General features: G+C 40.3%; 1 protein-coding gene and 1 long non-coding RNA gene across 2 annotated transcripts; one reads left to right on the top strand and one right to left on the bottom strand.

Moving 5' to 3' along the window:
• Positions 1 to 40,168: 40,168 nt before the first annotated feature.
• On the bottom strand, positions 40,169 to 41,043 carry LOC137096622 (uncharacterized). The gene is made up of 2 exons (XR_010909552.1): positions 40,695 to 41,043; positions 40,169 to 40,602 (listed from the first exon to the last, which is right to left on the bottom strand). It is a non-coding gene; the product is annotated as an uncharacterized lncRNA (long non-coding RNA).
• A 3,005-nt stretch (positions 41,044 to 44,048) lies between these two features.
• Positions 44,049 to 58,925, top strand: C3H21orf91 (chromosome 3 C21orf91 homolog). Its single transcript, XM_060770493.2, has 5 exons — positions 44,049 to 44,210; positions 47,963 to 48,093; positions 54,735 to 55,262; positions 56,060 to 56,122; positions 58,013 to 58,925. The coding sequence occupies exons 2-5, from the start codon at positions 47,970 to 47,972 to the stop codon at positions 58,171 to 58,173; spliced, it is 876 nt and encodes a 291-aa protein (XP_060626476.2). The 5' UTR covers positions 44,049 to 44,210; positions 47,963 to 47,969; the 3' UTR covers positions 58,174 to 58,925.
• The last annotated feature ends 13,164 nt before the right edge of the window (positions 58,926 to 72,089 follow it).

Genomic DNA, 72,089 nt, shown 5'->3' with positions numbered 1-72,089 from the left:
GAATCATAACAAAGGAAATAGCAGTATTAGGGAAAAGAGGAAACAGGAAATAAAAGGGAAATAAAAGAAGCAATAATAGAATGTGCACAAGTAGTAATAGTATTAGGGTGGAAAGATAAATAAAATGAACAGGAAATAAATGGTACCAATATATGGTGGAGCAAATGGAATTTGAAATTATGAATGTGAAATTAAATGATTTAAAAATTAAGGAAAATAGAATGAGAGAAATGGAAGAAATATGAACAAGGGTAAAAAAAAAACTATATTATGAATCATTCCGGAGATCAAGCCATAAGAAATAAGATACAAATGTTATATAGCATACAGGAAGGAAATGCATAAAGATAAAGATATAATGATTGTCTCAAAAGAATGAAAATGTAAAGTAAAACAATCCTCGTGTTGGTGGTAGGAATTGTAAATGTTTTGTGTGTGTATATTATGTGGGGGTTTTTAGTGTTGTTAAAATAAACATTCAATTTTTAAAAATAATAATAATAAATTCTAGAATTGAACACAATATTCCAGGTAAGGTATAACTCATCTATCTATCTATCTATCCATCCATCCATCCATCTATCTATCTATCTTTATCTATCATCTATATTTAAAATACCTGTAGCATTTTGCCTACCTGAGTTCTTCCTATATTATCATTTTCCTTGGGTTTTGCTATTATGTAATATAGCTTTCTATTACTTTGTAGTCTCTCTATGATCTTCAACCTCAGCATTTCTTGTTTTTTCTTTCCTACACTTTCAGTTTTCTTTTATTTATTGTCTTGTCAAATCTTGTGTTCTTTGTGCATTCTGTATTTTTACTCTGCTTACACGCTACCAGTCAAAAAACATTGCACAACTATTTTATCTTTAACATGGACATTTGTGTATGTGGTGAAAAAAGATGGGGAGAAATATGATGATTACAAGCGAAATATGACAATAACTGAACATCCCTAGACACACACCCTCCCAACATTATAAGACAAAACCCTCATCTGGAAATCTCCCCCTACTCTGATTTTATAGAACAGTTATATGGGAGTTATCAGTCCCATGGCTTCTATTATTTTCTTCCCATTATTCTTTTCTGTCAGCAGTGGCATGCTTTCTTCCTATTCTTTTATTCACTTGTGTCATTTTATCTCTGTCACGCTGAATTGTAAGCCTTTGGGGACCCTTGCAGTTCCTCATACATTGTAAAGTGCTTAATGGTACATATTAAGTATTCTGGAAATAATAAGTAATGGAAATGATGACAAAGGAATTTATACATGAGAAAGACAAGACTGAGCACACTGTTAGATGCCTATCTAATGGGGGAGCATTCCAAAAAGAAGATAATACAAGGATCCCAGCAGGAGTGACTCACTCTCTTTGCTCTGTAAGGCCAACATTTTACAGTTTCAATCTTTACCTGGGAGTGAGCAGGCTTGGCTTACTTCTAGGCAGAGATGGAGAACAATGAATAATTAGGTATCCTTCTGGGAAACTCTTGGTCCCTTTAGGCAGCCAAGAGATAATTTATTTTTGTTGTATTTTTCCATATTTTTCCCAAAGTGTTAAAGACATACATGCAGTTGTTAGGAGATCAATTCATTGTAGACTTTGATGAATCAGTAGATCAATTCTACAGAATCAGTAGATCAACTCTAATTGACTAGTTTTAGATTCAGATCTTTATCTGAAGACTTATTCCCTGTACCCCATCAAATGTGGTGGAGGCTCCTTCCTTGGAGGCTTTTAAACAGAGGTTGAATAGCCATCTGTCAGGGGTGCTTTAAATGCAATTTTCCTGCTTCTTGGCAGGGGGTTGGACTGGATGGCCCACAAGGTCTTTTCCAACTCTAGAATTCAATGATTCTATGAAATCAAGTGTGATGGATAGTAAGGAAAGGGGGCTTTACTATTGTATTTCCTGGCTACGGACTCCCCTCTCAGGGTGACTTTATACACGTGTTTTTTTCAGAAAGATACTTCCTTCCCCCAGTGAGACGGTTGCTTCTTTTTAAACAGTTACAGTTATTTATTGAAGTTTTAAGATCTGTATAATTTTCAGTGCTATTTTGAGTTAGCTATATTTATTGCTATCCTCCAATACTAGTTTTATGTTGTGTTGGATTTTATAGTTCTGTGGTTCTATAGATCCAACACAGAAAGAGATTTACTTGCTTTTTATTATTTTCTTCCTCTGCAGAGCAATGATTAATTGACATCAATAATGGAAAATCACATATGTAAAATCAACAATGTAAAATCACTCAGAAGTGAAACTTCCAATACCTGCATTTCTTGTTATTGTTGTGTGCCTTCAAGTCGTTTCTGACTTATGGTGACCAAAAGTGACCCAGTCATAATGGTTTATTGTTAAGATTTGTTCAACCTTTGCCTGACTTATGGTGACCAAAAGTGACCCAGTCATAATGGTTTATTCAGTTCTTGTGGGTTTTTTCGGGCTATATGGCCATGTTCTAAAAAACCCACAAGAACTGAGTGATTCCGGCCATGAAAGCCTTCGACAATAATGGTTTATTGTTAAGATTTGTTCAGCCTTTGCCTTACTCTGAACTGAGAAGGTGTGACTTGTTCAGCCAGTGGTTTTCCATGGCTGAGTCAAGTTTTCAATACTGGTCTCTAGAGTCATAGTCCAATTCTCAAATGACTTCACTATGCTAGGTAAACATATTCAAGATTGGGACAATCTAAAAGACCATTGGAGTGCAGATACTTCTTGGTATCATTTGTGCTCTTTTCCTCCACAACAATATCTGCCTCAATACATTTAATTTTGTTTACCTGATGTAGCTATAGAGCCCCCAGTGGCGCAGTGGGTTAAACTCTTGTGCCGGCAGGACTGAAGACCGACAGGTCAGAGGCTTGAATCCAGTGAGACCACGGATGCACTCCCACTGTCAGCTCCAGCTTCCCATACGGGGTGTGATGAATTCCCTACCTTTTTAGTCCCAGGAGGTTCGGCAGCCATTTTATGAGATGGTTCATGGAGGCAGCCTTTATAATGGAATATGTGGCTTCGAAGGATCCAATCAATATCAGATCCCACCACTATACACCAATTATAAAGATGGGGATATACAATAATCAATCCCACATCACTGGAAACAAATATGATGTTTGAGGGGTGTCTTTTAAGTTTCTTCCACTGCCACCAAAATGTAAAGGAACTCCCTAGCTACCAAATACTAAAGCTGTATTGAGACCACCAGGCACTGTTGCCTTCTTTTTGTTCTTTTAAAGCCGTTAAAATAGTGTAGGAAACCTTAGCCACAAAGGCACACTTGAGTCAAGCTTTTATATTTAAATAATCAATGAAAGTTTATTGATTGAAAAAATAACAGGAAAGTAAGTGCAGTTCAATATCTTGGATGTTACAGAGAAAATTTGTCTTGAACGCGTAGCGGTTACAATAATGTTCTATCTTTGTTACAAATAGAGAAATCTTCTCTTCACCAACAAGAAAACTTATCAGGAACTAAATCTCTGTCAGGATTTCTTCTGTAGCTTAGATACACTAACCTAGTCCTATCTAGCTAGAATCCAGCTATATCCCTAATAGCTGTCTAGTTTGCTTCAGCTAACTTTGCTGGCAAACCACTGGCAAACTTTGCCCTCTCCTAACTCTTAAAAAACCACAAACGTCTAACACATCCTTTCTCTTCAAAACCTCATCTTCAACTCCCCTTTCTGACTTAAAAGGCTCTTTTTCCCTCCAAGCCTCTCTAAACTCCGCCCCCTTTTCTAAACCAATCCTAGTCGATCTCTGCTGACTCAGGCCTAAGACACTCCCCCTCTCTAAACTCTCTCTAAGATGGTGCCTTCCCTGATCTAAAATGGCTACTGCTGCTTCGCCAGGCCCACCTAATCTGCAAACTAGCTGGCAGACTTACACTAGGCCCTGCAATCCTGGCTGCAAAAGGTAAGGGACCTTTACAGCCATCTTAGAGTACCCATTTCCTAGAGAGGGTGCAGCTTAGGAGCAGCCTGGAGGGACATGTGGAGAAGCTGTGTAATTGGCTGGAAGAGAGTGGACAGAGCTTAACTTGAGGGCAGAGGAAAAAAGCCTTGAAGTGGGTGCGTTTTAAAATCTGGCAGCTCAGTTAGGGTCTGGTGTTTGAAGAGTGAAGTCAGGGTCTGGTGTTTGAAGAGGGGAGAGGTTTTGTGAGTTAGGAGAAGAGAAGTCAGAAAAGCCAAGAGTTGGTCAGTTAGTAAAGATAGATAGCTATTAGGGAGAACAGCTAGTCTAGAGTAAAGACAGATCCAAGGGAAAGGACTGTCTGGAGTTTTAAGGAAGTCTAATCAGAGGGAAGTCTGCTAGATTCCTGAGGGAGTAAAGAGTTGTTTTGAAACTAAGCCTTGAACTATTTTAAAAATAATCATACGTTTTTGCTCATTATTGCAACCATTAAGCTAAAGTGCCTGTATAAGTCTCTCAAACAACTTTGTTCTTTATTAAACCACAACTGTCTCAAGAGTGCCTCTATGTGAAATAGTTCCATAGCAGTTTAGTGGAACAGAATAATAAGAATGGTGGCAGCGTTTACCTAAAAGATCTTCAGAGCCCTGAGTGCGAATCCAGCACAACACAGCTTACTTAAAACCTCTTCCCAAACCAGAAGCTTAATATTCCTTTAAGTGTGGTGGTTGCCAGTGATCACATAACTTTACCTCAGAAAATAGTGTGTTGGTGGCAAAGTCTCAGCAGCCTCCAAATACTTAATTGAATTTATATAACAATCCTTTATAATTGGTGATACAGCATTGGGATTGTTTGAATAAATCCCACATTGCCACAATGCCACATTGGTGGCAGCAGTGGGATGAATAAAGACCCCCCCCTGCCAGAAGAATTTTGGGTTTGCCCTGAGTGTGTGGATTTAGAAATTCACAATAAATCTTTACACGGAGACATGAGAGAAGCCTCCCACAAGAATGATAAAACATCAAAACATCCAGGCGTCCCCTGGGCAACATCCTTGCAGATGGCCAATTCTCTCACACCAGATGCAAATTGCAGTTTCTCACATCACTCCTGACATGAAAAAAAAACTCATGTAGCTAAAAGTATTGTACATTATTTCCCCCCACTTTTTTTCTACCCACCCAACCCTATTTTTTTCTAACTCTGAAATAGGTTAGTTTGAGATGGTTATATCATGGGGAAGGTGTAATTTGTAGGGCTGGTCAATTCGTTTCGTTAATTCGTAATTCGTTAAAAAATTCGTTAATTTTTGAATTACGAAACGATTACAAAACTTTTTTTTTAACCTGGAAGTGTTTTTAAATATCGAAACGGCAGGCGCCAAAAAATTTTGTATTTCCGTCCATTTCGGAAATACGTAAGATGGCCGCCTGCCGATGCTTGCTGGGAGCTCTCCTCTCTCGGCGCCGGCTGAGCAAGCGAGCGAGAGGGCGAGCGAGAGGGGCGAGCGAGCGGCGAGCGAGCGGCGAGCGAGCGGCGAGCGAGCGGCGAGCGAGCGGCGAGCGAGAGGGCCCGCCAGAGTGAGTGCCTGCCTTCCCTCCTTAATAATAATTTTAATTTCTCCTCCCTATTCTACTAAATTAATAATTAAATTTTTTAAAAAAAATTAAAAAATATTGGAAAAAAAAGGGCGCCATCTTTACAAAATGTTTTGTAAATATTTACGAAATTTCGTAAATACCGAACTTTTTTTTTGGAAAATTTTGTAATTATTTTAAATATCGAAACAAAAAAAAAACCCCAATTACAAATCGATTTTAGAAACAAATTTTTGCGTTGTTACCCAGGCCTAGTAATTTGATCTGGTCTATAATGTGCATTAGGCAGATGAAGCGAGTATATACAGAGTTCATGCAATGACCAGGGAGCCAAAAAAAAAAAGCTGTAAATTAGAACAGGTCTGATAAAGATATTTTGATTTTACAGTAGAGTATGATGTAATATGTTCATTGCTAACCATTCTACAGACAGATTTGTTACCTAGAAGTATATAAATAATTAACAACCTACTCAGTGCATGGCTCAGTTCCAACCAACATCTCAAGTGCCTAAAAAGTGAATAACTGTAAGTCTCTCATCTACAACTTAGTTTAGCCTTAAGGCAGGCCTGTAGCCAAGATTTTGTTTCGGGGGGGCTGAGTTTGGTTCGGGGGGGGGGGAGTCTGAGTGAAAGAGGGTCTACCCTAACAAACCTTTTGTATAGTTACCCCAATATACCCCATGCATATGGGATATATTGAGCATGGTGATCAGATCATGATATGAATAAACATAACAGTTTAAATAATGTACCAGTAAGGCCTTCTCGCGGACCACCATGAGAATTTCGGGGGGGGGGGGGGATGAAGCCCCCCAAGGCCCCCTCCCCCTGGCTACATGCCTGGGTGCACCTATCACAGAGTTTCTTAGCAAGATTTGTTCAAAATATGGGGCTACCTTTGCTTTCCTCTGAGGCCGATAGAGTGCCGATAGAGTGTAACTTGCCCAAAGTCACCTAATGCTTTTCCATGGCTGAGCAAGAATTCAGACCCTGATCTCTCATGCAACATCCAAATCATGACATCACACTGGCTTTCTCTTATTTAAACACTTTTCTCTATCCTGCTGTCTTCTACCACTGTTTGGGAATAACAACTAAACAAATTACAAATCAAATAGAGACATCTAGGGATCATATTCAGCTCATGCACCACAGATTTTCTATCTTTCAGAGACAGTCCATGTCTTGAGAAGGAGGGATACTTCCCTCTGGTGGCTGAGGCATCTCTGTTTGCTTGCATCATGGACTTCTGGCACTCTTGTCTACTAAACTTTTTATTTCAGAAACAGCATTCAGCATGAGCATGGATGAGGGTATAGTACAACCCCTGTATCCATGGAATATATGTTCCAGGTCTTCTCAGGAGTACGTAAAACTGAGGGTAATAGTGAACCTTATTGAACAAATGATTTTCAATGGGAGCATACTTCAGAGTTGTCCTAGCAAATGTCTAGAAGGAAGTCCTCTCTACACATCACTAGGTCCTCCAGCATGACTGTGTGGTCAATTTCCAGTGGACACATACCATAGAATCAACTAGCAAACCTAGGTGTTTCTAGAGATGGCATAGAATCATCGAGTTGGAAGAGAGCACATGGTTCACCCAGTCCAACCCTCTGCCATGCAGAAAAACCACAATCAAATTACCCTAACAGATGGCCATCCAGCCTCTATTTTAATGGCCCCAAAGAAGGAGCTTCCACCACACTCAGAGGCAGAGAGTTCCACTGCTGAATAGATCTTACAGTCAGGATGTTCTTTCTAATGTTCAGGTGGAATCTCCTTTCCTATAATTTGAACCCATTGCTCAGAGTCCTAGTTTCCAGGACAGCAGAAAACAAGTCTGTTCCCTCTTCCTTATGGCATCCTTTCAAATATTTAAACATGGTATCATGTCTTCTCTCGTCCTTCTCTTCTGCAGGCTAAACATGACTAGCTCTTTAAGCCACACCTCATAGAACATGGTTTCCAGACCTTTTATCATTTTAGTCACCCTCTTCTAAACACGTTTCAGCTTATCAGTTTAATTTTGGTGCCCAGAATTGGATACAGTATTCCAGCTGAGGTTTGACCAAAGCAAAATAGTGGGGCACTATTACTTCACCTCTACACTATACTCCTTTTGATGAAGCTCAAAATCCCATTGGCTTCTTTAGCTGATACATCACACTGTTGGTTCATGTTTAACTTCTTGTCCACTATGGGCCTTCCACACAGCCATATCACCCAGAAAATCAAGGCAGATAATCCACAATATCTGCTTTGAACTGAATTATCCGAGTCTACACTGCCATGCAATCCAGTTCAGTTTGGATTTTATACAGCTGTGTAGAAGAGCCCTAAGACTTCAAGATCCTTTTCACATGTACTGTTGTTGAGCCAGGTGTCACACATCTCATATCTGTCCATTTCAGGATGACAGGACGGTGATTGTTTGGGTCCTCTTTTTTTCCCTTTTTCAAGATAGGGACAATATTTACCTTCCTCCAGTCTGCTGGGATTTCTGTTCACCAAGAATTCTCAAATATTATTGTCAGTATTTCGTACTTACTTGTTCCTAAAAGTGGCATTATAGCAAATGTCAAAGTGGGTTCTGGATGGCTCCATTAGTACACATGTTACTTGATATATTTTATACAACCACTGCCCCATGCTACTGGGAGCAAATGATATCACTCATCACTAACTGAATCAAATTATTTTTCTTATTAATTGTCATGTCATAGAATCATAGAATCATAGAATCAAAGAGTTGGAAGAGACCTCCTGGGCCATCCAGTCCAACCCCCTGCCAAGAAGCAGGAATATTGCATTCAAATCACCCCTGACAAATGGCCATCCAGCCTCTGCTTAAAAGCTTCCAATGAAGGAGCCTCCACCACACTCCGGGGCAGAGAGTTCCACTGCTGAACGGCTCTCACAGTCAGGAAGTTCTTCCTAATGTTCAGATGGAATCTCCTCTCTTGTAGTTTGAAGCCATTGTTCCGCGTCCTAGTCTCCAAGGAAGCAGAAAACAAGCTTGCTCCCTCCTCCCTGTGGCTTCCTCTCACATATTTGTACATGGCTATCATATCTCCTCTCAGCCTTCTCTTCTTCAGGCTAAACATGCCCAGTTCCCTAAGCCACTCCTCATAGGGCTTGTTCTCCAGACCCTTGATCATTTTAGTCGCCCTCCTCTGGACACATTCCAGCTTGTCAATATCTCTCTTGAATTGTGGTGCCCAGAATTGGACACAATATTCCAGGTGTGGTCTAACCAAAGCAGAATAGAGGGGTAGCATTACTTCCTTAGATCTAGACACTATGCTCCTATTGATGCCGGCCAAAATCCCATTGGCTTTTTTTGCCGCCACATCACATTGTTGGCTCATGTTTAACTTGTTGTCCACGAGGACTCCAAGATCTTTTTCACACGTACTGCTCTCGAGCCAGGCGTCACCCATTCTGTATCTTTGCATTTCATTTTTTCTGCCAAAGTGGAATATCTTACATTTGTCACTGTTGAACTTCATTTTGTTAGTTTTGGCTCATCTCTCTAATCTGTCAAGATCGTTTTGAATTCTGCTCCTGTCCTCTGGAGTATTGGCGATTCCTCCCAATTTGGTGTCGTCTGCAAACTTGATGATCCTGCCTTCTAGCCCTTCATCTAAGTCATTAATAAAGATGTTGAACAGGACCGGGCCCAGGACGGAACCCTGCGGCACTCCACTTGTCACTTCTTTCCAAGATGAAGAGGAAGCATTAGTGAGCACTCTCTGTGTTCGTCCACTTAACCAATTACAGATCCACCTCACCGTAGTTTTGCCTAGCCCACATTGGACTAGTTTCCTTGCCAGAAGGTCATGGGGGACCTTGTCGAAGGCCTTACTGAAATCCAGGTACGCTACATCCACGGCATTCCCCGCATCTACCCAGCTTGTAGCTCTATCGAAGAAAGAGATCAGATTAGTCTGGCATGACTTGTTTTTGATAAATCCATGTTGACTATTAGCGATGACTGCATTTGTTTCTAAGTGTTTGCAGACCGCTTCCTTAACAATCTTTTCCAGAATCTTGCCCGGTCATGCTTACTGTTCAAATGGTTCAAGGTTCTGTCCATGACATTTTAATTGCAATCTAGATCCATACTTGTTTTGTTTATCCAAGAATATTTTCTTTTAGTATAATCAGAAAATATTTTAGTATAATCAGAAAAAAGATACCAGTTCCCAGGTCTATGTATTTTAATCCAGTATAACATTGGAAATAATCCAGTATAACCTTCAAAATCTGTACTTTTCAATCAGCCTGGATGTCCCTTTAAAAACAGACTGTTTCCCATTCTGAATGAACCAAATTAGCAAATTATCTATCAAGGAAAGGTTGACTAGGTAAGAGCTGTACTCCATGTCTGTCTTCTGTGGTGAGAGAATGAGTTTGGAATGAGTAGGAATATGCCTTGTTTGGATGACAAAAATGTCTGCACTATAAACGTTTTTTAAAATGGCATTTTCAAAAAAATAGACTGAAGTCTCCACCTAGTGGCTAATTATTGTTTCATTTATACAGTGTTCCCATAGGATGTGCACAAGCTCACCTCCACTTTTTTAAAAAATGTTCATTTATGAAATTATTTTATTTTATTACATTTTACAGAGTCTTGGCTCAATGAACATGCAATCTTTTTAGTACATCTGAAAATCATATAAAAATAGAAGGCAAACTGTACATGAAACACTGAAATAAATTCATTAGTGTTAAAGATGCCAGAAAACTCCTTTTTTCTTTGTATAATCAAATAAACTAGCATGGCTATCTCTTTTTAAACTGCTAGAAAATTATACGTATATTTGTGCAAGTATACTATCTATCACAACAGCCCTACTGTAGCAGGGGAACCTGCATTCTTTCTTTGTGAAACACACACACAGGAAAATTCTAAGCTATTTCTTTGAAGAAAGCTTAGGCTTCCTTTGACTTCACAATGTCTCTAATAACATTTCCTTTGAGAACATCCCACTGATAGCTTCCTACCAAGAAATTAATAAGCTTACAGCTTCCTCTTTTCATGTGATTATTTTATTAGGTTTTTGAAGCCATATAAATCAAGAGAAGATAAAGCAATAAAAATGAAACTACGTCTTGGTCCACAGATGTCTTAAGTTACACAGAATTAGATATGCTTAGTGATCTATCATTGTACCATTTGAACTTTCTGAAAATTGTATTTGTATGTAAGTTTTCTGGAAATCATTAGACATTTTTAAGCATTTTGAGGTGCAGTTTTTTTCATGTATAGTGAATACTCAGACCACATTCTGCATAAAACTGTACAAATCAGGTATTGTACATATTAGCTTAAACCTGGGTTAGGAATTTAGTGATGATAAATACTAGAAGTATCCATTAGGCCTGGGTAACAACACAAAAATTTGTTTCTAAAATCGATTTGTATTTGGGGGGGTTTTGCGTTTCGATATTTAAAATAATTAAAAAACTTTCCTTTAAAAAAGTTCAGTATTTACGAAATTTCGTTAATATTAATGAATCGATTCGTTAAGATGGCAGACCCCCCACGCATGCGCAAATCACCCCCGGAACTTCGTTATTAAGACGGGGGTCGATTCGTTAGGGTGATAACGAATCGATTCGTTAAAAAAGAAATATTTATCAGAAATATTTAAAAATGGAAAATTAACAAAAAACTTGCCCTGTTGTGGAGCAAATACAGCCACAGGACAGGGAGAAACGCACACACAGGCACACAAGATTCTTTTCTTTTTTTCGATTATTTTTTGAATTTTTTGAAGAATAAAAGAGAAATATTTATCAGAAATATTTAAAAATGGAAAATTAACAAAAAACTTGCCCTCTTGTGGAGCAAACACAGCCACAGGACAGGGAGAAACGCACACACAGGCACACAAGATTCTTTTCTTTTTTTAGATTATTTTTTGAATTTTTTGAAGAATTAAAGAAAAATATTTATCAGAAATATTTAAAAATGGAAAATTAACAAAAAGCTTTCCCTGCCCTGTTGTAGGGCGAAAACAGGGCAAAGCCTCCCCGCTGCTCCCAGCCCAGGTCTCACAACCGCCCTCGCTCTCCCAACAACAATGAATGAATCAATGTGAATGAATGAATGCAAGCAATGAATGAATGCAAGCAATGAATGAAAGCAAGAAATGAATGAATGCAAGCAATGAATGAATCCAAGCCAAGCCAAGCCAAGCCTCCCTCCCGAACCTCCCGTCTCCTCTCTCGCCTTCGCAATGAGCAATGCGGCCACGCGGAGCCGCTTTTAAAGGGCAGCCCGCCCAATCACAATCAGCCATGGTGCTTGGGAGCGCCGGATTGGCTCCCAGGGCACCCAGCATCCTCCATCCCTTAAACATCATTTCCGAAACGGGCGGAAGCTCGTAAAAAGGATGGAGGATGCCGTTTCGATATTGAAAAACCCTTCCGGGTTTGAAAATATGTTTTGAAATCATTTTGTAATTGTTAAAAATAACGAATATTTAACGAATTACAAAATTAACGAACGAAACCGCCCAGGCCTAGTATCCATATATACTTGCGTATAAGCTGACCTGAATATAAACTGAGGCACCTAATTTTACCACAAAAAATTGGGAAAACATATTGACTCAAGTATAAGCCGAGAGTGGGAAATGCAGCAGCTCCTGGTAAATTTCAAAATAAAAATAGATACCAATACAATTACATTAATGGAGGTATCAGTAGGTTAAATGTTTTTGAATATTTTGCATAAAACTGTAATTTAAGATAAGATGGTCCAACTCTGATTAAACCATTATTCTAACCTTCTTCCATGTAAATGTGTTTACATATCCTTCCAATAACAATAGAGTAAAATGTTATGCCAGCTCCACTGGCTGCCGATCCAATTCCGAGCACAATTCAAGGTGCTGGTTTTGACCTACAAAATCCTATACGGTTCCGGCCCAGTGTATCTGTCCGAACGGATCTCCCTCTACATCCCACCTCGGAGTCTAAGATCTTCTGGGGAGGCCCTGCTCTCGACCCCGCCTTTATCACAAGTGAGACTGGCGGGGACGAGGAGCAGGGCCTTCTCAGTAGTGGCCCCCCACCTGTGGAACTCACTCCCCGGGGAGATCAGATCAGCGACTTCCCTTCTCTCATTCAGGAAAAAGCTGAAAACTTGGATGTGGGACCAGGCTCTTGGAAACTCTGGCAGCTAAAAAGAAAGACCATAATGATGGGCAAATAATGAAGAAACCTATTGGACCTATGGAACTCGAAACACTGACCATGAGACTGTTTATTGTTGTGCTATTGTGCTATATATTGATGTTTTTAATCTGTTAATTGTTTAACTATTGTAATTGTTTTTATATTTGTATGTATTTGGATAAGGGCATCGAATTGTGCCTTCTTTTTGTAAGCCGCCCTGAGTCCCCCCTCGGGAGTGAGAAGGGCGGGGTATAAGCAGCAGAAATAAATAAATAAATAAATAAAATAATAAAATAATAAATGTAATAACAATAATAGAGTAAAATAATAAATATAATAATAGAGTAAAATAATAAATGTAATAAAAGAAATAATAGTGTAAAATAATAAATGCACTAATAACCACAAAATAATAAATGTAATAAAATAATAATAACAGAGTACAATAATAATTAACTTTGGCTCAAGTATAAGCCAAGGGGGGCTTTTTCAGCTGAAAAAAGGGCCAAAAACTTTGGCTTATACTTGAGTATATACGGTAGTCATTGTTTGCTTTTGGATTTTTATGACTGGTCCCATCAGAAAATGTATAAAACTGGGTGGACTATAACTCTCATAATCCTCGGTCAATTTCCCCAAACCCCACCACTATTTGAAATCGGGTATGTTGGGTCTGAGTGCCAAGTTTGGTACAGATCTATCATTGGCTGGGTGCTCTCTAGATGTGGTTGAACTACAACTTCCAATATCTAAGGTCAATCCCCTCCAAACTCCACTAGTATTCAAAGTTGGGAATGTTGTGCATGCGTGCCAGGTTTGGTCAGGATTCATTGTTGGTTGGGTGCTGTCTGGATGTAGGTGAACTACAACTCCCAATATTCAAGGTCAATTCCCTCTAAACTCTGCTGGTTCAAAGGTGGTCATGTTGGGTCTCTATGCCAAGTTTGGTCCAGATCCATTGTCATCTGGGTTCACAAACTCTTTGGATGGGAGTGAACATAAGTCCCTAAATTCAAGGCCGGTTTCTCCCAAACCCCACCAGTATTTAAAGTTGGTCATGATGGGTATTAGTGCCAAATTTGGTCCAGATCCATCATTGTTTGGATACAAGTGCTCTCTGTATGTAGGTGAACTATAATTCCTAAAATTCAAGGCCAATCCTGCCAAATCCAATCAGTATTCAAAGCTGGCCCTGTTGGGTATGTGCACCAAGATTGGTTTAGATCAGGCATGGGTGAACCTTGGCCCTTTTGGACTTCAACTCCCATCCAAAGATGCCTTTTGATGTCACTTCTAGTTCTGTGATTGTTTCTATCACATTCTATGCCTTTGCTGTATTACAGAAAAAAAGTTATCATCATCAGATTTCACAATTATCTTCGTATGGGATGTTGTTTAACATGAAACAAATTCTGAATGAGGATATCTTCAGGTAATGCAGGGACTGGTTTCCATGTTTATCGGAATTTAATCTAAAGACTTTGATACATTATATTCTGGGGGTATAAGACACTAAGCGTATGGCTCTAACAAACAAGCCACACTTAGAAGCTACATAAAAAGGAAATCATGTAATTTGCCACCCTCTTGTGGATAAGCAAGAATTATTGCATTAATTTAGATTATGCAGTAATTTTATGGAAATGCTAAAAGCAAACAGATAATGGAAAATTTAAATCGGTGGAATACACAATTCACTTATTTCATATATGTGTGCATAACAGCTTGTGAGTATTCGACAGCTTTTTATGAAATGCTGTGCCAGTAATACAAAGCAACGTTGATTAATGCTTCACTAAAACAAAAACGAAAAACTCATAATTGTTTTCAGTTCTACCCTGTATCCTGGCATGCCAGTACCCTCTTGTGACAAATCAGTGTGTCTGTATTTCCAGCCCAGCAAAGTGAGAGAAGTCACAAGACACTCTTTTACCGATTGTTCAGAAATAGTCACATGCATTTTAATACCAAATCATGGCTTGACATTATGTCTGAAAACATCTTATACCTTTTATGTATTAACAATTGGGACATTTTCTATGAAGTTATTATTTTGTTTTATACTCAATACGTAGCACAGATAAACCTCATCAGCCATTTATAACACAAATGTTGTAATTTAGTATCTAAAGCCCCTTCCACACAGTTGAATGAAATCCCACATTATCTGTTTTGAACTGGAATATATGACAGTGTGGACTCAGGACCCTTCCACACAGCCCTATATCCTTGAATTTCAAGGAAGAGAATCCCACATTATCTGAGTGTAGACTCAGATAACCTAGCAAAGCAGATATTGTGGCACTTTTTGCCTTGATATTCTGGGATATAGGGCTGTGTGGAAGGGCCCTCAGATAACCCAGTTCAAAGCAGATATTGTGGGATTTTCTACCTTGATATTCTGGAATATAAGGCTGTGTGGAAGGGCTCTTAGAGGACATCTACACTGACCATTTAAGTCAGTTTCAAACTTGCCGTGAAGAAAGCTGTTTTACTGTCTAAAGATTACATAGGCTGGATCTACACTGCCCCTATATCCCAGGATTTGATCCCAGATTATCTGTTTTGAATTCGATTATATGAGTCTACACTACCAGATAATCTGGGATAAACAGATAATCTGGGATCAGATCCTGCAATATAGGAAATCCTAGAACAATATGGATCCAGCCATAGGAAATCCTAGAACCAGTTTGAGGCCCCGGTGGTGATTACACAAACCACTGATGCGCAATAAGAGCTTTCTTTTGTTCACTTTTGTGGGAATCTGTTGTCTTGCTACCAGAGTTTGAAGTTAGCTCTGAACTGTGTTAAATGGTCAATGTAGATAAGGCCTCAGTTGCTTGGAAAATAACCATTCATAAAAGTGTCCTAGTTTTACCTTCTTTGTTTTGATAAAATGTGTGCAAAACATGTGTCCTATGTTGAAATGATGAAAACATTCAAATAGTTACATCCCAAGAATGACTAGAAAACAAGCAATTATCTTCACATACTAATAATTTTACTTCTCTGGCATTTCTTTTTAAAACGTTTTGTGTACATTGGCTATTAATGAACATAGCAAATCTTTAGGTTTTATTTCTATTTGGTTTGTTGCTCATTTTGTCCACTAGAGGTCAGCACAAATGAATAAAATGTGAAGTTCATATTAATACCATTATTATTATTATTATTATTATTATTATTATTATTATTATTATGGATGTCAAAGTCTATATATTGATATGTAATTATATACCATTGATAGGACAGAGTCAAATAGCAATTACCTTTTAGGGAAATTCCCTTTAGGGCAACTTTTATGGGTTCTGCCAAGGTGTGTATGAAAAGGTTAAACTATGGTGAGCAATTGAATGCGTGAAGTACACTAATACATAAAGCACTGCTTGGGAATTGTGGGAATAGATCCCAGCAAAAAATATATAGATGCAATCTGCATCAGTGGAAAGACTACTTACATCAATGAACACATGGGTCTTTTAAGTACTGAAGGCATAAGTATGTCTCCATTAGATGAATTGTTGACTCAAATTCTTTGTGTCATATACCATCTGTTCTGATTTATAACAACAAAAGGATAGAGAAACTAATTGATTTTTATAAAGAACATTCATGGAAATAAAAACACCTTTCAATTATTTTGGAGCACAGTGTAAGAGTTGAGAAAAAGGCAATGTCTGCTAAATTGTATTCAATTGGTCTTATTTTTATACGTTCTGTTATGAAAAGGTTTGGAGCTAATGAAACTCTGAGGGTCATCTGATGAAGCCATGATAATATATGGGTTGAGTGAATATAAGATGGGTCTGGGTGAAAGCAAAAGGGCTTGTTTAAACGTTTTCCCTTGTCAGGTTTGAGATGCACCTGCCCTCAGGCATCTCCAGCACAATCTTTATCACCTTCAATCCAAAAATACTTTATAATGATACCTTCTGTCTAGCACAGTGGTTCTCCAACTGTGCTCTGTTGAGTCCTTACGGCTCCACAAAGGAGATTGAGGGGCTCCGCCCTATCTCCCTCTTCTCCCCTTTCAAGTGCACCCAGCCAGAAGCTACTGCTGCCAAAGCCCACACTACTGAAAGTGCCCCATTGCCATGAGGAAGAGGCAGGAAGACAGAGTGTGAGAAAGACAGGCAGAAGAAGGGAGGGAAGAAGGGAGGGAGGGATGGAGGAAGGGTAAGCAGCAGGCAGACAGAAAGAGAGGCAGGCAGAAGGTAGGTATGTGCCCTTGGAAAGGCAGTGAGATGCTTAAAAACACATGGTGGGGAGGCTGCAGGCCACATGGAGGTTTATGGAGATGCAGAGCTTTGGCAGCGTGAAGAGGGTTAAGCCACAGAAAAGCGGCCTGCCGTCCAGATCCTGCATGACAGAAGGGGGTTGAACTGGATGGCCCCTGGAGTTGCACTTGTTGTTGTTGTTGTTGTTGTTATTGTTGTTATTATTACAAAGGTTGGATGGCTGTGTGTTGAGGGTGTTTTGATTTGTGTTTCCTGCATGGCAGAAGAGGGTTGGACTGGATGGCCAGCCCCTGGGGTCTTCTACTGAAATAATGTTAAGTTTATGTTGATTAAAATTGTTCTTCATTTTAAATATTGTAGTCTTTCTTTCTTTTTCTTTCTTTATTGCACTACAAACAAGATATGTGCAGTGTGCATAGACATTTGTTCATGTTTTTTTCTCAGTTAGTTCACACAAATATTTTCCATTCATCTGCCACTGGTCCAGCCCATCTGTCAAATTTCAAAACCCAGTGCAAGCCCCATGTCCAAAAATTTGCCCATGCCTGATATGATATATAATGTATAATATATAAACATTTTTCGGGGGCTCCGTGAGAAACTTTTCCTTCAAAAAGGGCTCCGCGGCTGTAAAAGTTTGAGAACCCCTGGTCTAGCCACTCCACTGGCTGATGACAAGGTTCCATGTTATTTTTCTCTTACTCTAGAAAATTGTGGCTGCTATAAGTGGGTGTTCCCTTTTTAGTAAATCCTTTTATTTACTGCTGTCATTGACTCAGTCAGTAGTTCTATCTGGCAATGAAAGTTCAATATTCACATCTGTTGACAATGTAGACTGAGTAAAAGCAGTGGTTCTCCAATTCCCTTTATCCTCAAGTGCAGTGGTTCTCAACCTGTAGATCCCTAGGTGTTTTAGCCTAAAACTCTCAGAAATCCCAGCCAGTTTACCAGCTGTTAGGATTTCTGGGAATTGAAGGCCAAAACATCTGGGGACCCAGAAGTTGAGGAGCACTGTGAAGTCAGACTTGTTTTTGATGGAAATCTCCTGATCCTAGGATGTGTTTCCTGGGCTAGGGACTTTAAGAAACATACCATCACACCTTGGAAATCAGATATGTGGAAAATAACCTATTTCCCCCCCGAATTCTGGGACCATTCAAAGACACCACAAGGGCCATCTAATCCAACGCCATTCTACGATGTAGAAACACACAATCAAAACATGCCCTGCAGAGGGTCATTACGTTTCTGCTTAAAAACCTTCAAAAAGGAAACTCCACCACACTCTGAAGCAGCATATTCCATTGCATCAGAAAACATGTTGGAGGCAAAGTACAGAATAGCAGCCACTGAAAGCAAGAGCATGAGGTATATAGAAATGCAGAAGACAGGCAGCAACCTCAAGCAAGCAAGTAAGGAAGGAAGAATTTCTCCACAATTGTTAGTAAATGTATTTTATAGTTCTATTATAACAAAACAAATCAACCACTACTACCTATTTCCCCATACAATTAACAGTATAATTATACAACCATGCCTAATATAATAATACACATTCAGTGGACCTTTCAAATACATGGGCTCTAGAACAATCCTTTCCACCATTTGCTCAATACTACTTAAGTGGCAGTGGTGTTAACATTAATTTAGTGATGTTTGTGCATTCACACTGCTGTCATTTAATAATATGGGGCATGATCATCTACATTTTTTCATATTCAGGCAATAGCCTGGAACTGAACCCTCACAGATATTGCAGGCCCACTATACATTATTAATTCATCTACAAATAATTTCTTCTTCCAATCCCCTAATTCATCTATAAATTATGTATATCATTAGAAACAGTAAAATGCAGAGCAGCAGAAAACAAAGCAAAATAAAACATGGGGACCCAGTATATTGGGGGGGGGGAGGTATAGCCATGAGAACAGAAACCAGCAGAAATAGGTGATGGTACACAAAGGGAGAAGCAGACATACTGAAGAATCAGAGAGCCTAATCAAGGGCAGCAGGGGAAAACCAAATGACATAGCTCAAGATCATACAGCTACACGGAGGAGCAAAGCAAATCCATTGACCTCCACATGTTCTCATTTTTTTAGCCTTACAGGGAGTGAGATATTGAAAAGCATTCACACTTACAACTCTTCTGTTTGTTGTGTTCACATTCTCTTGACAGCTTTTTCTGGTCCCTTTCTTTGGATGCTAATCATATTTCTAAATGTACACCTGGAGACTGAAGGAGACTCAAGGAAAATGTAACTGGGGGTACAGTTCTTATACCTCCACCTTAGCTACACTCACGGATTAAGAGAAGTTTGTAGAACACAGCACAAATGTTGCACTGCCAGAAAATATCTTTATTGTACAAACATACATGTACACATTCTGTTATTTCAGTTTGATTTATACTTTCTTCCTAATATTTATATTTATGGCTTCCTGTGTTTTTTTTTTAAAGGAAATATTACAAGGAGAAAATAAGGAACACTTTGGATTAAAGCAACAACAAAGAGATGCCCAACAAATGCAAACCAAAGAAATCAAGGAAATTTAGATAGTTGGTCAACTGGGCACATGGAGGGACTCTCCTTATAACATTTTAAAATAAATCAAATCTGCTCTCCGCTTTGAGAAAACCCTTGTATTGTTTTGTCTTCATAACGTTTCTCAGACAAGTGACACAGATAATTCCCATTTTACTCGACTGAAATGACAGTGACTGCCGTAAACCACTTATTAAGGAGCCTGAGCACTGTTATTTCTGTCTTGGCTGATACAGGTGCATTTTGCTTGAGGCCTTGTTACAGCCATCTCTCTCCTCAGCAGAGGATTGCCAGAGCTTCTGGACTGATATCATTTTTTTCAAAACTAGATGACATTTCAAAGCCAATGCAGCCACATTTTCACGTGGAAAAAAACCCAACCATATTTGACTTGATGAATACTACTTTTACAAAGATGTCAGAAATTATTATTTTTCTTCCCACATTGCATGCACAAGCAAAAACTTAACTACTTCTCAAGTTTGCCACAAAATAGTTATCCAAAAAATTCCAGCAGATTCCTATGTCAGTGTTAACCTCTTGGTTCAGAATATATGCCATAACTCTCTCATCAATATTTCAATTTCTAGGGATAATTTCTAGGGATAATGGTTGTCTGCTGAGACACTGGAAGTACCCCAAGAAAGAAGGAAAGCAAAAGGAAACAGTGATAGGAGGAGATATGCCCAATTAAATGCACAATTCCAGAGGTTAGCCAGAAGAGATAAGGAACTATTTTTAAACAAGCAATGCATGGAAGTGGAAGAAGACAACAGAATGGGAAGGCCAAGAGACCTCTTTCAGAAAATTAGAAACATTGGAGGTAAATTTCAGGCAAAAATTGGCATGATAAGAAACAAAGATGGCAGTGACCTAACAGAAGCTGAAGAGATCAAGAGAAGGTGGCGAAACTATACAGAAGATCTGTATAGGAAGGATAATAATATTGAGGATAGTTTTGATGGTGTGGTGTGGGAATTAGAACCAGACATCCTGAGGAGTGAGGTTGAATGGGCCTTAAGAAGCATTGCTAACAACAAGGCAGCAGGACATGATGGGATCCCAGATGAACTGTTCAAAATCTTGAAAGACGATGCTGTTGAGGTGATGCATGCCATATGCCAGCAAATATGGAAAACACAGGAATGGCCACCAGACTGGAAAAAATCAACTTATATCCCCATACCAAAAGAGGGAAAGGCTAAAGACTGCTCAAACTTCCGTACAGTGGCCCTTATTTCTCATGCCAGTAAGGTAATGCTCAAGATCCTGCAAGGAAGACTCCAGTAACACATGGAGCAAGAGTTGCTAGATGTACAAGCTGGGTTTAGAAAAGGTAGAGGAACTAGAGACCAAATTGCCAATATCCGCTGGATAATAGAGAAAGGCAGGGAGTTCCAGAAAAACATCTATTTCTGTTTCATTGAGTATTCTAAAGCCTTTGACTGTGTGTATCATAATAAATTGTGGCACATTCTTGGTGGTATGGGCATACCAAAACACCTTGTCTCTCTCCTGAGGAATCTGTATAAGGACCAAGTAACAACAGTAAGAACTGGCCATGGAACAACAGACTGGTTCAAGATTGGGAAAGGCGTACGGCAGGGTTGTATACTCTCACCCAACCTATTCAACTTGTATGCAGAACACATCATGCGATGTGCAGGGCTTGATGAATGCAAAGCTGGGGTGAAAATTGCTGGAAGAAACATTAACAACCTTAGATATGCAGATGACACCATTTTGATGGCCGAAAGTGAGGAGGAGCTGAGGAGCCTTCTAATCAAGGTGAAAGAGGAAAGCGCAAAAGCTGGGTTGCAGTTAAACATACCCCTCCCCCCCCCACCCAAGATTATGACAACAAGTGTTCTGGAACAGCTGTTCCAGGAGCTCCAGATTTATTTGCTGTGTTTGCATGTTTGTGTGCAATCCCATTCTTGGGATTTTGTAGCAGGGGGTTTCCTGTCATAATTTGCATTTATAGGGTAAGCCACCTGCCAGTTATAGTTAGGTTCCCTGATCCCGCCCCTTTTTGAGTTTTGGAGGGAAAAAAGCCATTTTGAGTTAGTTCTCACAGAGAAGCCTTTCACACAGGACATAGAACGAAGTGGCTCCTGTAGAAAAGCTTCGTCTTTTACAGCTTGGCCGGGGTTATACAGCCCTACGGCTTGGCCAGGAGACATACAGCCACAGCTTGGCTGAGGGACTCCAGCCGGCCATCACAGCAACCTGAACTCCTTCTTTTTCCCTGGAGGTCTACAAAGCTCTGTTGAGGCAAGGGTCACTCGCGGAAGCCAGACGCAGTTGGTACCGGGTGCAGGGGCTCCACGTCAACAGAGGCAAGTACAGACTGCCCAGATTAGAAGCTAGGATTTCCCCATCAGTTAGTTACAGTTAAGAAGACAGTGCCTGTTCCTGGTGGACAAGATTGAAAGAGCCTATAGACTTAAGAAAACCGTTAAAGTACCTGTTCCCAGGGTTCTAGACACCCATCGCACAAAGCCTTATATGCGCTTTTACAGCAGGAATCTTTGCTTACAGATAAGCTTGAAAGTGTATGGCTTTCTATTGTTGACCTCGACAGCCAGCCTTCTGAGGATTTGGAGAAATCCCAGGACATTGAGGCAGAGGTTAAGATTTTGATTAATAAGTGGAGAGTTTTAGTTGATGACATCACTCAGTTGCTTAGTAGAATAAACAACCAGGATGCAGATTGTAGGGCAATCCAGTTTTTGAACCGTGTTAAGACTAGGGAGGCTAGCTATGCTCATTTGTTTTATGCAGCTGACTTTAATCCCTCCCCCAGAAGGGACAAAGATGGTCAAGCTTCGCCCGTTGGCAGCGTGATCCCAGAGCCGCTTAAGCATTCCCCAAAGGCTTTAAGTGTGCAGAGCAGTCAGGGAGGTGCTTCTGGCCAAAGCAAGCACAGCCACACCAGCAGGAAGCATAGCAGCAGACATGGCTCCACGTCAGGATCGTCTGTCTCCAGAAGCAGCTCCTCATCGATGGCTGCCCTTTACAACAAAGAAGCCAAGCGGATGGAATTGCAGCAAAAAATTCTTGAAGCTGAAGCTGAGGCAGCAGCAGCAGACCTAGGCCTGAACTTCGAGCGGGCTCAACTAGAGTTAGAGGCGAAGCAAAAGCAGTCACAAGCCGAGTTAGAGGCGAAGCAAAAGCAGTCACAAGCCGAGTTAGAGGCGAAGCAAAAGCAGTCACAAGCCGAGTTAGAGGCGAAATTAAAGTTGTCGCGCATCCAGCAGGAGGCAGCGCAGAAAAGAGTCCGTGCCGACATCTTGGCAAAGGCGCTGCTAGGAGAACTATCTCAAGAAAATGTCAACCGTTTGCCAACGCCTCCTACCACACCTCTTTTGCCAGCCCACGTTGGTTTCCAAGACGGCAACCTGGTGCATGTGGACAGCGACATCACGCCACGCAGGCTGGTCGAGCAATTCAGGGCCAGGAGCCCACAGCCGCCAACTCAGGCACCAAAGCCCAGCCCAGAAATCAGAGTTTCGCCCATTCCTGAGGCCACAGGTGTTCCTTGGAATGGATCTTCGACATTTCAGAAGAACTTCACCTTTACCCCTGACCAAATACCCCTTCCGTTCCTTCAGACTCCTCAGTTGCAGCTTGAGTCTTTGTTTAGGAACCCGAGAAAAGATTTGAGGGACAAAGGTGTGGAGAAATTCTCTGACCGGCCAGAAGATTTCCTACTTTGGAAAAAGACTTTTCTGCGAGCCATTCAGAGTTTAAGACTCTCCTCTGAGGAACAATTGACTCTTTTGATCGCCTGGCTTGGTCCAGTATCGGCTCAGCAGGTGAGAAGGATTTTCTCGGCTCTCATCGACCAACCAGACAGAGTGTTGGACACTGCATGGACGAGGCCTGATCAGCGCTACGGGACCAGCACCCAAATTGAAGCCTCGCTGATGGACAGACTTCATAGGTTCCCAGTGCTCAAACCAAAAGACTTTGAACAGCTTTGGGACTTGTCAGACTTATTGATTGAGCTTCAGTCTGCCAAGGGAAACCCACAGCTTCCAGGGTTTGCCTGCCTGGACCAACACCTGTCCCAAACTGCCATCATCCAGAAGCTGCCATTCTCCTTACAAGAAGAGTGGGGCAAAGAAGTCTTCAGATTCAAGCAGGCCAACCATCAGGTCTACCCACCGTTCACCCATCTTGTGGACTTTGTTACAAATGCAGCCATGCAACTCAACGACCCACAGACGGGATTTCCAACTCTTTATGGGACCCCAAGGATGGACCGGCCCATCAAAGACCCTAAGAAACCTGCAGACAGTGGCACCAAAAGAAACATCACCGTCAAGTACACGGAGACCAACTCATCTCCAGCTGACCCCGAGGATGTCTTGTGCCCACTGCATGCAAAGCCCCACAGTTTGGCCGACTGCAGGGAGTTTGCCAAGAAGCCTCACGGAGACAAGGTCAAGATCCTCAAAAGCTCCAGGATTTGCTTCAGGTGCTGCGGTGCAACTCCCCACCAGTCAAAGTCATGCAAAGAAAAGGTGAAGTGCGAGGTGTGCCAATCCGAAAAGCATTGCTCAGCCATGCATGACAAGGATTTCATGCCCTCCAAGATCAAGAGCGGGGCCACCAGTCAACGCTCCCAAGAAGATTCAGCTGGACCTTCATCGGGCACTGAGGCACCCTCTGTGGCCTGCACACAGCTGTGCGGCAGCCCAAAGAAGACTAGGATTTGCCACCCCATTTGTTTGGCAGAGGTTTTTCCTGCCAGCAAGCCTTGGATGAAGAAGAAAATGTACGTGGCCCTTGACAACCAAAGCGACGGTTCCCTGGCCACCCCTGACTTCTTCAAAATCTTTAAGGGGCAGGCAAAGACTATTGACTATTGTATTTCCACTTGTACAGGCAAACAACGAAGACAGGGCCGCGTTGCGTCTGGATTTATCATTTCGCTATGTGGCAAAGACATTTGTTTTGAGTTACCTGACCTTATTGAGTGTGCGTCCATCCCACGCAATAAGGACCAGATTGCTACCAGAGAGATGATGCAAGCGCATCCCCACCTAAAAGGACTACAGGACCTCATTCCACCCTTTGAGCCGGGTATCGACATAGTCCTGCTCATTGGATCCAACTGCCCCAGCTTGATGAGCATCCGAGCTGAAAAGAGAGGTCCTCCTGGTGCACCTTTGGCACAGAAGACTCCATTAGGATGGACCATACAGGGACCTGTATGTGTCGACAAAATGCATCCTCCGTCTTCTCTGTGTCCAGATCAGCCAAACACCCTCAGCTGTGGCAGAGTCACCCTCATGCAGAGTTGCCTCAGCCACATTTCTGTTTGCTGCCAAGGAGTTTCATCTGAGTTTTCATCCATCTGCGATGTATCCCAGGACGACGAGAACACTGCGCTCTCCCGAGATGAACAAGAGTTCCTGAACATCATGAACTCCGAGGTCACTCTCAGCGAGGAAGGGAATTGGATCGCCCCTTTGCCCTTCAAAGCAGACCGGCCTACCCTGCCTCCCAACAGACAGGTAGCAAAGAAGAGACTGCCGTCTTTGAGACGCAAGATACAGCGTGATCCCAAGACCAAACAGCAAATCGTTCAGGCTCAAGATTTACACCAGCTGAGCATCCCACGCCATCTCACGGCCAGGAGCCCTTTACAGAGCTTGCACACCGAACTCCATGTCTTTTGCGACGCTTTGGAGAAAGCTATCACAGTTGTGGCTTATGCCAGACAAAAAGGCTCTAGTTCTTGCTCTTTGGGTTTTGTTAGGGCCAGGGCCGAGATTGCTCCATCTGATGCCACCATCCCTAAGTTAAAAGTGCCCCCAGATAGGACCCCAGTGTCAATAGGTATTTGAGTACAGAAAAGGTTTCATGGTTGTTTAATGTACTGCGTGCATCTCACATGGGGAGTGTGTGGGAACGTATGATTGGTTTGTATAGAAAGACTTTAAATGCTATGTTTCTAAAGTATAAGAATTTGACTCACGATGTTTTGGTCCGTTTATTATAGTGTAGATTTCTCATCATTGAGAAATCTAGGCCAGGAGTGTTCTGGAACAGCTGTTCCAGGAGCTCCAGATTTATTTGCTGTGTTTGCATGTTTGTGTGCAATCCCATTCTTGGGATTTTGTAGCAGGGGTTTTCCTGTCATAATTTGCATTTATAGGGTAAGCCACCTGCCAGTTATAGTTAGGTTCCCTGATCCTGCCCCTTTTTGAGTTTTGGAGGGAAAAAAGCCATTTTGAGTTAGTTCTCACAGAGAAGCCTTTCACACAGGACATAGAACGAAGTGGCTCCTGTAGAAAAGCTTCGTCTTTTACAGCTTGGCCGGGGTTATACAGCCCTACGGCTTGGCCAGGAGACATACAGCCACAGCTTGGCTGAGGGACTCCAGCCGGCCATCACAGCAACCTGAACTCCTTCTTTTTCCCTGGAGGTCTACAAAGCTCTGTTGAGGCAAGGGTCACTCGCGGAAGCCAGACGCAGTTGGTACCGGGTGCAGGGGCTCCACGTCAACAGAGGCAAGTACAGACTGCCCAGATTAGAAGCTAGGATTTCCCCATCAGTTAGTTACAGTTAAGAAGACAGTGCCTGTTCCTGGTGGACAAGATTGAAAGAGCCTATAGACTTAAGAAAACCGTTAAAGTACCTGTTTGTTCCTTAATAAAAGAACTTTGTTGGACTTACTTTAAGCATTCTAAAGACTCTGTTTGGGGGAATCTAAGGGCCTTTATTCTGAGGCAGCCCCGGCGTCCCGTTGGGCACAGAGAATTTATGTCCTGTGTACGGTCTAATGTACAGGCCCAGCGTGCGACAGCACAACAAGAATTATTGACAACTGGGAAATAGAGGAAGAAAATGTGGAGGCCATGACAGACTTTGTATTTTTAGGTGCAAAGATTATTGCAGACACAGACTGTAACCAGGAAATCAGGAGACGCTTACTTCTTGGGAAGAGGGCAATGTCCAATCTCGATAAAATAGTGAAGAGTACAGACATCACACTGGGAACGAAGATCCGCATAGTTAAAGCAATTGTATTCTCCATAGTTACCTACGGATGTGAGAGCTGGATCATAGGGAAGGCTGAGAGAAGGAAAATGGATGCTTTTGAACTGTGGTGTTGGAGGAAAGTTCTGAAAGTGCTTTGGTCCGCGAGAAGATCCAACCAGTCCATACTTCAGGAAATAAAGCCCGGTTGCTCATTGGAGGGAAGGAGAGAAGAGGCCAAGATGAAGTACTTTGGCCACATCATGAGGAAACAGGAAAGCTTAGAGAAGACAATTATGCTGGAAAAAATGGAAGGAAAAAGAAAGAGGGGCCAACCAAGGGCAAGATGGATGGATGGCATCCTTGAAGTGACTGGCTTTACTCTGAAGGAGCTGGGGGAGGTGAAGGCCGACAGGGAGCTCTGGCGTGGTCTGGTCCATGAGGTCACGAAGAGTCAGAAACAACTGAACAAATGAACAACAAAGGGATAATTTGCCGCTTAGAATGGTCACAAACACATTGTGTTAGGAAAGTAGATGACTTAACAGAGCAATCCTAACTCAATGATGGTCAGGGATGGTAGGGCTAAACATAAAGCTCTTTTGTTTGAAAAGATCCCTTTCTACTAGGCCTGGATAACAACGGAAAAATTTGTTTCTAAAATCGATTCGTTTTTTGGGGGTTTTTGCGTTTCGATATTTAAAAGAATTCCGAAATTTTTCTTTTAAAAAGTTCGATATTTACAAAATTTCGTAAATGTTAAAAAAATTACGAAACATTAACGAAACATTAACGAAACAATAACGAATCGATTCGTTAATGGCGGACGCGACCGCGCAATACGCTAAAAAACCTCCAAATGGGACAGGGGGAACTTCTGAAGCTTCCCTCTCCCTCTGTTGTTGACTGTTGGTGTGATATTATAATTTTTTTTCACTAATTAAACAAAAAACAACTATAAAACTTGCCCCAGACATGCGGAAATAATAACGAAACGACCTCAAACCGATAACGAAACGAATACATAACGAATCCGAAGCATTTACGAAATGAATTTAAAAATTCGTTTCGTTTTTAAGTTGCTCCAGAATGGTTCGTTATCGCTTCGTTATCAAAAAAATAACGAATTTTTAACGAATTACGAATTAACGAAACAAAACCGCCCAGCCCTACTTTCTACCAGCAACTGTTCTCTGAAATCTGCCAATGGGGCTGTCTGTTAAAGGAATTTCTCTTTCGGATAAGATTTGACATCAGAGCAGTCCAAAAAGCGTGCATAAAAGCTGTGGCAAAAAGGAGAAGCTATGTAATACCAGAGCCAAACCTCTATCAGCCTAGGAGCAAAGTCACAATCCCTACACAGGCTAGGGGAAGGCAACTGTAAGTCATTTGCAACACCCCCACATTTGGTTTCAACACCACTCCAGCTGGTCTGATGTCAACTCAACTGGCACTGGCCAGTTAAACTATGCTGTATCATTTTCAAAACCTGTTTGCACAATGTGTATTAAAAACAGCTGTATTTAGTATAATTTGGACCTTTCAGCGCACAGCTACCCTTTTAAAGCTGTATACAAAATTTCAAAAGAATGTTATCATCAGCTCTGCTGTTGCCAAATTAAACATGCTACCATCCCTTAAACTTAAGCAGCAGCAATGCTTTAGGACCACAATACAAATCCAAATGTATGCAAGGTCTTTTAAATATTTTCAAAGATGGGGTCACACATATATCCTAAAAGAGGGGATTCCACAGAGGTTGAAACGACCACAAAGGTGAGGTCCCTGGTACCAAACAATCCAACATCTTGTTGACCAGTCAGACAATGAACTTCGATTGATAGCATCTAGGAAAACTGCTAAGGAATATATTTTGGAGAGAATAAAGGGTTTTCATGTAATGGACATAACGAGAGACAAAAAACAGAATTGTATAGTACACCTCCCAACTACCTTGTCAGTTGAAGTTGACCTAAATAGAAACAGTGGCTGGGTGAGTAAATCTCATCTCTTGGTCACCTGAATTTTTTTCATTCTGTTGAGTGCCCCAGCTGTGACCATTCTTAAATCAGTGAGGTTAAAACGTCATTTGATTGCAAATTGTGACAATCTGCTTTTAAGTGGATTTGTCTTGAAGAGAACCTGAAGACATGCATTTGTGTAAAAACAAGGCTGCTATATTCTAAATACTGCACAATAATGTGACCATGTTAAAGCAATGATGAAAATTCTACACTGCTTTCCAGTTGTTTTTCAAATTTAGTTCAACTTGTTAGCTTTAGCCTCCTGGACCATGTTGTTGTTGTTCATTCGTTCAGTCGTCTCCGACTCTTCGTGACCTCATGGACCAGCCCACGCCAGAGCTCCATGTCGGCCGTCACCACCCCCAGTTCCTTCAAGGTCAGTCCAGTCACTTTAAGGATAGTCCCCCTCGATGGACTGTCACCTTGTCGTGGTGAGGGGGCTTGCGTGTTCCGATGAACCTGTGGGCACAACAACTGGAGTCGTGCACTCCCAGGAGTGGCCGCGGGGGAGGTTCCAGACCAAGCACAGTCCGAAGACCCAAAGACCTCAACGGCGGAGCAGGCGGAGGATAACATGGCACATGTTACAACAGCTGCGAAGGCGGAAGAAGGCTGCAACAGACTGAGAAGCCACGGTCATTGTGTTAAACTACATCACCAGTGGAACCTCACTCTGTGAAGACTGTGTGTTGTTCAGTTGTGCACTGACCTCCACACATTAAAAAAACCCACGCACAGGCGTCTTCCAAAGAAAATAAAAACCAAGCAACCAAAGTCCCATGGCGATCAGCGAGTGGCGACGGGGGCAGGACTGTGAAATCTGGAAGCCCCTAGTCACAGACTGGCACATGGGCGGTGGGTACGGACTCAGTCGTTCTACCTCAAGGTCCGAGGCAGTTGAGTAGTTCGGCAGCTGTATCCGCGACTGAGCAGCCCTTTTTAGGACCCACTCTGCTCACCCCACACGGGGAGGGGGCTAGAAAAGGTGCCCTAAACATAGTCTGCCTCACTTATCCCTGACTGGACTGCCGCGTCCAGTGGGGTCACCATCCTGCGGCCAAAAAAGAAAAATGAACTTCGGTACGTGGAACGTACGGACACTGATGGACAACAGTGGCAGTGAACGCCCCGAACGCAGAACTGCCATCATCGCAAGGGAGCTGGGACGCTTCAACATCGACATAGCAGCCCTTCAGGAGACCCGGAGAGCAGGAGAGGGACAGCTGAAGGAAGAAAAAGGAGGCTACACCTTCTTCTGGAAGGGACTGCCCGAAGAAGACCAAAGAATGCACGGAGTTGGCTTCGCTATAAGAAATGATCTGATGAAACATCTGTCCGAAGCACCCACTGGCATCAACGAATGACTCTCCACCCTCCGAATCGATCTTGCCAAAAACCAACGGGCAACCATCATAAGTGCCTATGCACCAACACTAGACGCTGATGAAGACATCAAGGAGAAATTCTACTATCAGCTGGACACTGTCCTATCGGGGATACCTAAGGAGGACAAAATCATTCTCCTGGGGGACTTCAATGCAAGAGTCGGGCGAGACTTCGACCTGTGGCCAGGCACCATAGGAAAAGACGGGGTTGGAAACAGCAACTCGAATGGCATCCTGCTTCTCACCAAATGTGCGGAGCACAACCTTGTCATCACCAACACGCTCTTCCGCCAGAAAAACAAGTTCAAGACATCATGGAAGCACCCCCGGTCAAAGCATTGGCACCTCTTAGACTATGTAATCACACGTGCCAGAGACCGCCGTGACGTACTCCTCACAAGAGCCATGACAGGTGCTGACGACTGCTGGACCGACCACAGGCTAATCCGATGCACAATGGCTATCAAGATCGCCCCCAAGCGCAGACTCCAAGGAAGAAAGACAAGGCGCAAAATGAACACCCAAGCCCTTCAGGAGCCCTCCAGGCGAGCCCATCTCCAAACAGCACTCAAGGACCATCTACCCACAGTACACCCCGAAAATGTTGAGGAACATTGGAACAAACTGAAGACCTCCATCATCCAAGCCTGTGAAGAAACTATTGGATACCAAACCAAGAAACATCAAGACTGGTTTGACGAAAATGACATCGAGATCCAACAGCTAATCGACAAGAAAAGGAAAGCCTTCCAAACATGGCAGAGAGACATCAACTGTGCTGCTAAGAAAAAGATCTACGCCAGTGCAAAAGCTGAGGTCCAAAGAAGAACAAGAGAACTCAAGAACATCTGGTGGACAAAGAAGGCTGAAGAAATCCAACACCTGGCAGATACCCATAATTCTCAAGGATTTTTCAAAGCCACAAAGGTCATCTATGGGCCAAGAAACCATGGCATACAGCCTCTACGCTCATCAGACGGAACCAAACTCCTGAAGGACCAAAAGTCAATTGCACTACGTTGGAAAGAACACTACCAAAGCCTCCTAAACCGCAGCTCCAGTGTGGCCGAAGAGGTCCTCTCACAAATCCCGCAACAACAAACCAGGGATGAGCTTGCAGCACTGCCTAGTTTGGAAGAAGTCAGCAATGCCATCAGCCAACAAAAGAACAAAAAAGCCAGCGGACCGGATGGGATCCCTGCTGAAATCTTTAAAGAGGGAGGACCTGCGCTGACACACCAACTCCACCAGCTCATAGAAAAAGTGTGGGTGACCGAGAAAATCCCAGCAGACTTCAAGGATGCCACCATCATCACCCTCTTCAAAAAAGGGGAAAGAACAGACTGCGGAAACTATCGAGGTATCTCCCTTCTAACCTCTGCTGGAAAAATCCTCGCAAGAATCCTTGCAAACCGCCTTCTGCCCCTCTCAGAAGACACCCTCCCAGAATCCCAGAACGGCTTCCGCCCCTCCAGAGGAACCGTGGACATGATCTTCACTGCACGACAGCTCCAAGAAAAATGCAGGGAACAAAACCAACCTCTGTACATGGCATTCATCGACCTTGCAAAGGCATTCGACACAGTGAATCGCAGCGCTCTCTGGACCATCCTCCAAAAAATCGGGTGCCCAAGCAAATTTGTGAACATCCTGCGGCTCCTCCACGATGACATGATGGCAACAGTCTTGGACAGCAATGGCTCCCAAAGTGACCCATTTAAGGTGGAATCGGGTGTCAAACAGGGATGTGTTATTGCCCCAACTTTATTCTCCATCTTCATCGCCATGATACTACACCTTGTTGATGGGAAGCTTCCCACCGGAGTGGAAATCATCTATCGGACAGACGGCAAGCTATTTAACCTCAGCAGACTGAAAGCCAAAACCAAGGTCACAACAACATCTGTTATAGAACTCCAGTATGCTGATGACAATGTCGTCTGTGCGCATACAGAAGAAGATCTACAAGCCACTCTTAACACCTTTGCAGAAGCATACACAAAGCTTGGCCTGTCACTGAACATCGAGAAAACCAAAGTGCTGTTCCAGCAGTCACCAGCCGCCCCCTCTCCAATGCCAGAGATACAGCTTAATGGTGTAACATTAGAAAATGTCGACCATTTCCGCTACCTTGGCAGCCACCTCTCCACCAAAGTCAACATCGACGCCGAAATACAACACCGCCTGAGCTCTGCAAGTGCAGCATTTTCCCGAATGAAGCAGAGAGTATTTGAGGATCGGGACATCCGTAGGGATACTAAGGTGCTTGTCTATAAAGCTATTGTCCTCCCAACCCTGCTATATGCCTGTGAGACGTGGACTGTCTACAGACGTCACATGCAGCTCCTGGAACGATTCCATCAGCGCTGCCTCCGGAAAATCCTGCAAATCTCCTGGGAAGACAAGCGGACAAACGTCAGCGTGCTGGAGGAAGCAAAGACCACCAGCATTGAAGCAATGGTCCTCCAACATCAACTCTGCTGGACAGGCCATGTTGTCCGGATGCCTGACCACCGTCTCCCAAAGCAGTTGCTCTACTCCGAACTCAAGAATGGAAAACGGAATGTTGGTGGACAGGAAAAGAGATTTAAAGATGGGCTCAAAGCCAACCTTAAAAACTCTGGCATAGACACTGAGAACTGGGAGGCCCTGGCCCTTGAGCGCTCCAGCTGGAGGTCAGCTGTGACCAGCAGTGCTGCAGAATTCGAGGAGGCACGAGTGGAGGGTGAAAGAGAGAAACGTGCCAGGAGGAAGGCGCGTCAAGCCAACCCCGACCGGGACCGCCTTCCACCTGGAAACCAATGCCCTCACTGCGGAAGAAGATGCAGAGCAAGAATAGGGCTCCACAGCCACATGCAGACCCACAAGGAAACCCATGATGGAAGACCATCTTACTCGTCCAACGAGGGATCGCCTAAGTAAGTAAAGTAAGTAAAGCCATCCATCCATCTTGCCCTTGGTCGGCCCCTCTTCCTTTTACCTTCCACTTTCCCCAGCATCATTGTCTTCTCTAGGCTTTGCTGTCTCCTCATGATGTGGCCAAAGTACTTCAACTTTGTCTCTAGTATCCTTCCCTCCAGTGAGCAGTCAGGCTTTATTTCCTGGACTGGTTGGATCTTCTCGCAGTCCAAGGCACTCTCAGAACTTTCCTCCAACACCACAGTTCAAAAGCATCTATCTTCCTTCGCTCAGCCTTCCCTAAGGTCCAGCTCTCACATCCGTAGGTTACTACAGGGAATACCATGGCTTTGACTAGGCGGATCTTTGTTGCCAGTGTGATGTCTCTACTCTTTACTATTTTATCGAGATTGGACATTGCTCTCCTCCCAAGAAGTAAGTGTCTTCTGATTTCCTGGCCACAGTCTGCATCTGCAGTAATCTTTGCACCTAGAAATACAAAGTCTGTCACGGCCTCCACATTTTCTCCCTCTATTTTCCAGTTGTCAATCATTCTTGTTGCCATGATCTTGTTTTTTTTTATGTTTAGCTGCAACCCAGCTTTTGAGCTTTCTTCTTTCACCTTGATTAGAAGGCTCCTCAGCTCCTCCTCGCTTTCAGCCATCAGAGTGGTGTCATCTGCATATCTGAGGTTGTTAATGTTTCTTCCAGCAATTTTCACCCCAGCTTTGCATTCATCAAGCCCCGCACATCGCATGATGTGTTCTGCATACAAGTTAAAAAGATTGGGTGAGAGGATGCAGCCTTGCCGTACGCCTTTCCCATCTTGAACCAGTCTGTTGTTCCGTGGTCAGTTCTTACTGTTGCTACTTGGTCCTTGTACAGATTCCTCAGGAGAGAGACAAGGTGGCTTGGTATGCCCATCCCACCAAGAACTTGCCACAATTTATTATGATCCACACAGTCAAAGGCTTTAGAATAGTCAATGACACAGAAATAGATGGACCATGGAAGCCTGCTTTTAATATTGTAAGTAGTGGTTTTCATTAGAGCTGGCCACACTGCCAGGGGATTTCGAGAGGGTGGGGGTGTGGATCATTTCCGGACTGATTTCAGTGTTGTTCTAATGATTCCATATTGTTTTACTATAATTGCAATGTTCCGTTCTTCCTTCCCTCCTTCTGCCCAAACCACTGTACAGTAGATTAGGCTGGGATATATAGACTAACATAAGGTCATCCCTTAAGAGGAGTGATTCTCAATCTGTGGGTCCCCAGATGTTTTGGCCTTCAACTTCCAAAAATGCTAATAGCTGGTAAACTGGCAGGTTTCTGGGAGTTGTAGGTCAAAACACCTGGGGACCCACAGGTTGAGAACCACTGCCTAAGAACTTCATGGTTGAATGGACAATTTGAAGCTGGACCTACTCATTCCTAGTCTGGGAAACTGTCTTGTGGACTTAAGACTTAAATTTCAAATAAATTTATATAGGAGTGATTCGAAGCTCCCCCTTCCCCCTTTCTTTTTCTTCTTTTTGGAGGGGAAATTGGCTAATGCTCATAGGGTACATCTATATTGTAGATTAAATGGTTTGACACCATTTTGATAATCTTGGCTAAGTGCTATGGAATCTTGGGAGTTGTAGTTTTTCAAGCTCTCAGTCATGTCAGCCAAAGAATGTTGGCACTTTGCCAAACTGAAACTCCCATAACATAGAGCCATGGCAGTTACTGGTGTCATACTACAGATTCTACAGTGTGGATGAGAGGTCTAACGGGATAGTGAATCCTTAGATCTTTGCAACAGCAGACGTCAGGAGATGTGGCCTTCTCACTTCTCATACATGGCTTGACTGGATTAGGTCCACAGTATATCTTCCCATGGATACTTCAAGTCTAGAAAATAACACCCAGTCTTTACTACTCTGACAGGAGATACTTTCCGTTGTTTATCCTCCAGATGATTATTTTTTGTGGTTAAGCAACCTGCCTTTGAACATTCTGAACAAATATTAAAAAGAGTAAAGTTTTTTTCCAAAGGGGAAAAAGGGGGAGCTAACAGATGGCAAGAAAAAAAGAACATGACACAGTTTTGTTTAATTAACAGTCAACATTGCAGGCAGACTGGCTTTATACTTGCTGAACTTGGCACTGAGTTGGGGATCTAAGCCACAGAGCTGCAGAAATATAACACGTTTCTGTTTGATTAAGAGACTTGTGGACTGATCCTTGCAGCTTCTGAGTGAGAATACAGGAGCCTGCTGTTTCTACAATTATTTATGGATAATAAATCCTAGACTTGCTACAACCCGTCATCTGTCAACAATTAAAAAAAACCTGAAGTATAGATGGAAATTGACTGAAACTTTAATAAGTTGGTGTGCAGTTGGAATATCTTTTTCTTCAGCTTTCCTGGTAGAATAACTTTTTTCTTGGTGAGTGTCCAGTTTCATAGAAAAATAACATGTATTATTTAACTGAAACCACAAGGAGTTTATGATTTACACCTTCCAATTCCTCATTCCTTTATGTTAGGGGTTGTTAGACTACAGCTGCAAGAAGCCCTGCCGCTGGAAAACATTGAGTTAAGATCTGATCCATAGATATGGGTATCCAAGGCTGAAAACTACAGATAAACCTAAAAACAAGCTCTGAGAACTGGCAGTATAAACAACCCAGGTGCAAACAAAAGATAATATCTTACACATAATCAGAGTCATGTTTCATTTTGCTCAGTACTGCATAGTGGAACCAGTTCTCCAGGCTATTGGACAGTGGTCTTCCCTAAAACTGAGCTGAAACAGAAAACTTTTTCTCAACAACTATGGCATGAGCTAATTAAATCTGTATTAAAGTACTCACATATTGCTTCCTATAAATACACACCAACCATTACCTGTCTCTCTTCTGGTTAGAACATTGCAAAGTTTATTTTCACAATTATCTTTCAGCAGAGGTTCCCACAATTTGCACAATTGAAAAGAATCTTCCATCAGTCATGTAACAGATTAATATCAAGTAATAAGTATCTTGGAATGCAGGATATTTTTTCCCTAATACAAGCCACTCAGTGAATCATTCCAACTGTTTGTTTGTTTGCTTGTTTCAAGATCATACATGATCCTCATCAGCAAACATTTTGGACTGAAAGGATTAGTTCCTCCAGCTTAGTGAGTTATTTCGAAGTACATAGAATGGATTTTAAAAGAAGGTTGGCCCTTTCTGAATTTATTTCTGGGCTGTCAGTCACCATTTTTTCTTGACTTGCTTAACAAGAACTTTTTAATGGATCGCACTGGAATTAGGACAGCGTTGAGAACAAGACTAATGCTGTGTGACACTTTCCAAAACCTAGAGCTCAACTTCCTCGTACAGCAATGTGTTTTTTAAGCTTTAATTAAATAAAAGAATCATGTTCTGTCTTTACTTTCCACTTAACTCACTGCAAATTACATATGTTTTTGGCAACTGAACATGGTGCATACTACCTGAACATTTAAGTATCACAAATATTAATTATTAGATGATGGCTGAAATCTAGCATATAACTCATGATAAAATAGTTTTAACCATTCATTTTTGGAATGTATTTAAAGGCAGGTTTCAAATAATTAAACTAGATAGATAGATGGATAGATATTTAAAAACTACGAAGAAATAAAAAAACGTATTATTCATAGTCCTTTATTCATTAATGATAATTTGATAACTCATACGTAAAGGTTTCCCCTTGACATTAAGTCTATTCATGTCCAACTCTGGGAGATGATGCTCATTTCCATTTCTAAGCTGAAGAGCCGGCGTTGTCCATAGACACCTCCAAGATCACATGACTAACAGCAGGAGTTCACCCTCCTCTCAGATTCAAACTGCCAGCCAGTCAGCAAGTTCAGCAGCTCAGCAGTTAAACCCACTCTGCCACCAGGGGGGCCTTCATAAGATACATGGATTTCACTTGAATATTAAGAGAGCTTTATACCTGATTATATTGTCTATATCACTACATGGGGATGCCCTTATAAAGGATACTTTCTCAGGATGTCAACAAAAAAAAGTAACATCTTGAACATAAGGATGGCAAAAGACATCCTCATTGCTTTCTTCCACATATAGTTTGAGATCTTTACAGATTGAGCCAAAAAGCGAGCCTTTGAGTTCAGCCAGAAGGCAAAAGTCTAAGTTAGAGGTGACCCAGTGAATTACTGAGAGCCATTACTACCCACCATGTCCAATATTCTTGCAAGCAAGGACCTTCTGTTCAGGAGCATCTCCTGTAAATAACTGGCTGCTATGGTGAAGGCATTCAAATGCGAGTAGGTATTTTTACATTCTCTGCATATTTAAAAAAATGATGAAGCAAGGTATAATTTTACATCACAATTCAATTAATATGTGTATCTATTAAACATAGTACTACTTCCTAACCACCACTACTACTATTGTTTTTAATAGGTGCACTTTTTCAACCGTTTTTCATTGAATTGTTATAAAATTATACCTTGTTTTATTGCTTTTAATAATTTGACACAACATTTAAAATGTATAAATTAAAGGCTTGTTTATAACCACTTCAAAACTGATTATGTAGATCAGTATAGAGGCAGATTAGCCCTGACGCAGCTAAACACCATTCATGATTGATCCCGAGTAACATGGGGCAAGGCCACCTTAACATGGCCTTGCCATGGGGATTATCCTCTGACTTTAGATCTGTGGGAACAGTTGGGCCAGTCCTGCAATGGAACTGGGCACAATTGCCCCCAATGCCATCCTGTGTTTCCCAGACTCAGGTGGCCTGGGGGGACACAGAGGGCAGTTCCCTTTTTCCCGGCCCTCTGTGTTGCAGTGGTTTCCAAGAAGGGGGGGAAGAGCAAGGGGGATGCCCCAACCAGCATCACTGCATACAGTGGCCCACAGTAGAACCCATGTTGCACAACAGATGGAGGGACAGGAAGAGTGGTTTCCCCAGTGGTGCCAAACAGTATTTAGTGCCACTGGGCAGTGGGGACCCCCTTCCACCTCTGCACTGGCTGGGGGAGTTCTTGTGTGTCCCATAATCAGGAACAACTTGTCATGCCACATGCCAGATCGACCCTGCAAAACTGGTCAGTATAGATCCAGTCACTGGCATTCTTGTTAATCTTCTGATTTTGGGGGCTCTGAAAATCTTAAACTGTACCTGGAGTCACTTCTGGCAATTAGATGCAATTCAGGGAAGGTTAATATGTTAATATAGCGAGTTCCAACAATGTCAGTGTAGATCTACAACCCTTTCTGGATGGATTAACATTCTCCTAAAAAAAATATATATATTCACAGCCAAATGGTGTTTTCTGATCTTATTCTCATGGATTGCCAACAGAATTCTTTCTCAGCTCCAGGTCGGCAGTCAGTTAGTGACATCCACTAATAGGTGTAGGACAAATTATTCACCAAAGCAAAACAGATGGATTCTGATGACAGTGATAGAAGTGGAATTGCACATATCGCAATGTTGAACATTGTGATTATGAACTGAGAAGTGTGGTTGTGCATTGCTCAGGACACACTGCAGTTGTACATTGTGTATTTCATGACACCCAACCATTAATATATGTTGCACAATATTGCTATTCTGCATAGGCATTGTGTTGGGCTGCTACAGCATGCGTCCAAATGTGGATATTTATACTAACTTAGGGGATACTGAATGGTAGCCTTGGTTTCCCCCTTTTTCATGAAGAAATGGTACTAATTCTGTCACTGGCCACTTTTGTACTTTTTAAGCAGGAATGTTCTTTGAAGACAACCCCTAATCTTCAATTGCTATTCTGCAATTGGTTCAAAAGATACCTTTCTTAATGTCTACCCATTGGAATGCATAATTCTGACCTTGTATAATCTTATTTGTTACTTGCTTGTTTCTAGGCTTACTGAAGCTATTGGTACTGTTAATCTTTAGAGCCCTTAACACTTGGAATTTTAAAAGAATTATCTACTCCTTTAAAAAAGTTTATGTGTTTTAAGGGACTTTGTTCTGTATCTCTTCACTATTAGAGATAGATAGCCAGAGAGACAGCTTGGCACCACAAATTTTGGAATAACATCTTTGGAAAGTTCTATCAAAGTCCATTCTTTTCCCGTGTTTAGACTGATATTCAAACAGACTTTGGACTAATAAACAGTTGCTGCTGGAATCTTTCCATTGGTGCATAGAATGCTGGACAACCTGTTTCAATGACATCACTATCAATATTTGATGTATCTGCTGTCGGCTATGGCATTATTATTTTGATGTTTCTGATTTTTTGGTAACAAGATATTTTCCAGCATGGGTCTGGTTTTCCATCATGCATTTTACTCTTTTAGCCATAATACATTTTGAGGTGAGTTGGGTGAAGAACTAAAACTTTCTGGCATGGAATTCTTAACACTGCTCCATGAACTGCTTATATACATACATACATACATACATAAACACATACACACATATATATATACACACATACATATACACATACATACATAGAGATAGATATGCATATCTAAATAATATACAATGTATCATTAATATATTGTATTAATATATTAATGTTTTATATTATACTAGCCGACCCTTGCCACGCGTTGCTGTGGCCCAGTCTATATATATGTGTTTTGCGTGTGTGTATATGTTTTTATATGTGTGTATATATTTGTGTATCCGTGTATATATGTGTATGCATATGTATGTGTATATGTGTATGTGTGTGGGTGTATATATGTGTGCGTAGATGTGTGTATATATTTGTGTGTTTATATGTGTATATGTATATTGTGTACATGTGTGTGCTTGTCTATATGCATATTAGTTTATATATGTGTGTAATGTATGTATGTGTGCATGTGTATATTTGTGTGTGCATGTGTATATGTATATATGTCTGCGTATGTTGATGTATGTGTGTGTATATTTGTGTGTGCTTGGGTATATATAAATGTATGTGTGTATGCATGTGTGTATGTGTATATATATGGCGTATTAGGGAGGGGGGTTTAAGTCTGTTCTGCTGGGGTTTTGGGTTTGTTTGTTTTTTGTAATTTTATGGGTGATGAACTCTGTTATGTGTATTGTGTCAAAATTTCGTGTCAGTTCGTCCAGTGGTTTCTGAGTTATGTTAATCCCACAAACATTACATTTTTATTTATATAGATTGAGATGTGTGCTATATATAATATTGCACACCTAAATATATATTATAAAATGTGTAATATAAATAATATATAACAATTTTAAATGTGCATTTTACATGTATTATACATATTATAATTATTATCATTATTATTCTGCTTTCCACAAAAAAATGGGACTCTAAAGAGGCTCACAATTTAATGGAATGCAGCTTATTTATTTATTTATCGTGGCAGGCGCGAACCAAACAGTTGTTTTGTATTTTAAAACACACACACAAGGTTTACAAACTTGGCATTCTATTAAATGCCCTTTGACTAGTAGCTGGCCACTTGCAGTGCCTCTGGTTTTGCTATAAGAAGGTCCTCCATTGTGCATGTGGCAGGGCTCATACGTGGTCTGTGGTTGGCTCTTCTCCACCCTCGCATGTCATGGATTCCACTTTGTAGCCCCATTTCTTAAAGTTGGCTCTGCATCTCGTGGTGCCAGAGCGCAGTCTGTTCAGCGCCTTCCAAGTTGCCCAGTTTTCTGTGTGCCCAGGGGGAGTCTCTCATTTGGTGTCAGCCATTGATTGAGGTTCTGGGTTTGAGCCTGCCACTTTTGGACTTTCGCTTGCTGAGGTGAATGCAGCTAAAACGCAGATAAAAATGGACTTGTTCTAAAGCTGAATAAATAGAATTGAAGTCTTTGCAGTATTAATAATAACAACTTTATTTTTGTACCTTTCCTCTATCTCCCCGGAGGGACTCAGGCGCGGCTTACACAATATCAAAGTATTTGCATCCCCAAAGACAGCTCAAAGCTTGAGAAGCAGCATTGGCGAGCTCCATTTCCTTCTCTGGGCGCCAAGCCCCGCCCCCTGCGAGCCACGTCACGGAAAAGTCCAAAAGGGGAAACCTCCAGGGGTTGGAACGAGGTTCCCAGACCAGACGCTTTGCCCGTGACGCACACGTGACGTCGCAAGCCTGCCTCGTAACCTCAGACATATACCAAAGTTAGAACAACCCACTCTTTTTCTGAGGACGGAGTTTCTGGGTATATCCTAAAAGCGTTTCCTAAAAGGCAGATAGATGGCAGTCAGTGGAAAAAGTGCATTGTAGCAAGGACTAAAAAAAAATGTTTTAAAATGTTATTGTTCATACCTTTTTGAAACACCCCCTCCCCATTCTGCCTTGGTTAAACCACATCTGGAATACTGTGTCCAATTCTGGGCACCACAATTGAAGAGAGATATTGACAACCTGGAATGTGTCCAAAGGAGGGCGACTAAAATGATCAAGGTCTGGGAACAAGCCTTATGAGGAGCGGCTTAAAGAGCTGGGCATGCTTAGCCTGCAGAAGAGAAGACTGAGAGGAGACATGATACCCATGTATAAATATGTGAGAGGAAGTCATAGGGAGGAGGGACCAAGCTTGTTTTCTGCTTCCCTGGAGACTAGGATGCGGAACAATGGCTTCAAACTACAGGAAAGGAGATTCCACCTGAACATTAGGACGAACTTCCTGTGAGAGCTGTTCAGCAGTGGAACTCTCTGCCCCGAAGTGTGGTGGAGGCTCATTCTATGGGGGCTTTTAAACAGAGGATGGATGGCCATCTGTTGGGGGTGCTTTGAACGCGATTGTCCTGCTTCTTGACAGGGGGTTGGACTCGATGGCCCACAAGGTCTCTTCCAACTCTATGATTCTATGACTCTTTCTGGGAACAGTTTTGGGTCCCCTTCTGGCAGATAAAATTAATAAATGTAACCATAAATAAAAGAAACAAACCCCTTTCTCTCTGACTTATGCTGGTTTAGGGTCCATCTACACTGTAGAATTGTCGTGGTTTGATAACACTTTAACCACCATGGCTCAATGCTATGGAATCGTGGAAATTATAGTCCAAAGATGCTATGGAAGTGGTCTTAGGAATTTGTGGGAGTTGAAGTCCAAAACACATGGAGGGCCGAAGTTTGCGCATGTCAGGTGTAGATGCATCCTTTGGTAGCAGGGGCAGGGATAACATCCGGAAGTCAAGTTCTGATTTGTTTCCCTCATTTGTTCTCTATACACAGCCCTTATTTCCAGGCCTGTAGCCAGGGAAAAAAACACAGGAGGGGTTGAAATCTCCCCCCCCCCCCCCGCCCCCAAACAAGATGACTTTTTAGGCCAGTGTCTTCTGATCTGGTGAGAGATCACAACAAGGCCCTGAAATTACCATCATAATGCAAAGGTTTTTTCACAGGTAATAAATCCCTCTTTAAGCCTGTTCTTGTTGGCCACAAAGGACAATAGTTTCCACAATTGGCAGAAGTTTCTTTCTGTTTTCTTCTGCTTTCCTCTTATTTCCTTTATCATCAAGACATTTTCCACTATGAACCCCTTTACCCTCAACTTCTCCTCCAAACACCTAACAGGGCTTTAAGTCTCAGAACTGAAACTCAGGTTTTCACATGCAATCCAAGTCAAATCCCCCCACACTCCCATCCCGTTCTGCACCTTAGGCTTTGCCTGCCAGCTACATTATGGCAGCTTCCACTATGTCGCCGATTGCTGCTATTACAATACAATATGGTAGAATGGTAGGCAATGATAGTGTAAATAATCAAAATTTGGTTGAGATAGTGGTTGTAGGACTCAAATGTTTGCTTCTCTCTTACAACATTTAGCACCCACCTTTATGACATTTAGGTGGGACCTGAAGACATGGCTAAACAGGCTTTTGGCAATGATTAGTCAATGTCTGTTATATGGATATACTTCGACTTGGACACTAGGCCACTTTTAGCTCATAGGAATGGCTGTGTTTTTAATTTAATGCTTTATAATTTTTATTGTTAATTTTGTGTACATGTTTGTGCCTTGTCTTGTTTGTTTTCATATTGATTGGATGTTGTATTATTTATTTGATTTCCATATATTTTATTGTATGGTATTTTATTGTATTATTCAAGTTGTGAGCCTCCCTGAGTTTGGGAAATGGGGCAGGATACAAATAAAGTTTGTTGTTGTTGTTGTTGTTGTTGTTATATACATAACAAGATTAGTACACAACAAACAAGATCACTATGCTGGCTTTTGTATTTGATTACATGGCAGATACTTCCAAATAATGTGTGCAGAGTCAAGTAGGCTGGCCTTTTGCAGCTGACAGATGGTAATTTGGTCAGCGTCGATTGTTTTTAAGTGCAGGCCAAGGCCTTTAGGCACTGCACCCAGTGTGCCAATCACCACTTGGACCACATTTTTATTGTTGTTGTTCATTTGTTTAGTCACTTCTGACTCTTTGTGACCTCATGGACCATCCCACGTCAGAGCTCCATGTCGGCTGTCAAGCCAGTCACTTCAAGGATGCCATCCATCCATCTAGCCCTTGGTTGGCCCCTCTTCCTTTTCCCTTCCATTTCCCCCAGCATAACTGACTTCTGTAAGCTTTCCTGTCTTCTCTATTATTATTATTATTATTATTATTATTATTATATAAAACAACAGCAGCAACAACCAGATTTACTCATGAATTTCAACAGGTTAACCAAATCCTATGCCAAGTATATGAGAATAATAATAGTAATACTAATATGTTAAAATAATATTATTAAAATATTATTTTAATATATTTGTACTATTATTCTCATATACTTGGCATGGGATTTAATTAACCCGTTGAAATTCATGGGTAAATGTGGTTGTTGTTGTTTTAAAAAACAAACAAACCCTGAAAAACTTTGAAGCCCTAAACTGCCCCCTTGGCTCACAGCTTGCTTATTTCAGAGCAAGTAGGGGGAAAATGAATCTTCAGAAATAAAAACTCGAGCGTGTGCATCGCTCTAGAACTCTAAATCTGTATTCCCTTCTGTAGGCGGGCTCAGGCATAACGGTCGCAACCATTTGTTTTTTACGGGGGTGTGTTTGAAGTAACAAAGAGAGCTCTTTTCCGAATCAAACCTAAATAGTGAGGAAATAATGCAAGGTTTTGACTCAGAAGAAGAGGAAAAGAAGAAGAAATGAAGGGCAAAGAGAGGAAAGAGGTGCGTCCCTCCCACACACGCTTTCCATGGCTCCCCCCTTGTTTCCCAAGAGATGGTTTAGTCCGGAGGCAGAAAGGGGGCGGGGCCTGCCCTCGCGAGGCGACTGGGCCGAGAGCGGAGTCGTGCTGCTTCTTCTCCTCCTCCTTCGTCTCGGCCTCTTTCGCCTGACGACCATTTCCGAAGGAAGGAAGGCAGGCGGACGGCGAGGACTGGGCCACGGGCGGCGGCAGGGTGAGGCTTGGTCCCCTTCAGCACTGCTTCCTATGCGACGCTGTTGAATAGCACTGTGTGAAAATACCTTCAGGCCATGTGTGCCTTTGAAACCGAAACGAATGTTGTCTAGACTGGCGCCTCCCCTCCCAGGTAGCTCATTATATCGTTGTTTAAAATGTGTGTGTACAGTTACCTTCAGGCTATGGTGTATATGAGACAGAAATGAATTTCGTGTTCAAAATGGGGCCCCATCTCCTAAGTTATCCCATTATGTTTGTATCTAGCAACACAGGTATTCCAAAATCCATATGTATATGTGTGTATGTGTATGTATATATTGTGCATTTTGTTTTGCCCACCTATTTCATGATGTATTCAAATATTTGTGTGTGTGTGTCATGAAATAGATAGGTAGACAAAACAAAATCCACGATATATATACACACACACACACACACACACATATGGATTTTAAATACCTGTGTTGCTAGATATGAACATAATGGGATAACTTGGGAGATGGGGCCCCATTTTGAACACGAAATTCATTTCTGTCTCATACACCATAGCCTGAAGGTAACTGTTTACACATATTTTAAACAACAATATACATAATGAGCTACACGCACATATTTGAATACATCATGAAATAGGTAGGTAGACAAAACAAAATCCATGATATATATACACATACACACACATACATATGGATTTTAAACACCTGTGTTGCTAGATACGAACATAATGGGATAACTTGGGAGATGGGGCCCCATTTTGAACACGAAATTCATTTCTGTCTCATACACCATAACCTGAAGGTAACTGTATACACATATTTTAAACAACAATATGCATAATGAGCTACACACACTTATTTGAATACATCATGAAATGGATAGGTAGACAAAACAAGTCCCACGTATATAAATCCCAAATGTTTCTGGTCCTAAGCCTTTTGGATGCAGGATGTTAAACCTGTTGTAATCTTTGAGATCTGTTTTTCAAACAAACATTGGGTCATTCATGGCTTTAGTTTGAGAAAACTAAAGCCAAACAAAACATTGGACAAATGCTTCTGGATTTATAGTCCCCAGATGAAGCTTAAATATTCACTAGCCAGGCATTGGCAAACTTGAGCCTTCCAGGTGTTTTGGACTTCAACGCCCACAATTCCTAACAGCCTACCGGAGGGCCCAAGTTTGCCCGTGCCTGGCTAGACTTTATGTTTTACCATACAGTAGACTTTCTGTTAACTCTTGGGGATGGATAAATATATTTTCCGTTGGCTTGATTGTTACTCTTAAAAATAGGGCAACGTAATATTATTCCCCACACTATACTGTACCATGTACTCTGTATTTACTTGATAGCATTTTTTATTTATTTACTGTTTATTTACTATATTTATATACCGTCCCTCTCAGCCTGCAAGCAACTCGGGGCAGTTTACAGTTGGTATCAAGACCATAAAATACACTTTAAAACATTAAAATAACATAAAACCATATCAAAGTCAATAACAAAACTATATCATTACAGTAATATTGAAATACATTAGTCATATTGAAATACAGTCATTAAAGCAAACAAGACAAGCTTACTGTAACATGGTTTTGCTATATCATAAAAAACATCTTTGTGAATGTATTCTTATTCTTTGCCAGTTGCTTGAGAGTTTTTGAGTTACATAGCTTCATCACTCTAAATCAGTGGTTCTCAACCTGTGGGTCCTCAAATGTTTTGGCCTTCAACTCCCAGAAATCCTAACAGCTGGTAAATTGGCTGGGATTTCTGGGAGTTGTAGGCCAAAACACCTGGGAACCCACAGGTTGAGAACCACTGAACTAGAGCATCTGCCACAGGTTGGGTAGACTAAAATTTCCTTTGAGTTTATGTCAAGCACATCTACCTTGACTCAGTTAATTTCCAGTTTGGCTGGTTGGGAAGGTGTCTACCTCCAAGCACTGTTGAAAAAGCCAGTCTTCAGTCCATCTCCTGGTCCTAGCAAAATGAGCAGCGTCATGACACTGAGCAATGGCTTATGCTTTTCATTAATTGAGGCAATAGTAATGGTGTGGGCTTAGCAGGCTTCAGTCACCAGACTTTCATCACTCTAGTGACCTCTCACCATTGACTGGTGAGAATAGATGTTCAATATGAGCCCCTTATCCATGGATTCAACATCCACAGTTTTACTTACACTGTGAAAATGATCACCCATTTCAAGTATTTGTTAGGACTCTGTAGGTTCTCCAGTGCGAGTCCATGGTATGTTTTTATCCCAAGTATAGATAAAACAGGGTTTGCTATAGTCTACGGTTTCAGGTATCCATGGAGTCTTGGAAGATATTCCCACAAATACAGGGGTAGTACTTTATAGATAATATGAATGGCACCCTCAGTGCTTAGGTATGAGGTATGGACATAGCCTGGAGCATCAGAACCATAGGTTCAACGTGGGCTGAAACTCAATGCAGCCAGACCCAGGTCAGCGTAGTCTTGGTTTTGCTTTCTTTTCTGTCAAAATGTGAAATAAGCGAACGCGTGTGTAATGGTCAGCAGGGGAGGATATATTTCTGAGCATCTGGCAAACTTAAAAACCTGCCTTTGAGAAGCTTAGTTTTTGTTTCCATTAAACAGAGTGTCTGAGATGTATTATAACTTCCATTAACTAACAATCAGATGAACTTGTTAATTAGGTTGAAACTGAAGTCAACAATTTAACTTGATGTTTTTCTTTGTTTTCTACCTGCCTGCAAAAATAAGACATTTCATGAATTTGTGTTCTCAATGCCAAATGAAGTGAGCATCATACATATCTTGCCTTATTTGAGATGTTTACCTATGAGTAATCCAGACTACTTCCTGGGTATAGGTTAAACAGGTTTCTTAAATCAAGTGATATTAAATTACTTAATTATATCTCTTCTGCCCTGTGAAGATGTTATATGTTACTACTGTTATCTATACCAGAGCAATATTCCCAAATGATGGCCCCATCGACACTGGCCATTTAATGCAGTTTCAAACTAGTATTGAAGAAAGTGGTTTCTTAGAACCAATGTGAGGCCTGGATGGCATTTACACAAACCACAGAGCAGAGCATCGATGCTCATTCGGGGCTTTTCTTCACACACTTTTGAGGGCATTTGTTGCCTGGCCACTGCAGTTGGAAGCTAACTTCAAACTGCATTACATGGCCAATGTAGATGGGGCCCCAGCTTTTGGAAAAACCATCTGCAGGGTCAAATGGCAGTCTTGAAAAGATAGTAAAAGTCATGAATCAGGACATGTCCTTTCTTTCTATATGCAATAAACAATGCAAAAGGTTTTGGCAGTGATTGCTAAGCTGAATTGGCATAAAGCTTTTAAATCCTTTGATACAGTTAATTGTTCACAGGAAAGCATAGTGAGCATGTTCAAGCAAAGTGCTTTGTTTTCCTTTCATGTCAGGCTGGAGTACAAGGGAAGAGAGCATAATCTAAATGCTTGCCTAGTGAGTTTTATAATATTTAGGTCATGAACAACAAAATAAAGTAACATTAATCCTTTATACTTACATCATGTAAAAAGAAAAGAAGGTGCTATGTCTAGATGTTGAATGGTGGTTTTTAATTGTAAAGAAATAAAACAAAAAACCATAAAGAGTTAATCACTGACATACTGAAACATTAAAGTTCTCAGTTTGAAGCCTCAGTCACATGCAAATTTACATGCCAGATTGTGGTTTTCTTTGGGCTGCATTGGGTAACAGGACTTTTCTCTTCTAGGGGCACTATGAATGAAGAGCAGTTTGTTAACATTGACTTGAATGATGACAATGTTTGCAGCGTATGCAAATTAGGAACAGAAAGAGAGACTCTCTCATTCTGCCACATTTGTTTTGAGCTAAACATTGGAGGTAAGTGTAGCTTAATATTGTACAATTATACTTTTGGAAATTCTAAGTCAGAAAAATGGAGTGTTACTTTTAGATAGTAATGATAATGGTAAGCATATATTAACTCTCTTGTGTATTCTGTTTTTCACAATTTAGTATATTTGCTGTGGAAATTGGCTTCTGAAAAATATCTAATGATACAGTATTTCAAGTTACAGTACAAATTGCTTACAGAATACTTAAATACAGTGTCCTGTATCTCAAGTCATTTCAGGCATTTTATTTTAGAATACAATGAACATGTGAAGCAGGGAGAATGATGTCCCATCACATGGTCATTGCTTTCTTTCAAAGGCAGACCGTGAGATACATAGTATTTTGCATTCATGTAGACTTCCAGCATGATGTAGAACTGATGTTTTCCAGTGTCTAAAATTGTTTTATGGATTCAATGTGGATGCAGAAAGACATTAGAATGTTCTTTTGGCTGAATTAAAAAGGATTACATGGCTAATCAGTACTGTGTATGAGTGGTATCAGTGGTTTTTGAGCCCCTCAGAAGTCAATTAATCTACAATTACTGTATATCAATCTGGCTGTTTAATATGGATTTGAAATATTGCTAAAAAATTTTAGTCAGTATTCTCTTTTGTCCTTCGTAATTAAACAGCACATTCTTATTTTCGTATCAATGTACTTTGATTCCTGTTAGAACTCAGTTTTAGAAATAGTGTCAACTGCAAAAGATTTATTTTTTTCTATGTTTTCTGAAATGCAGTTCGTAACAAGAACTATCTGCTTGTCTTTGGGTGATATAACACTAGTTATGTTAGCATTAAAGCATTATTATTATTATTATTAACTTGATTTATAGCCTGCCTCTCCCCATGGGAACTCAAGACGACTAAGGCAGGTTATGATCTTGAAGCATTTGGAAAAGGTAAAGCAGAAAAACAGAAGTCACATGTTTTAAATTGTTCACAGTACATTTTCAAACGAAAGAATGAACAAAAACATGAATAACACTTTTTGTCAATAATTAGGTTTGTGAGATCTAAATAAATCACCATAGACAAATTGTACAACTCATTTATACACTTGTAGAGATCAGAGCCAATCATTCAGTTTATTTTTTAAAATCAGTTTGTTTTGTGTGGATCCAAGTTCTAGAGCACTGGGATAACTGAATTGCTTTGTAGTTTCCTTGACTCTGCTGGTCAGTGACTGTAATAAAGTTTTGTTGTTGTTGTTTCCTTGGCTGAGTTTATAGCTTGATTGCAGCCCCCTAAACTCTTGAAGTACCCATATACATTCACATTTTTCCAGATTTTGCAGAAAGGTTAGGGATTCTCTCTAGGTCTAGGAATTTCAAATCAACTTTAGAGGGCACCAAAATGCCTTTCTTTTCTGGAGTTCAAAAAAGTTAATTTCAAACTAAACAAGATATCTTACTTTTTCCCAGTGTTTTCCAAAAGTATTAAATGATCTCTAATTTTTGTTCAGTTGCCAAACAATAAGGAAACCAAATTTCATTCTAGAACTGGTGAGCACATAGATTCCAAGAATGAAACAATTGTAGCCAATGTGAATACAGCATTGGTTCCTAAGTCCATCTATTTGGAGGAGGGGCATTGTGAATTTGCCAGTACATCACATAAAATAGTCTGAGAAGTAGTATCTTGGAAGAGCCAAGGTTGATTTGTTTTATGTAGTCTGTTGTGTTCCTTGACTGATTGTTTATTCTTACAGCTCTAGCTAATTTCAGGAGTTTCCTGTTATGTCTTTCAATATTTCAAAATGGAAAGACATTCCCCGGTTGTGGGGGAGGGGGAGCATCTGGAGTTTAAAAAGTATGATAGTAGCAAAGCAGTTTAAAACAAAGGTCCATCTCCCTCCAGAATGGTGGCTGAAAATATGAACATTTAACCCTTATGTCCTGTAAATGTAAATATAGATGAGATTATAGCCTCTTCCTGAGGATCTGCTAGACTGAATTTGCTCGTTTTAAAGCAATGTAACTATGCAGGAAGCCATGGAAAGCTCATAGGAAAACAACCACAGCCATGAACCCCAAAGTAACAAGTTGTCTTTCCCATGATTATTCAATTCCTGGTAACAGAACAACATTTGTTGTTGTTCATTCGTTCAGTCGTCTCCGACTCTTCGTGACCTCATGGACCAGCCCACGCCAGAGCTCCCTGTCGGCCGACACCACCCCCAGCTCTTTCAAGGTCAAGAACAACATTATGCACTAGCAAAAATTTTTGTGTTGGAGAAGAGCTGGATGGTTTTGATCATACTTGACTGAGAAGGGTGGAGTATTGTGGAAAGCAGGAGCAATAATGAATGCATGATAGAGAGAGAGCCAGGTAAGGGTGCAGTGATGGAATGGCTGGATACTAGATAGTATTGAGAGGGGAAGAGTGTAACTGGAGAGAGTTGTATATGTGAATGTGAAATAGAGAGGGCTGTACATAGGTGGTTAGTGATAAAACAGTGGAGTTTATAGCAATCTCGTTTTATTTATGCAAATTAAACTTTATTGAAAACTGCAGAGATGTATACATTTGTATCTGAAAATTGCCATATTTCCATAATAGGGACTTATCCCAACATGTTGTGTGTAGGGGTTGCAGCTGAAGGAGACATAGATAGTATTGTGATAAAATCAACTTGAGCTCTTTTAAAAGCCTTCTACAATACATTGAGCTCTTTTACTTGATGATTTTTATGTTAAGCCTCTTTGATACATCACATCAGTTTTGCTCATTTCAAGGTATTAGTGCCCATGGTGGCAATGGAGTTGCATTAATAGACAAATACACGTATCTTGTTGTATGTTTGGTATATTGGGATTGTTCCTCAGGAAATGCTTGCAGATGGGGATTACTGTTTTTTATTTCTAGTTCTCCAAGTATTGTTGAACTAGTAGATGATCCCTTAGGAGTAAATTAATGTTGAATATGTGAAGCTCTATTGAAATCAGATAGGTTCCCATTTTTAATAATAGCTAGATTACATTGGCAGGAAATATATTGTTAGATGTATTTCTGCTGAAGCTGATAGCTAAATAAATGTTGCAAAGGGATGATGAGGGCTGAATGCTAATTCAGTAATGAAGTAGTATGTATATGATGAACTGTCAGCAGATTACTGAAGAGATAAATTGGTTTAGAAACACCTTCAGAAGAAGTAAATCATAGGCATTCTCATTCATCTTTGATACTGAGAATACATGCTGCATGCAGGCAAAAATGGGAGAGAAGGAGAGGACACAAAGAACAAACTTAAGCAATTGGTAATTGTAAAGATTTTCGAGATTTGCTTTGTCAGTATCACATTCACATTTATAGTGGGAACAACTTCCTATTTATTTCTCTCAAGTAATTTTGAAGAAGATATGTTAAGAAAATGGCTATTTTGGCACTATTACTTGTGTTTTAATCAGGGGAATGATATACATTTATAGACAACTTTTTGAAACACACAAAACCTAATAAATGTATATATGTACTATTGTAAGTAGTCTTTACTAAGAAACCCTAAGAAATTTTCAATTGAATGAACCCTCAAATGACCTGAAGGCATATGCATCTATACATGTGTTGCTATACTGATATACAAATCGTTAATTGCAAGATTTATTCATGTTTTTTATTGGTTAAAAGTACAGCATTTGGGTTTTTTTGAAATTTGGTTGACACATATGCTTGGAATTGTGCCATTGGTTTTGATAGGAGTTACAAAAATACCTGAAGCGACACCTTCAGAAAATCCTCTTTTAGAGAATTTTCTTACACACATTCACTCTCTCACACACACTCCACCATAAAATCCTGAAGTGGCATTGCGTTTAATAATTATTTACATAGTAGAAATCTCTTCTCAACAAAGTATTCAGATGCCAACTAACCTGGAGAGAAGGTGGGGTTTGTGAACGTGAAGAGCTTCACAAAAGAGATTATAGTTTTGCTGCAAGTCCTGGCAACAAAGCTCTGTATGTGCTTGTTCTTTGTTCTCTGAACTTACACAGCTGCTGGCAGAACTCGGAGGAGCAGGGGCTTGCACATAAAAAGAAAACAAGCCCAGCAGCTATTGTGTAACAGAACAACATGAGCTGGGTTCAAAAGCTAACTCTGGCTGTTAACATATAATGAGATCTTTCATTGTGAAAAGCAGGAAAAGTAATATGAGTAAACACCAACTTCAAATATAGTGGTACTTGTACTAAAATACTTAATGAAAAATGAGCTGTATCGTTCTGGCTTTCTCTGCTGTAGTAAAAGTTTCTTATGTTGCAAAGAAAAAGGAAATCTACATAAAGTCTCCTTTAGTATTAAAACTTCTCTAATTGGAAGCCATATACTTACAAGTAATTTTGACTTGGATTTATTTGTCTGTTAATTAACAAGTCTGCAGGAAGGTGCTCCTTTGGATTTAACATTTAGACTAAAATGAAAACATTCTCAGTGAGAATGTGAATTGCAGTAGAGGGCCCTGCAACATTCATCCTACCTTCAGTCCTCCCTGTTCTATCTGTTGTAACTTGTTATTTTGTCTTGTATGTTATCACTGTCAGCAAGCCTAATTTTTCAGCAAGATTTGTGGTGATTGTTTAGTATGTTAACCAGTTATGAATCTTCCTAGCAGTAGCACAGTCACCCCATAGTTCATTGGCTTGCTTGCAAGAACATCACAGGGAAACCTATCAAAAGCTTTACTGAAATGTAGTCAAAGTACTCCCTCCTCAAGCTAACTTGTGTCTCATGCCTTGTTTTTGAGAAATTCATGCTTCCAGTAATCACAACATTCTTAAATGTGCACAGACAGGTTGTTTAATTATCTGTTCTAAAATCTTTTCTAGTTTTAACGGCAGGCTGACTAATTGATAGTTGCTCAGTCTTTTTTGCCTTGTCTGCAGATGGGAGTTATCCTCCACTCTGCTGTGACTTCTCCAGTCTTCCAAGAATTCTCAGAGATATATTGACAGTGATTCTGAGGGAATATCTACATCTTCCTTTTGTACTCTTTATCAGTGGTATTTCAAAGATTGTTTTTTAAACTGAGACGTGGTTTGCCAAGGTGTCCCTATGCTTTGAAGAACACATTTTTTCTCTGTGATTCTTGTCTTTTGGTACATAAAAAGCTATAGTGAAGAGGCCATATCACCAATGCACTATAGCTCTTTTAAAGAAGAAGTGCTCCCCTCAAAGCTCTGATTTGCCTTGGACTAAAAAAAGGAAATACATTGGAGAATTGGTGTATAATGCCATTGTGGGTGCTGAGAACTGCCAGAAAATTGTCTGGGACAACAGACATAGTTTGGATATTCATTCTTTTTTTCTTTTTTTTTTTAAACACCCTAATAAATATAGTAATAAATACCTCATCCTGTAATCACTTTGACCTGAAGGAGCCTTCAGATGATGCCAGGAACAGAAAATATTCTCTTGCCTGCTGGAGTCACCCTTTCCTCCTCTAAGTAGTAAACTATAGGCATGTATATTTGGGGAAACCTTGTCCCGTTTCATGTCCCGGCTTTCATTAGGAGACCGATCCGTTTTTTTGTAAGCCTCCCAAAATTGGGAGAGTTGTTTTCTGTTTTTTTGTTTCAGGGCCCCACTTCCTGGCTCCCTTCCCAGCATTCTTACCTGGCACCTGCTGTTTCTACTCTAGAGTAAGAGAGGCACTCAGCTGTAGGCACTGGCAGATGCACCCGCTTTCTGATCTGCCTGCAAGCCCCGCCACACACACACTCTCTTTGGAAAACGAGTAAGAGGCCCTCAGCTGCAGGCACACTTCAGGCCTGCCTGCATCCCCCACCACACATGCCCTGCCACACACTCCAAGAGTGTGTGTGTGATGGGGCATGCAGGCAGGCCCGGAGCACATCTGCAGCAGAACTCTGAGCCTGCACGCCCTTCCACACACCCACTGTCTTTCCAAGGCAAGGAGGCAATTTTGGATGTACACAAAAGCAGACTTTCATGTCAAGCAGACTTTCATGTCGAGCAGATTTTCATGTGTGGAGGGGGCTTCCCGTTTTGTGCTTCTGAAGAAACGGAAGACACGAAAGAAATGGTAGGAATGAATTCACGCACAAGCCTAGTAAACCATCATCTTAACAGGATTCAGTTGACTTAGTGAGTTACTGAATTCATCCCCTTCCAAGTTACTCAGTCAGAATGAAATAGTGGCTCAATGGTAGTAATGGAGTGCTGACTACTAACATTGCATTAAATTTTCTATGGACAAAATTAAATAATATTCTGATATTCTGAATTGCAATAGATGGAAGTAGAAATTTGAAAGTATTATGTGAAAACACTTTTTCCTTTGTATCCAGTGTTGTTGGCCTCTCTTGAATTCAATTTCAACACTTGTAGGTCATAATATTTTGCACTACCCTTCTACTATGGCTGTTTGGCATCCATAGCCATTTGAAAATAATATATTCAATCAGCTTTACATATTTACTAAAATGCATTGTGGAAATAATTAGGTTTAATCTCTCCAAAATTATATAAAAGCTTATTTCTTAGTAAAAGAAATTGCTCTCATTTAGCATTTACACAATTTGACATATTCATAAAAGAATAGTCATTTTTTTAAGTGCAGTATATTAATACTTTTCCCACTTGTAACCTTTTTCCTCTTTTCAGGAATACCAAAGTCTGATCTTCTGCACACAAGTTCATTGAGGGGACACAGAGACTGCTTTGAGAAATTCCACTTAATAGAAAAACAGAGTTGTCCACGGTCAAAACTCTCCAAGAGTACATATGCAGAAGTGAAAAACATCTTGAGCAAAAAAATTAACAGGATTATACAGTATGCACAAAACAAAGATTTGGATTCGGAAGGTTCAAAACAAACACAGCACTGGCTTTTTAGCTTTAGACATCAGAGAGAAAGAAAGCTAGTCCCACAGTCAGATTCCCAGGTTCCTAAATATTCTGCAAAGTGGATAGATGGAAACACTGGGAGTATTTCAGACGGCTCACAAAATATTCTAGAACCAAAGGAGTCCAGTGATTTTCGACTTGATCTACTGCAACAGACAGATGGTACATTTTGTTGTAGTAATACATTGTGGCCTAATCATAACCAGCCATCAGAGATGGGAAAAACTAAAAAAGATTCCAATGCCTGTGTCCGAAGGAGACATCTTCAATACAGCAGGGAACAGTGTAAGTGGATGAAGCTGTGAAATGTTATCTTTGGATGCTTTTTCCAGTCTGTAATTTTCCATTTTTTAAAATAACATTGAATAATTGAATGTCAGCTCACGATAGCTGGGCTCAATGATGACACGAGACTTCCATAATAATCAAAGGTTATTGGTAGTGGAAAAAGAGTGGATCTCTAATTGGTGCACTAAAGCTGAACTTGTCAGAATAGTTTTAGCAGTTTCCATCTAACTGTGAAGGTACCCTATAATACAAAGAAAACCTTGCCTCTGAAATTTCTTTGCCTATGTTCTTGTTGAATTGAAATGTTCCAATTTTAGTGATATGGTACACTAGTAAACATAATGTTTTTGTTTTAAATTGCCTAAACTAATCTATAATCTCCAGCACTTTGTCAAAATTTGCTTTTAGGCACACAGAGTTTTTTTTGAGAAAACTTTGGAAATGAATTTATGACCAGATATGCTGTTCACTTTATACAATTAGTTTTTGAACCCAGATAAAGGTTTTGCATTCACTGCATTTATTTTTTTCACATTTCAGTATGCACTATTTTAATAATGCAGGTGTATGGAATATGATTGTGGTTTTTATTTATATCTTGAACTATAATAGAAAAATCTACTAAGGGATACATAGATCCTGCTTATCCTTTATAATGCAGTTTGACCTAATGTGGAAAGTAATTATTAGATAGGAATGTTTATAAATCTGTTCCAGAGTGTCCATCTTCTCATCTTCCCCAAACCCACCCTGTTGTCTACCTCTTACAATGTTTATTTGTTTGTTTGTTTCAGTGAGTCTAATGACTCTTAAAGAAGTGGAACAGCTGAATGAAAAGATATTCAAGCAAGTCCAGGGTAAGATTCCTTTTAGTTTCAGCAGTTCCTTGTCAGTTCTTACAACAACAATAATCTAAAACAAATGGTCTCTATTGCTGAGTGCAGAAAACAGTTTTTCCTTCACATTCCAAACCAGGTGGAAAGGAGTTTAGGAATATTAGGGGATTGCATAAATGTTGGAATGCAGAAGGAAATGATTATGGAAGAATTCAGAAAAATAAAATTGACATGGTTCCATTGGATAAAAATAATAAAAATGGAAGTAAGCTTAATCAATTTGAACAAATAATACAAAATGGAAGGGATATAGGGGGCCATAAAAATTTGAAAGGAACGACTAATAAAATATATAAGATATTGATTGAAACAAAGGGGAAATAGGGAATAATATTCTCAAGGAGATTTGGGAAGACGATTTAGGGATGGAAATAAATGAAGCAGAGTGGTCACAACTATGGGAACGGACATTTGAAAAACATCAAAACAAGTTAAAGAAAATCATTACAAATTGATATGGAAATGGTATCTAACACCAATAAAAATAGCAAATATAAATAAAAATTATTCAAAAAATTGCTGGATAAGATGCCAAGAAGCAGGAACATACATGCATATATGGTGGCATTGTACATACATAACTTATTGGAAAAGGTATTTAGAGAGATAGAGGATATAATCATAGAGTTGGAAGAGACCTCATGGACCATCCAGTCCAACCCCCTGCCGAGAAGCAGGAAAATTGCATTCATAGCACCCCCGACAGATGAACATCCAGTCTCTGTTTAAAAGCTTCAAAAGAAGGAGCCTCCACCACACTCCGGGGCAGAGACTTCCACTGCTGAACAGCTCTCGCAGTCAGGAAGTTCGTCCTAGTGTTCACATGAAATCCTTTTTTGTCATTTGAAGCCATTGTTCCGCGTCCTAGTCTCCAGGGCAGGAGTAAACAAGCTTTCTCCCTCCTTCCTATGACTTCCTCTCACATATTTATACATGGCTATCATGTCTTCTCTCAGCCTTTCTCCTCTTCAGGCTAAAAATGCCCAGCTCTTTCAGCTGCTCCTTATAGGGCTTGTTCTCCAGACCCTTGATCATTTTAGTTGCTCTCCTCTGGACACATTCCAGCTTGTCAATATCTGTCTTCAATTGTGGAGCCCAGAATTGGACACAGTATTCCAGGTGTGGTCTAACCAAGGCAGAATAGAGGGGTAGCATGAGTTCCCTGGATCTAGACACTCATGTTTAACTTGTTGTCCACGAGGACTCCAAGATCTTTTTCTGTCCTCATCTGAAGAGGCAGTTTATTTTCTGAACATCAACATAATGAAAAAAGAAGAAAAAGATGTGATATCAAATCTATAGGCAATAGCAAGATTGTTCATAGCAAAGAATTGGAAAAGGGAAATATACAAATTGAAGAGTTGTATAAGGAAGTATGGAAATTGGCAATAAATGATAAGTTGACATGTAAGTTAAAAGTTAAGAGACTTTGATGAAAAAAAAAATTATTGAAAGAGGATTCAAAAAGAAAGATGGAAAGTTACCGCCACTGAGGAGATGAAAGTTTGGACAGATAATATATAAAAGAAGTGGCTCAGGGAGGAGAGCACCGTGGTGAGGGATAGAAATATATGTATAAGTGTGAAAGCAACAGTGGATACAATAAGATTTATGAGATGTATATTGTATTGAATACTATGTGTTTGTTCTATAACAAATGTATTAAATAATGTTTTAAAAAATAAAAAAGGAACATTATTTGGGAATTGCTATAAAAAGTCTTGAAGGGCTATGTTATAAAAATCTTTCAATTATCGTTTTCATTTTATAAATGAAAGTATGCAGTTACACTCAAAATGAAGGCGCTTTATCTCCAGTTCTTGATTAATTAGATGCCAACGTTTCTTTCAGATGTGTCTAAAGAACTGACCGAGCAACTACAGGAGAAGGACTCATTGACTTCACAACTTAATGGCCGTCACATTTCTATTGAACAACTGTTAAAGAACTGTTCAAAATTGCCATGCCTTCAAATGGGACGAGCAGGAATGAAATCGAATGTATCGATATAAACATAGCAAAATGTGCATTTCCCAGCATCATTGATCTATCCCATATGGTTACACAGTCAACCAGTATTTTGGAAAAGGTATCTATATTACAAGATGCAGGGGAAGATGCATACAGTATTAGATACAACATTTGTTGGAGGGGGGCACATTTGACTCTGGAAGTCGCCTTTCCCCATAATCAGCAGTGTTCTTTGCAGTCGCAAATGATAAGTGTTTCGGTGTGGTTTGACAGAAAGACTTCTGATTGACTGTAAATAACCATGGAAGTGAAATATTGAGAAATGATGGTGCAACCAATATTCATGGACTCTACATTTTTTTATTTATTGCAAGCAATATTTTATTACTGAAATTTTATAAAAAAGCAACTATTTTAGGTACTTTTCCACGTCTCTTTATAAAGTTTTTGAATGATTGTAAGTAACATTTTGCCTTGTGTAATTATTGTTTACCCCCCTTTCAGGTCAGTGTACTTATATTTCATGATGGACATTGTTTTAAAAAAATTGTTACCCAAAGACACGATCTCAGTGGCTGTAATGCATTATTTTCCGTCTTCAACAATGTAGAATTTATTGGGCATGGATTGTATCTTAATAGAAGAAATCTAAGCACACCACTCCTTTTGGAATGACAGTTCATATTATGTTAATATGTGCAGAACTGGGTTTCAGTTTTGTAGGTGAATTTCTAATGCTTAATACAAGTATATGGCTTCAAAGGAATAAACCTATAATACCTCATGGAAATAATTGCCTCTTTATGCTTCTTGTGACAAACTCTTTGCTCATATAAATTCTTGCACATAGACATTGGAATTGAAACCCCTATCTGTAAATACCTTATCAGTAATTATTAAATTCTGTCATCTGAAGAGGCAGTTTATTTTCTGAGCATCAACATAATGTCCCTGGACTATGGGATTGCATTCCTCCTGCTGAAAACTTAGAGTATACCATACATAGTCAGCTAGCCCCATTTGTGGGTTTCACTTCTGACAATTTTATTATTGAGATGTTATTTTATTTAAAATGTTTTCTGTAGGAATCTTTGGGTCCTCTGGTGTGATTATGTGGTCAGCATCCCACAGAAGTTACCTATAGATAACTGCTGGAAGCTCTAGAATAGTAGTTCTCAACCTGCGGGTCCCCAGAGGTTTTGGCCTTCAACTCCCAGAAATCCTAACAGCTGGTAAACTGGCTGGGATTTCTGGGAATTGTAGACCAAAATCCCTGGGGACCCCACAGGTTGAGAACCACTGCCCTAGAAAATCTTGGAAAGATTATGATGGTGATGACAATAACAATACATTTCTTACCTGCTTCTTGCGGCTTGAGGCATGGTAGAACAGGGTTGAAACAGAACAATAAGCATGAATATATATATATATATATATATATATATATATAAACAAAAAATCGCAGCAATAAAATATAGGTCAAAATCTACAAGTTAAAATTGTCTGAGTAGGGTTGCCAGAAAAGATAGATCTTCAGTTGCATCTTGAATATTGACAGCTCATTTCCAATGGAAAGGTCCTCTGGGTGGTGGTTGCCTGTCAGTTTGTCTAAAGTATTGCCCCTCCCCCCGAACCTAAGGGTGCGGGGCAGATTGTATGGGAAAAGGCAATCCTGTAGGTAATCTGGATCCAAACCATGTAGCTCTTTTAAGGTCAAAACCAATACTTTTTGCTTTGTCTGGAAACTAATTGGAAGTGAAGTGACTTTAACATGGGTGTTATATTCTCACTCCTATATCTTCCTGTATCCGGTCTGATTGCCATGTTTTGAACTAATTGGAGTTCCCAATGCAAACAAGTTGCAGATTAAACCTTGAGGTTACCACTGCATGCCATCTGCCTTTATATTCTAGGAAGGGGCACAAATGGTGTATCAGTCAAAGTTGATAGTAAGCACTCCTGATTGTTGCATCAATCTGGGATGACATTTAGAGAGACAGATCCAGGAGCACTCCCAAGCTTGCGAACACAGGTGGAGTAAAACCGGCCCAGAACTGATTGACACACCTCCATCCCTAGGTTAGGACACTTAATGGCAAGCACCTGTCTTGTCTGGATTCAGTTTCAATTTGTATTTCTTCATCCAACCCATTACTTCCTCCGGGTATTCAAAGATGTCCTTTCAAGTAAAAAAAAAAAGGATTCTTAATTCACATTCACTGGATCCTGTGCCCTAACCCCAGCAAATATGGAGGGCTGAGTATATTAATATTTTACCAACAGCAAGGACACTTCCCTAATAAGGCTACAGTGTGATTGCATATTATTCATGCCACTGAGTGTCTTCAGATGTTTACTTCCTGTTGTGTATTTCCAGGCAGCCTTCATAGTAATTCTCTTCATCACATTTGCAACCAGGGAAGCATCTGCTCATCTGCATTTGCCCTGTAAAGCTGTCTTGTGATATTTAATGACTCTTCCTTCATAAAGCAGATTACTATAAAGCAAGTTCTATACTGTGTGAACATGGCCTTTTGTTGAAAGAAGAATCATAATAGTAGCCATGGGGCATTATCAAGTTTCTAGAATAAAGACTCAATTATATGTTTTGTTATCTGGTCTTTTAAGTGTTGTGTGACTACAGGTTAAGAATAGAATAGGTTGAATAGAATATAAAGAAATGTGGATCTTAATTCCTTATGTGCAAAACAAAAGACCCTTTTAATCATAGATAAACAAGAGTCATATGTCACTATTGATCTGGTACTTTTCTGGGGAACTATTTCAATTTGAGTCAAAACAATAATGTTGGATATACTGTAAAGTCTCGCTTATCCAACCTTCGCTCAGTCAGCTTTCTGTATTATCCAATGCAGTCTGCCTCCTGCCCAGATCCACAGCTGTTTCAATACATTGTGATGTTTTGGTGCTAAATTCGTAAATACAGTAATTACTGCATAACGTTACCATGTATTGAACTGCTTTTTCTGTTGATTTGTTGTAAAACATGTTTTGGTGTTTAATTTGTAAAATCATAACGTAGTTTGATATTTAATAGGCTTTTCCTTAATCCCTCCTTATTCATCATTTTCACTTATCCAACCTTCTGCCGGCCCATTTATTTTGGATGAGCAAGACTCTACTGTAAATGTTTCCAATGTATTTCTGGGATGGTCTCTAAAGATTATTTTTATACTAAAATGTGTAACATTGAAATTAGTTGTGAAGCTAAACTTGATAACTCAAAAGAACTTTTATTCCTAATGAATAGTTGATAAATGCACCCTGTGCATTACATTCACTGCCAAGGAAACCCACAGAGAAACCTAGGGCAAGTCATACTCTTTCAGTTTCAGAGTAAGGCAAGGATCAACCTCAGAACAAACTCTGCCAAGAACACCCAGTGGTAGTTGACCTTAGGGTTGCCATAAATCAGAAATGATTTGAAAGCACATAACAGCAGCTTAAAAAAAAGAGTGTACAATTTGTTCAGCATGTAGCTGCGTTGTAGTTGTAACAAAGCAGAGGGACTTCTTTGCTGCATCAAGAACAGATAATGAGCCTGTGCCATGATGAATATCTAATGCAGCCTAAATCTACATAAATTTTATACTCCTTTGCTATTTTAATTAGTCCCATCAGCTGAAGTTCTATAAATATGGTTTTTGCATACCTTTAAAAATGTCCTCACTTAGAAGCTTTACTGCTTACAGGACAGCTACTTACAGCTACTTACTGTCATTGTGACAGGCGTCATCACGCAGCTGCTGTATTTCATAATTGCCTTGGCAATGCAAAGCCATACCTCTGGATGGGCACATAATTCTGCTCTCCCGCTGAGCCACTCCCCCCTCCCTTTGGGGGGGGGGTTGCTTTTTTAAAATGGTACTTAGCAATTGCGAAGTTCTTTGCCTTTAAACAAATGTCAACCATTCTTCAGGGAAGCGGAGCAGATGCCATCGCAAAAGCCAGTGGACCTCATTGCACAAGGTAAGTCCCAGCACTGTGGCACGGTCAGGTGTGGGCTTCATCAGGGGAAGGTGCTGAACTGGTAACAACATTGTATGATAGGGGCCATCACCAAAAGTAATCGGCCTACTATGCTATCTCCATGCAATGAATAATGTATGATGATATATAATGATGATATATAATATATAATGATGATCTTTGATGGCACCTATGTGGCTGTAATAATCACTGGCTTCTACAGTCACCACTTCCTGCATAAAAAGATAATTCGTCCTCTGTGTTGCCTGATATATTACCTAAGTAATACTTCCCTGTATAAAATAGACCAAAGTGTAAACGTCAATATATATTACTTGATACAACAGAGTATATTTCCTTACAGTGGTCTTGCCCCCTCTCAGTTCTTGTCTGCCTGCACCGGATTTCCTGGCACTCTTGCTTCTTTCTTCCCTCAAACACAAGAGGGAGACTGTTCCCTGCTGTTCTCTCTGTCAAGTTATTTAAGTGTGAGTTCTGCTGGAACATAAATCTTTACAGGGCACACTCATTTATAAATAGTGAAAGCTCACATGAGAAGCATATTTGACACCAAAAATATTGAAGGAAGCAGTTTAGAATGCTAGAAAAGCTAATTAACCAAGCCAGAAGTTGGTCTCATCGCAATTGCTGTACAGCTATTTTACTTCCCATTCTTTCCCCATCAGAAATAGTACTGTTATCCTGGATATTGTAAACCTTGTATCTCAAGAAAATAGCTTGTCCAAATGATAGTGCAGTTGTTAACTGCATTGGTTTCCTACTCCCGGACATATAGGACAGAACTAAGTTTCTATGAATCTTAAAATAATTTGCACTAGCAGAGTAAATATTTTGTTTTTTCGGGTTAATATAATTCTAATTTATGGGAGAGCTATATTTTTACATGAATTTTAAATGTGTAATTTGTTTTATATGATTTTTTTTACAAATAATTATTATTGATTTATAGTTTTAAAAGGGCAGTATTTGCCCCGACAGACGTAAATTCATACAAATACATACAATACATCAACACAGCATATAATAAATACCCACTTAATCTACATATTATTATTCTACATATCCATCATTCATGTTTGCCCTCTGTTGAATTGTCTGATTGTTTTATATGATGTTTTTGATTGATTCACATGTTTTAGCCAATGGTGTTTCATCTGTTTACTTTAATGGTTTGTTTAATTGTTTGTTATGTTATTTCACTGGCATCGAGTGTTTGCCATTTTTATTTTGGAAGCTGCCCTGAGTCCCCACTGAGAGAGAGGGTGAGTTAAAAATGAAGTTGTTTATTATCGTTGTTGTTGTAATTCCACTGTGATTATGTGCCATAATGTTCACAAGTTTCCTGCTTTACCTTAACAGCATGTCTATTTATATAGACTACTTCTGAAGTTCCACTGTGACAGTTTTTACATTGATGCTCTTGGGGAACACATGGTCAAATTAGCAAGTAGCGATGTGGCCATACCCCAATGTATTGAAGCAGATACAAAAGAGATCTTAGTGCTCATCCCATTTATCTACAGATTGTAATGTTAGCATTTATAGTTGTCACTGCTATATTTGGGGATGGCTGTCTGGCTATTGTTCATTCTTATTGCATGTATTAGTTGAAGAAAAGGACAGAAGGAAATCAAAGGAAGGCAAACCCCTGAAAGTTCATCAAGTGGTATGGACATTCTTAGAATCAATGGCATCAAAAGAATTGGTATCATTCAATGCTGTAATTCATGGTGTCATTCCATAGACCATCTCCTATACCAGACCATATTACAAAAGTGCCGCTAAAATACCAGAATATTTGGAATCACTGGGTTGTTGTAGGTTTTTTGGGCTGTATGGCCATGTTCTAGAAGCATTCTCTCCGATGTTTCACCTACATTTATTGCAGGCATCCTCAGAGGTTGTGAGCAACAGAATGTTTGTATCACGTGCAGATGAAGCCACATGATGCAAAGTGTTGTCATAATTAGGTAATAATGACAGTTCTGTCTGGAGCACATGAACATTAGAAGTTCAAAATGTACATTAACATAGAGTTTTAGCCTTGTGGGTATAAAACAGGTAAAATGAGTTTACAAATCACCTTGCTGTGGTTATCTAATAAAGAATTTATTTAATTAAAAATGAATTTATCCTAAAAGACTGCAATTTTTTTTAAACATTTTGATGTCACCTCCTCTGATAGTGTCACCTCCACACCTTCCTAGTGATTTCATGGCCTCTAATGTATGTAAGTCTCACAGAGCTTGGAGACAACCTTTTGGATTGTATGCTGGCTGGGAGATTCTGGAAGCTGTCATCCCAACAATGTCTTTTTTCATGTTTTGATGTCTCCTTGGGAGAAATGTAGCACCTGACAAGCCTTTGACATAAAATGTAGTAGCTTAAAAAAATGTGGCTGGAATTTTGTCCCTTAACCTGGGTTCACAGCGTTGCTTTTCCCTTGGTTTTGTCACTGGAGACTTTTTCACAGAAACTATAAAGATACACTAGATCACCACAGAAAAGGATGTGATGACAGGAAATCCTGCTACGGCTAATCCTCATCGTGGAGTATTGTCAGCCTCCTTAAGTAAAGCCTATAAACACATCTTACTAATTCTTAACAAATGTTTGTATAGAATCTAATTTGTGATTTCCTTAGTTATCATATGGGAGTAATATGAAGGATGTTTAACTTTTAACTTTAAAAAAACCCCTTAAGATCTTCAGAATTTCCACAACTAACTATGGTTCCAAATTCTAACTTTTATCTGCTTTATAGTCCAGGTTCTTGGGGCTGCATGGCGTAGCAGGTTAAACTGCTGAGCTGCAAAACTTGCTGACTGAAAAGTCAGTGGTTTAAATCCGCAGGATGGGTGAGCTCCCTTCATTAGCCCCTAGCAGTTCAAAAACATGCAAATGTGAGTAGATCAATAGGTACCACCTCAGCGGGAAGGTAACGGAGCTTCATGCAGTCATGCCAGCCACGTAACCTAAGAGTTGTCAAAGGACAATGCCGACTCTTCAGCTTAGAAATGGAGATGAGCACCTCCTTCCAAGAGTCCGAGTCGACTTGATTTAATGTCAAGGGGAAACCTACCTTTCTGGCATCTTTGCATAAAACTATCAACAGAAATATAACACCAGAATAAATCTCTGAGAGTGAACAGACAAGGTAATCTTCAGTACAAAGACTGGACTGCAACATTTTCAAATTTGTTCATTTTGAAAAAAATACAGTAGTTACCTTTACAAAACCCAAATCAATGGCTCTGGGATTTGATGTTTCAGGCACTTATTTTAATGGTGAACCAATTGCTACTGCTACTGAAAAGAAACCCAAAGTAAATAACACACAATAGTATTGTTGTTGTTCAACAGAAAAATACCAGCATTCTGGAAAGCTCAGAACATATATCCTTTGGAAGTATATACCTGATTGCCATTAAGAAGCACAGTGGTACCCTCTAGTGGCAGAATGCCATAATTCCTGTTGAGAGCACTTCATAGAGTTATCGGAATTCTGAGAATGAGCAGAATATCAATGGTATTGTTTCTTTGTTTCAGAGTTTATGTATATAGGAATGTAAAATGCTTGTAGCAGTAAAAAGGATCTGTGAATGTATCTGCAAAACAGTTTTCTCTAGAACTCTTTGTAGTGATGTCACTTATATCACCAAAGCAGGAGACCTGAATACATGTTGCCTGCTGTATTTTTAGAAGAGTTGTTGTTTATTCATTCAGTCACTTCCGACTCTTTGTGTCCTCATGGACCAGCCCATCCCAGAGCTCCCTGTCAACCGTAGCCACCCCCAGCTCCTTTAAGGTCAAGCCAGTCACTTCAAAATAAAAGAATAATTAATTCTTTATTCCAGGATACTCCAAAGTAACCTGAGATTCTCTCCCAATTTGCTTGCTGAATCTCAGCTTTTTGTACCACATAGCCTGCAAAGGTGTTCTAGAATACCCAAATAATTGCAAACCTTTTTGGCAGTGTGGCAGATCTCAGTGAAAATATTTTCCATTTATGAATTTCATCTTAAGGCTGCTACACAACAAAGATAAATATTAATTATGGCCTTTTACTAGGAACATTTTCCACCACCTTTCTGACCACTGTTACTGCTGCTACCTTTTTGTTCATCTGTCCAAACAGGAAGAGTTCTATTAAACTCAAAAGATAATTTTTGGTTTTGGTCACTTCTAGTTAAGGAATCTTTTTATCTGCACTTCTTTTCTGACAGTCCAATTATAATCTACAGACTTCTGATGAAACTAGAGTACTAGTGACTTCATAATGAACTCATCAGAATAAGCTAGTTGGGGTTTATGAGATCACAACACGTTGCCACTTGCCAGCAAGCAGAGTATTTCAAAAAGAGCTTTCCGAGTCTAAAGTAGTGGTGTCAAACTTGTGGCCCTCCAGGTGTTTTGGACTTCAGCTCCCAGGGTTCCTGGCCATTGGAAAAGTTGGCTACGGCTTCTGGGAATTGGGATCACCAAACACCAGGAGGGCCAAAAGTTTGACACATCTGATCTAAAGCCTCCATCTCTCACCTCGTCAAAGTGCCTGGAATATTACTTTTTTCTCAGTTGCATTGCTAGATACTGTAAATAGAAGAGTGACATAAACAGAACCTTTCATTGACCCTTTTAGTCTCTGAATACATCGTGAAATGAAAGGCACTTGCCGTCTTTGGCAGGCTACACACTGACTTTACTAGTACCCCAGGGAAGCAAACATGATCAAGAAATGATGCCTAGGCTGCTAGTGGACAAGGCAGATTGAAACCTGCTGTGATACACAGTGGATCATGCTGCTGATCTCTGCATCAGTTGTAGAATCAATCCTTCCAACAGTGAGCTCTGAAGATTGGTGGTGCATGCTAACAGCAGACTGAAATACTGAGGGAGGCATCAGCCTGCTCCAAGACTTGTAGAAAATCTTTTTACAGGATGACAACCAATGTGACCATCACCAAGCAAAGCCAAATGAAGATTACAACGGCAATGGCAGGCTCAGTTTCCTATTTGTAAAGTGAAAAAAAAAATGGAAAACTGAATGGAATTATAGTAGGATTTTCATGGCAGGTCATGGCTGGAGATGAGTGTAGGCTGCAATGTTATTTTCATGTCTCACATTTAAAAGCATAGTCTTCATATTTTGTCTTTGATATGAACAATGTTTCTTCTTATGCCTCGATATTGCACCTCTGTCTCTGATACTTTAGTTCAATAGATTTTCTATAAGCGACTGTATACAATGGCATCCTTATAGTTTAAAGATTCAGAGAAAAAAAAGAGAATAGTTTTATTTCTAAAGCAGAGGTTGGCAATTGTGACCTTCAGATCTAGCCAGAATAGTCAATGGTAAAATATTATAAGAGCTGCATCAGAAGAATAACAGCAGCTCAATGCTGCTCTAGAGAATGAGAACACAGGAAGGATAGTTAGCAAAAGATAGAGAAATTACATCCCAATGTTAAAAACAAACAAACAGTATAGCTTTTTTTTTAAAGCATAATGTAGCAGTGGTTATTTTACACAGATTGGGATAATTTTAATTTACTGTTTCAAGTGATCTCCGTTGCTGATACAATTCATTACTGTTGCTCTTGTGTACCTCCACAAATCCTGCAAAATCTCCTGGGAAGACAGACAGACAAATGTCAGCGTGCTGGAAGAAGCAAAGACCACCAGCATTGAAGTGATGCTCCTAGGCCACCAACTCTGCTGGACTGACCAAATTGTCCGAGTGCCTGATCACAGTCTCCCAACTATACTCCCAACCCAAGAACAGAAAAAGGAATGTTGGCTAACCTTAAAAACTGTGGCATAGACACCAAGAACTGGGAAACCCTGGCCTTGAGCACTCTACCTAGAGGTCAGCTGTGACCAGCAGTGCTGTGGAATTCAAAGAGACACGAATGGAGGGCAAAAGGGAGAAATGTGACCTACCACCAAGATCCTATACTTGGAAGGCCATCATACTCAGACATACTCAGGATCACCTAAGGAAATTAATAAGTAACTACCTCAATGTCCCTTCTAACATATGGCAACTTTAAGATCAACCGATCATGGTGTTTTCTTGGCATGATTTGTTAAGAGAAGTTTTGTCTTTGCCTTGCTCTGAGGCTGAGAGTGTGTCTTTGGTCAAGGTCACCCAATGGGTTTCTATGGTTGAGCAGGTACTTGAATCCTGGTCTTGTGTCATAATCCGACACTCAAGTCACTATTCTGCACTGTGTCTAGATTATAGTACTAGGTTTTGCCAAACCTGATTTCATAGAATCATAGAATCAAAGAGTTGGAAGAGACCTCATGGGCCATCCAGTCCAACCCCCTGCCAAGAAGCAGGAATATTGCATTCAAATCACCCCTGACAAATGGCCATCCAGCCTCTGCTTAAAAGCTTCCAAAGAAGGAGCCTCCACCACACTCCGGGGCAGAGAGTTCCGCTGCTGAACGGCTCTCACAGTCAGGAAGTTCTTCCTAATGTTCAGATGGAATCTCCTCTCTTGTAGTTTGAAGCCATTGTTCCGCGTCCTAGTCTCCAAGGAAGCAGAAAACAAGCTTGCTCCCTCCTCCCTGTGGCTTCCTCTCACATATTTATACATGGCTATCATATCTCCTCTCAGCCTTCTCTTCTTCAGGCTAAACATGCCCAATTCCCTAAGCCGCTCCTCATAGGGCTTGTTCTCCAGACCCTTGATCATTTTAGTCGCCCTCCTCTGGACACATTCCAGCTTGTCAATATCTTTCTTGAATTGTGGTGCCCAGAATTGGACACAATATTCCAGATGTGGTCTAACCAAAGCAGAATAGAGGGGTAGCATTACTTCCTTAGATCTAGACACTATGCTCCTATTGATGCAGGCCAAAATCCCATTGGCTTTTTTTGCCGCCACATCACATTGTTGGCTCATGTTTAACTTGTTGTCCACGAGGACTCCAAGATCTTTTTCACACGTACTGCTCTCGAGCCAGGCGTCCCCCATTCTGTATTTTTGCATTTCATTTTTTCTGCCAAAGTGGAGTATCTTGCATTTGTCACTGTTGAACTTCATTTTGTTAGTTTATTTTATCCTAGCAAATTAGGACCCCTAATTCCATCTGTTATCATAAATACAGATATATATATATATATATATATATATATATATATATATATATATCACAATGTTAAAGTGTAAAAGGAGAGGGAAGGGGGGGGGTCTTCTTTAGGCACAGTTAGAAAAAGCTGCATTACCTTGAAGAGGCATTAATTTTGTTTGTGATTTCACCAGGAATGGCTCATGTCAAATACTAAAGGATTTTATTAGACAGAACCAAAATAAGGAGGCCCGCTTTTCATCCTATAATCTTTGTGTGTGGGTAGGGAAGAATCAATCAACATATCTCTATTTAGTAAAGAGAGCACCAAAGCTCTCGGCAGTACTAGTATGTCATACTCTTGCCTTCTGCTAGAGAATTTCAGTTGAATAATAATACAATCTGTCCCTTAATTACACAATAAGATTAGCCCACTTCAGGAGTTCCATGCAAGCCGGGGGAGTAGCCAACTAGTCCTGCATTCTCCCACTCTATACTGCTCCTGGTGTCTTCTACATCTGGGTGAAAGCTGTCTGCAATATAGAACTTCCCTCTGTCTCTAGAAGACTCAAGGTTCTACATTTAGGGGACAGCCTCCACCGATGGAGGCTCTCTGATCTGGACCACTATCTTCTATATATATTGAATTATATGATATTGCTGAACTCACTGGATCCATGAAACTTACAGGTATAAATATTAATTTATCAAGTTCCTATTAATTGAGTGGGTCTACCTGTAGTTGAGACTAATGATAGGATTGAAAACATATGCAACATGGGGAGCTGCTGTGCCTACCCTGTTTCGGAAGGTGCTTATTATCATTGCAGAATCAAGCGGAAATTCTACAAGGCCTTTTATTTAAACAATGGGGATTTAACTTCCTGCATAATGTAACATTCTGTTACAAACAGGTATCAGGAAATTCTCTCATTTCCTGATACCTGTTTCGTGGCAACTTTGTAAGGCTAGGTGACTAGGGCCACATACACACTTTACCCATTTCTCTGTGCGGTGGGGGTGGGGTATTGCTTTGCCTCTGAGTGCTCTCTAAAGGACATGAGACATTCTCGTGTGTTTAGAGTTTTCTGGGCCCCTACAAGGCATTTTGAGGCAAAACCATGGTAAAAAGTCCTGATTGGCTAACCACCCCGTAGACATCAGATTCTGACTCATCTTGGAAGCTAAGCAAGGTGAACCTTGCTTAGTATTTGGATGATAACCACCAATCCATACTAGGTGCTGTAATCTATACTTCAGAGAAAGCAACCAGCAAAATAAAAATGATTTAAATTTTTGCAGTTTTTTTTTAGTCTTTGAGGAGCCGGGGGGAGGGGGCACATTCACTCTCCTGGCCACACTTTGCCCACCACTGGCAATCTCTTCATATAGAGAGATTGTACCCCCTTTGAGTGGCTCAGTGGAGCTTTCGTTATTCAGTTTATGGGTTAACAGAAAACAGTTCTTGGCCTGTTTTAGATTAGCTTCATTGTGAACTGTCAGATTATATAAAACTGCTGTTGGTGGGCATCTAATCTGAAGAAATTCACTGACTTCCTACCAAATTTGCATTGTGAAGTGGTATGAATGTGGTGCCCAACTCTGTTCTCCAATACAACTCGGCCCTCCTCCTACTCTTAGTTAAATTCAGCAGCAGCATGAATCTAAATGTGACTCAGAAGGAGTATTTGATTCCTGTAAAGGAAAGTTAATACTTGAACCAGCATCTCATCGGGAATCTGCAAAGTAGCAAGTCACACTTATTTTGCTTGTTGTTAATAGTCCTGTTTATGAGCACCTTGAACTTGTTATCTCACTAATCTAACTAATTGGTAGGTTACTCACCTGTAACCATCTTTCTTCGAGTGGTCCTTCCATGAATCCACACATATGGAGTTCTGCGCCTGCGCAGGCTCCAACGGAAAACTTCCCAAGTTAAAAGTTTCAAAGTTTTGGCATTGACTAGTGACTGAATTGGTATGAATTCAATTAATGCTATCAAAAGCAAAACAAATGTAAATTGTTCCCAAGAGTTATAAATGAGATTGGCTCATTAATCCCTATTGTGTATTACACAAATTCATTATGGAATCAGAATGATCACATCAATATTAATATACTTTAAGATATACAAAAATAGAATAAACATTGTATTACAGCAACTCTGTGACCTTTGTTTCCTCATGAGCTCAAGATTTCTTTCAGTTTTCTCGAGCAATATCTCACCTTGGTTGAGTTGTCATGAAAGATGGATACACCCCAGTCTGGTTTCTCTGGATTCCCTCTTCCCTCCCTCTCCCTCTGTCTGTTTCTCTCCCTCTGCTTTTGCCCTTCCCATTGCCACCCTTTTCCTGCAAACACTACTGGAGTCACATTCCAACCCTGACCCTGGTCCAGCAACAGGCCTGTGTTGACATGTTGGTGATGCCATTGCAGGAAGGACAGTCAGCAGCTAGTTCCTCAGGTGCATCCTTTTGGACTAGCATACTGGGCATTGGTGGGGGGGGGGGGGGATATTCCGTTTGTTCATCAAATAGGCCAATCCTGGATAAACCATATAAATTTCACCCGTATTTGAACTCTTATGGCTTGTTATCTCCCATGAAAAATAGACAAGAATGATTCTATTGCTTGTATAATCAAAACAGCAGCATCCATACAAGAGATGAATGCCTCTATGCTTTCAAAATTTGAAGGATTTGCAAAAATATCTCAGTTCTTTGGGAAATGGGCTAATGGAATTGAATGGAATGCAGGCTTTCTAACAACTCACTCTTTCAAGTTCCATTAATTCGACAAGCAGTCTTTCATAAGTTTTTCTTGACTACAAAGATTCACTTGAGATTGACCATAGACATCCACACACTGC

Source organism: Anolis sagrei, chromosome 3 (genome assembly GCF_037176765.1).
Source record: "Anolis sagrei isolate rAnoSag1 chromosome 3, rAnoSag1.mat, whole genome shotgun sequence".
Lineage (NCBI taxonomy): Eukaryota > Metazoa > Chordata > Lepidosauria > Squamata > Dactyloidae > Anolis > Anolis sagrei.
Note: the sequence above shows the minus strand (reverse complement) of the source record. Positions and strands in the feature narration are given on the sequence as shown.

Bases quoted from the DNA above. Each gene is read 5' to 3' on its own strand.
- C3H21orf91 (XM_060770493.2), top strand. From the start codon at position 47,970: ATGAATGAAGAGCAGTTTGTTAACATTGACTTGAATGATGACAATGTT. The intron at 55,263-56,059 runs GTAAGTGGATGA...TGTTTGTTTCAG, and splicing joins TCAATACAGCAGGGAACAGT to TGAGTCTAATGACTCTTAAA. The intron at 56,123-58,012 runs GTAAGATTCCTT...CGTTTCTTTCAG, and splicing joins GATATTCAAGCAAGTCCAGG to ATGTGTCTAAAGAACTGACC.